Consider the following 72089-nt stretch of genomic DNA (forward strand, 5'->3'; position numbering starts at 1 on the left):
TATATATATATATATATATATATATATATATATAGTGACAAGATAAATATATACCCGGTGATAATTATGTGCATATGCACTTCTTACATGTAGCTAGCGCTTCCTAATCCACTACAGTTCCCACCATGAGCAACATTTGTCAGAAATTGATTACTGTAACAAGCCATCCATAATGAACTGGGTCAAGAGTTGGCAGTAAATTTAAAGCTGCATTGTGCTGTCATGTTCATGGTTTTCCCGACCCGTCATCCTCCCAATTCCCATGCATGTCCACAGCGACTTGAGCACATCTTATCAGTGTTGTGAGAGGCGTACGCCTCAGTACTTAGCGTACGCCTCACAGGCGAGGCGCACACTCAATACCTGAAGCATTCTGGAATTGCTTTGAATACATAATTATCTAAAATAATTTCAAATATAACACTGTTTGGATTGCCCTTACTATGATTTCAGCTAAATGTTTGATGCAAGTTTCAATAGCATTAATAGCTCCCGATTAATTGCGTGATGTTAAACCACTAAAAATCTTGCATTAGTATAACTAACTTAAATTTACATATACCTATATATAAGTAAGAGATGTGCGCAAAAGTGCATTGCTGAAAAACTATAGTTTCATGATAGTTCTATTGCATGTATGCATTTGATATGTCCAAGAAAAAGATATTTATATGCATCACTAAGATTTTTTTTTGTTTAGGCCGTTTTTGATGGAAACAAATTCAAGGTTATAATTTAAAAAATTGGGAGCTATTTATTTTTCAAGTCCTTCAAAAACCTTATATTTACTAAATCAACCATCAAACAAACTCATATATGTATATTTATATTAAAAAACCATTTACCAGTGCTATTTTATTAATATTATATATTTTATTATTTTGATCATGAAGCTTACGCTTCAACGCCTCAAGGCTTATGCCTCGCTTCATAACATGCTCAACGCCTCACTTCGCCTCATCGCCTCGCTTCACCTCATCGCCTCGCTTCACCTCATCGCATTTAACAACCTTGCATCTTATAATTAATCAAACTTTACTGCGTGGGGGCTCAGGGAAAACTCTATATGAACAAAAAAGCATCCTTCTCCCTCCACTACAAGAGTTAACCCAAAGGTTTCACAAACAGGATCCCATCCTTTGACATAGGATGGATTCCATCCTATGTTGATCCTACCCGTCCTGCTGAAGCATCTGAACGGCTAGGATCAGTCCAAGTAAATGTGAAAATATGGATCAATCTTTGCTGTTATTAATGGATAGCTAGGATTGAATGTAGGATGATGGTATATCCGCACTCGAGGTTCCAATTTTTTAAATTAATTTGAGAGAAAAGAATGTATAAGATATTTCCTTCTTGAAAACAACTTGCAGAGATGTGTGTAGGATAAGTTCCATTTTGCAAATAATTTGAGATCATGTATAATAATAGGATATCTCCTTTGTCAAGTTGATTTGGGAGAAAAATGTACACTGTGCATATTAATTGTCTCATCAAGTCAAACCTTCCCAGCCACAATTTCCATCAACTCTCGATAATTAGAGTCTCTCAAAACAGTGGACGGAATGAACCGTGTCCCAAAACAGTGAACCGAACGACCAAGTCTCCCAAATAAATTCTTTAGAAATTGAAGCCACAAAAATTTGTCCGCTTCGAGCCAACTCCACAAATCCCAAATCTGCTAACTATACAGGTTCTCACTTTGGTTTTGCTCTTAGCTGGTTTATAAATTTATCTTTTTGTTTTCCATAGAAAGTTAATTTCCAAGGTAGATCAACGTTATTTTGATCAGTTGGTCCTGTCTATAGTTACTGGAAGCACCTTTCAAAGGGGAATGAGTTGAGATCAAAGCAGCGGCTAAGTGCCATGGCTACGTGATACTAGCCAATCATCATAACAACATTATTGCATGGGGCCAACAGCTAGTGAGTGCAGGCCTCACATGAAATGCATGTATCAAATAACCAATGGCACCAGGCTTCATTGAAAGTGCATTTCAGAAGCAGCTTCCCCAAAAAAGAAAAACAGCTTTTTATTTGTGAGAAGCGCGTTTCCTATTCACTTCTATCTTGCATTCTTTTTTGTTTATCATATTCGTTTTATGTACCTTTCTTACTTTTTTGTATGTTTACGTCATTATGTTTATTGCATCTTTTTTCACATCTCTTTCCCTATCTATTTTGTTTCTTCGTAAACAAATCATCCTCCACGCTTCATACTACTTCTTAACATTCACTTTCCCGCTTCTGCTTCACGCATCGCTTTCCCTGTCATCCTCCTCGCTTCACACTACTTTTTAACATTCACTTTCCCGCTTCTGCTTCACGCGTCGCTTTTCCTATCCATTTTTGTTTCTTCCTCACTATGGTTCAATCTTTATATTTACCTTTTTTGTGCAGAAAAAAAAAAGAAACTGCACCCTAGCTATGCATGGAAGGAATCGTTAATTCATCAGCACGACGCATATTTTCCCTTCTTTAATCAGAACAATGGTCCTCTCCTACGGTGGCTTTCATAATATATACTACAAAAAGGCGTATTCAGTATGACTGTACACGTAGTAATACGACGACGGAAAGTTATAGCTGGGCCCCATCCTCTGCAGAATCATCTAGATCAAGGCAGGGCCACCGGTGTGCGCCCACTGCCTACCTCATAATGGGGTGCACCATAGGCATTTACATCATCGGCGGACCAACATTAATTATGAAAAAAAAAAAAAAAGACACCAACTTTCCTTGCTTCAACTACCCCTCAAGTTGCCTTTTCATGCCATACTTTCACCGCACCACCGACGTGTTCGTTAAACACCATTATAAAATCCAATAAATATAACTACTTTTCGTGTAATACATACTTGACCTTTGGTGCAGATAGGCGATATAAACACCGTCTAGAGACCCTCATCAGCACACAGAGGGGGGGAAGGATGGCTGAAGCCGGAGACAGAAGTGACCCTGAAATCTTGGACGAGTTGTGCTCCTCCGGCAGGCAGAATGATTTAAGAGGAAGACTGATGCAAGAAGAAGAACAGGTGCGCTTCCTCACTAGGCTGAGAGGCCGGCTTGATAGGTAAACACTCCATCTCATGAACTTTTTTTTGTCTGCATCATATAAAAAAATCATAACATAATATTGGTTCTTTCTCTTCTTTTTTTTTTGTCCCTGCAGTATGAATATTGATCTACCGAAGATCGAAATTCGTTTCGACAATCTGAATGTTGAAGCAGATGCACGGAAGCCAAAAAGAGCACTTCCTACTCTATGGAATGCTGTCATCAACTTCATGGAGGTATCATCATCATCAACAACATCAAACTCTTTGATCCGATTAAGTGAAAGCATGACACTGTGTAGATGGTCTCACTAAAATCAACATAAAGATGTAGATCTGCTTACTGAAAGAAACACTAAGTCGCGTGTTTACGTAATGAAGCTCCATTAATATCCGAAGTTCTATATCACTCCACAACCTTGGATGAGTGCACCCAGTAACAAGCAAGGGCGAGTCAGGCTCGCCTGACCGCAGCATAGCTACCAACGGTTACTGGGGGGCTCGGCTTCACTTTGCCCAGTATTTTATTGTCATAAAGAAGATGGATAGACGCAGTTGCATGCATGTGGTGTTCTGGTAAACCATTAGTGCTGCTCAATAATCGAGGGGATTGATCCGATTATGACAGGATCTAGATAATAGACTGGATCATGTACGTCTGATTCCGGTGGTTTGGACTATGATTTCCATCGTTGTTTTAAGCATGATCAAACACATAAGTTTTAGTTTGTTTTGCACCTAAATCATGTTTAGTTGGAAGCATGGTGTCTTAAGTATGAAGCATAGTCGTCCTAGGGTTTGTTGAATATTTTTATTTTTTATGTAGGACTGAAGTACAAGCCGTAGCAAGGCCATGTAGGATTTCAACATTAAGCCGGCCTGGATACGTATATCTGACGCCCATAGATGCGTTCTTGGTCAAATTACTAAAGATGCCGCCTTCAATTATGTTTTTTGGGATGAAACTTGCTTCTTTTGAGCCCAAAAGTTTACAACTGTTTTTTTTACTGGTGAAACTTGTTCACACATCAGAATCCACTAATCTAAAGGTCGATACTCATCAAACAAAACATCTAGATCAGATGTCAAATTGAGTAGAAATAACTTTCACATATGACTTTCAACTCATTGACACCATATGCACATGCACGCAGACTCTCTCTCTCTCTCTCTCTCTCTCTCTCTCTATATATATATATATATATATATATATATATATATATATATATATATATATATATATATATGCGTGTGTAAAGTGCTAATAATATTTTATAATTTACCATGTGGTAAGCGGGATCCTGTGCAAAGCTGAAGTTTCGAATCCCTCTACGACATGGGGCTTAAGAGATATCTTGTAAGGGTCCGCCTAACCCCAGATTGCCTATAAAAAAATAAAAGTGCCAATAATATTTTAAAATTTACATTAACTATTGCATTTATTTGCACATTCTATAAATTAATAGATGTTCCTGGACGCCTTTAATTATCACAATTATTCTAAACAAATAAAAAATACAGTTGATGTTACACATGGGGAGACTGACATCATAGTTGTCTCCAAACCTATCCCATGCCAAAAGATATTAGAAAATACAAAATTTACATTTCAGTATAGAGGGATGATTTAATACTCATGTGAAATATCTACCAGTTTCTGGACATTGTGATCTCAAAAAGTAGGTAAATTGCCACCACCTTCAAGGGCAACACTCCCTCCTTACATGTGGGGTCTTACCAAAACTGAGAACCAAGGAAGCAGATCAGGTGATGATGAACATGAGCTTTTTGCAAGCAGATCAAGAGCTTTTTGCTCATGCCAACATCGTGGCCGTCTGTTTGCATTTTCGATGAATGCCACATAGCATATAACTGTTCCATTGACCATTTAACTTTTCAAAATACAAAACTGACGGCCGCGATGTTGGCATGATAAAAAAAAGCTCATGTTCAGCATGACCTGATCTGCTTCCATGTTAAAAAGAGCAAAGCCTCATATTTTTAGTCATATGACATGATTGTATCGTTTCCAATTTAATAGGATCCAATTAAGGTTAGTATAAATTAAAAACAGAAAGGTGGAATTGTTTCGAAGTGAGTGTCTTTAGTGGAATTGTCTCCAATAACTTTAGCTTGGTGACATTAAGTTGAAGTGCCCAAAGGACCCTCAGTAGGCTATTGCGGGTAAAGGTCGGCATCTAGGGATAGCAATGGACTGGGGCGGGGAAGGAGGACAGGGTCTCCACCCCCGCCCCATCTCAAGATTAGAACCTCCATCCCGGATGGATTTTAGCCTCCATCTCTCTCTCTCTCTCTCTCTCCCCCCCCCCCCCCCGCCTTCATCCCCGGTTCAAACAAGGATGAGGCAGGGCGGGAAAAAGTGTAAGTTCATCCCCGCCTCCATCCTGGGGATGAATTTTAACCTTCGTCCCCGCCTCCATCCCCGTTTCATACCCTTCATCTCCGGTCCAAACGGGGTGAGGCGCGGCGGGGGGCCGCTTTCCCCTCGGTCCACTGCCATCCCTATCGCTATCGGCATCAAGGCAAAAGCAAAAATTCATGTTTATCAGAACCTTTCATTTAATGCAGTGGATCCACTGGTCCTGCCACTCATTACTGCCCTTGATTGTCTGAGAATGTGGGTTTCGTCCATACCCTAGGACTACATGGAGAATGTCAAGTTTGTCCAGCATATGGAGCCAAAACTGGGCCTACCGTTTTGAACTTTGGTTCATGCTGAGCTGTTTAATCAATCAACTGATGCGTGGTGGTGCTTTGTACAGGAAATGATGATGAGCTATATGCGAGTCTTTCGTGACAAGCGGACGGTGGTCAAGATCTTGTATGATTTGTCAGGCATCATAAAGCCATCTCGGTAAGACTTCTTTAGTTTTATGTGGCCCTTGGCATATTGTTGCACCCGGTGCAGTCCCTGTTTTGGGATTGGACCAGCCACACGGCACACTGGTGCCTAGGCTCGGCCTAGGTCCGCAGTAACATGTGGTTCTCCTCTTGGGCAAGTTTGAGATGGGTGGACTCTTGCTCAATCTCTTTGGGCTTGGCTGGGTCGAGCTTGGATTAGGACCCGTCACGGCACGCATCTAACACCAACTTGCAACTGGACTGGAGTTGTCTCGAGTTCGAATGATGCATACTGCATCGTACCCCCATAAGCAACAACGTTTATGATGCTGATAGCGAGTTTGGCTGTCTCAATGCCTCATAAATTGAAGCCCCCTCCCCCCCCCCCCCCCCAAACTTATTCGGTTGTGGTAATGGATCACAAAAGTGATGATTCAATGGCCCAAGTGGGGGGTAAACACATGGTCCTTTCAAAACTAATTTATATTAGATGTGGGTTTAATTGATTATAAGGGTGTGGCTTGGGATTCATACCCTGCTAGACAAGGCACCTCCCACGCTGTCCCCCGGATTAATTTTCTGGGTATGGTATGTCGGCACCAAAAGATCCAACCCATTAAATGCACCGGTCATGATTAGGGGTGTCAACAGGTCGGATTTGATTCGGACTCATGTGAGTTCAAATATGGATGTGTCTTTGAGGTGCTGGTATCAGATCCGGATGCAGGTCTTATTGGGTCTGCTAAGCATACCCGAGTAAAGATTATATGGACCATCCTGATCTATACCTGGTAAAATAAACTTTTTTATCATTTTTCATATTTAGATGTGTGGAAATACAATAAAAGATAAGATTCGGAACGAGGAGATACGTAAGAAGATTGGCGTTGCACCCATTGAAAATAAGGTGAGATAGAATTGTTTACGGTGGTTTGGACATATTCGGCAAAGGCCTAATGATGCTCCAATTAGAAGGATGGAGAAATGGGAAAATATATTAGTTAAAAGAGGTCGGGATAGGCCCAGGAAGACATGGATGGAGGTGATAGGAAAAGATATGAATGCTTTGAACCTCACCGAGGACATGGCATTGGATAGAAATGATTGGAGGAGAAGGATTCATGTGGAAGACCGAGAATGATTTTCTTTTTTGGTTCATATCGCCGACCCCAATTGTTTTGGGATGAAGGAGTAGTTGTTGTTTTGAAAAATCATGGGTCGACTTAATTGGATCTCAGACTGGGCCAGGGTCTAATATGACATTTCACAAACCATACTGGTCTCCATATACTAATAGGATACTTTGGGACTGAGACTCAGTTTATAATTGGATCACCTTTTTTATTACCAAACCCTGATCCAGCTTTGTATCGGGCCAGTTCCGGGTCAAACTGGACCCATTGACACCCTCCTTCTCATGAGTTTCCTAGGTGCTTGACAAGACCATCAGATTTAAGTTTAATCCCTCGGTTGTTGACCACTGTCCATCTTCAAGATGGATAGATAGCTCCCAGCCACGCTTGTCAGTAAGTGTATCTGACCTGCAACAATTTTCACAACGGTTCAGAGAAAATGCGCTGGTTCGGATTGTGAAGCTGAATTAGTTATTTTTATATTTTTAGTATAAAAATCTTTGAAAATTTTAAGAAAAGTAAAAATATTAAAATATTATGAATCAGCTGAGGTTAGAATGGGTTCATTGCCAATTGATTTTGGGCTGATACAGGAGCGAGAGTCAGACACTACCAGGTCCATAGTGTGCATTCAGATCCACTTTTATTATTATTATTTTTTAATTAGTTAGTCTGGATCTTAGTTTAAGATTTTATTTTGGATCTTATTTTATATTGAATCTATCTCAGATCTATATTAAGATTGGGGTTTCTAGGGTTGCTTTATTGTTTGCTATATATATTCATTGTATAGAATAGAAAGAGATGTGAGATTAATAAATTATGAAAGAATTTTAGTTATTTTTTTATTAGTTTTTCTGTTTTATTAGTTTATCTAGTTTCGTATGTATGCTATGGTATCGATTTCTGCGGGGTTCAAGAACGATACTCCTATTCACTGCATCAAATTGGTATTAGAGCTTCAATTGTGCTCCTCGATCATCGATTTATTGCAAAATTTCGAGGAAATATCTCATTAGAAAAAAGGATCGGTTCCCCTCAATTTAATTGATATGACCATTCAAAAAAAAAATCCCAACAGATTGAAGCTGACAAAATGATCTATAAAAGAATTTGAGGCATGTTAGGAATGTTTTGAAATCAACCAACAGAAAAATGTCTTGATATCTCTTTAATCAAATATAAGTAGGAATAGAAATGATATAGTGCAAGCATGATGGAGTGGGTTGATCACCAAAATCGAGTGTAGTTGCCTAAGCCAGGAGGCAAGTCGGGTTATCCATAAAAAGCATCACAAAACCAGCTCTTCTTCTCTATCAATCGGGTGCACAACCAGCTGAACTGGTTTGTGATCAAACCGGTTTGAGGATAAACGAACCCAATTTGTTTCTTTTTGGACCAGTTCAGGGTTTATTTTGACCACTTATTCCAATGTTTGGATCTGGATCCATCCAAAACCGATTGCAAACCCTTATTTTGTTCCAAAGTCCTCCAAACCTTCACCCAAAGTCCATATTTCAAGCTAGTTCAATCGTTTCAAACGCATTTGTGCCTCCTTATATACCCTTTAACCCTATTTTGGATCCATATATTTGTCTTAGAAACTTATAAAACCAGCATACATCTATGACAACTCTTTTCCATTTGACCCAAGTCCAAATCTAAACCCAATTGTGAAGCATTTGGATCCAATAGTACCTCTAGATGGATCCTTCCAGTTTAGTTGGATATTTTTTGAGTCGTATCCCACTAGTGCTAGCCGACCCATATTTACAATAAGTTGTAACATACTGTTGTTTATTAAGGATAGAGCTGAACTGAAAGAAGAGCAAGGAGGATCCAGACTTGAGGGCAAGTGTTTTCCAATCCGAGGAGAATGATGCAGGAGTGGGAGCGAGATACTACCGAGTCAATAGAGTCTATTCGGATTCATTTTCATTATTTGGCTTTTTTTTTGTTATTATTTAGTTTGGATCTTAGTTTAGGATTTTGTTTTGAATCTTATTTTATGTGGGATCTATCTTAAATCCATATTAAGATCAGAGAGACTGCTTTATTGTTTGCTATATAAATTCTTTGTAGAGAAGAGAAAGACATGTGAGATGAATGAATTATAAGAGAATTTTAGTTTTTTTCTTGTTTTCTTAGTTTTCTAGTTTCGTAGTTGCGCTAGAGTATCGATTTTTGCAGGTTTCAAGAGTGATCCTCCTTCACTCCTGTTCACTGCATCAGGCCCATAATGTTCTCAACAACATAAGGTTCATGTTAGGTAGGAATCAGTAATGGCATCACCCACAATACGCTTAAAGGAGTTTGGCCTGCAGTAAACTTTTTGATATGCTAGAAACAGGCAGCCGGGTCTACATAGGATCCATACACCACCAGAATCTTGATATGGATCTGGGAATGAGTTTATGCATGGCTTCACATTTAATAGCCAATAAATTCAGAATCGGACCCATTGTGGTCCTGTACACCAATAATCGGCAAAAATTTCATGGGTCGCTTCAATCTCTATAACGATCTCATTCGGTTTTCCATCACAATAATATGATGGTGATTTATTGCTAGGTAACTGGGCAATGTGTTATGCTTTCTCTTACCATGTGATGTTGTTTCTTTTCTGGAACAAAATACCGTCTAGTGTTTGATGGTTGTTATGTTGTTGTTGTTAGGATGGTTCTTGTCCTTGGGCGTCCCGGTTCGGGAAAGTCCACCCTATTGAGAGCACTAGCTGGAAAACTCGAACCTGGTCCAAGGGTCAAAGGGAAAGTAACATACAATGGTTTGGATGTGGGCTCGGTACCAAAGCAGGCGAGCGCGTACGTGGGCCAGTATGACCTTCACCAAGGCGAGTTGACGGTGCACGAGACGTTGGACTTCTCATACAATTTGTTTGGTGGCAGCACCCTATCAGGTAGGTCAATGTCAAACCCAGACCGTTCATTTTGCTCAGCTGGATGGGGGCCTTGTTGCCCTACTTGTTAATTTGGTGGTACACTCAATCTAGTTGTCAAAGTGGTACCAACCTCACAACTCACCTTGTTCGAATCTAAGAGGGCGGATCAGGTGCAATCACATTGCATACTGAAAGTGTGCCGCTGCATCTGGCCGTCCTCCATCTATGAATACAGCCTGTCAGCTGTGAGACCCACAGTGAGATGAAGGGTTGTCAGGTGGAGTGGCACACTTTCAGTGTGCAGTGCAATGTGATTGCACCTGATATGTAGTTGAATCTAGGTGCACCCTCGTCCATGATAATCAGATCCATGGTGACAAAGTTACTGAGTGGGGGTACTGACAATGTAACAGCATGCTAGAAAGAGAGGGATGCATTAGTAAGCAGAGCCTAAGGCATGGTTTATTGCTTATTAATTACCTATAATTACTTAGGTATGTTAACGGATCAGTTTTTATCTGATATCTGACCAAATCCGAATCCATTATACATGTAAAAAAAAATAATATTGGGACCTGAATCATAATTTGTATCCATTTGGCTATCTTATTAGTTGGATGGTGTTGGCCACATCTGACCCGAGTCTGAACCTTTTATATCCCTACTATTACTGCATCTTGTATTTGTCTCGATGGAATGGTTCGGTTCCAAACTGTTTTCCATGAACGCATGCTCCATGAACATTTCAATTGATCATGTTTCCAATGGGATCATGCAAAGCACACCCTTACTATGTGTGGATTTTTACTGAATTGAGTACAGTTAGAATCCATTTCCATAAAATGCTTTATACGAAAGAGTTATCAATGAGCATTTCAGTGGGTCATGTGTTTGGAACAAGAACACGCTCTTAGTGTGTGTTTGGATTGGTGGAATTGGGTGGATTTGGAATTCAATTGCACCTGATATATATATATAGCTTGTTCATTAGCATGAAAATTTTCAGATATTTGAGTTTGACAAATAGTGCATCCAAAGACATTTGCCACTGAAAAGTGCATAAAAACCAAATTGGTTCTGCTCATCGCCAAAGTCCGCCCTATTTTCGTATCCCTTATTGGGATTTCATTGTTGCAAGTTGTTTTGATTAAATCGGACTCCATAGATGTGATCTATTATTTACTGAAGATTGACAGTTAAATCGTCTAAATCTGACTTGTGTGCAGTTTTTTGATGATTCAAAAATCAACGAGGTGACAAAACACAAAATTTTTTGATATAACAAATCATATTTTTGTCAAAAAAAAAAAATTACAAATATAAGGTTTGGTTCTTATTAAATTAACCATGCTGAATCCATTTATAAGATCAGATTTGATTCGAGTGAGACCGAATCCTTTACAGGTCTTGGGCCTTTTTTTGTTTGACCAATAATCCATAGACAATTTGAAGCTGATTATTGTTTGTTTGTTTGCTTTTTGGAAGAAATTATGTCAGAGATTTATAGAAGAGAAGAGGAAACGGGTGCCAAACCCGACCCGGAGATTGATGCACTTATGAAGGTCATCATTTGGTGTTCAATGTGACAAATTTTGCTGTTATCTAAATGACCACAAAAATTGTCCATGCATTTGATTGACGCTACATCTTGTGTCATTTCAACTTTGTTAGGCTGCCATGGCGAAAGGAAGGAACCTGACACTCGAGTACATAATTGAGGTGGTCATCTTTACTCTTTGTTGCTTTTGCAATTGTCCAATGTTTCTAGCAGATGTCTTGTTTTGAGTTAGCACTTTTTTCTTCACTTAACACGAAATGATATATGCCTACAATTGCATATTGACAATTGTTGGTAATATTTTGAAAAATATTGCAAGTAACGTGGTATTCTAGTAGGCATTTTAATAGGCTAAAGTATCAGCAATGTTTATCTCGATATTATCGTTCCAAGGATAATATTTATATTATATCAGCTGAATTCAGTGGAAAAAATGTCTTTTCCCTTCTTACATGATTTCCTAGTTTTCAATTTATTTATTTTTTTCCAATTTTTTGCTATTAACAATGGCTACAACGAAATTGATGTCAATGATGTGTTGCAGGTGCTTGGTCTTTCTATCTGTGCACACACTATGGTGGGAGATCAAATGAGAAGAGGAATATCAGGAGGTCAAAAGAAGCGACTTAGCATTGGTATGGAATCATACATATTCAGAGGCTCCTAAAGAATTAATGTAAATGGGTATCGTGTCTTTGAAAATGTGTCCATGTGAGGTAGAGTTTGCTTAAGGCAATTCAGCATGTGAGGATAGTTGCACAAAATTTAATTAGAAATCTTGTTGATGGTGAACCTAGAGTGTATTATAAAACTGATTTGTGCATTTCAGGGGAGATGTTGGTGGGATCTTCAAGAGCCTTCTTCATGGATGAGATATCAAACGGTTTGGACAGTTCCACAATGTTTAAGATAGTGAAATTCCTCAGACATATGGCGCATGTCATGGATACCACCATGGTTGTGACATTGCTGCAACCATCATCAGAAACCTTTGAACTCTTTGATGATATCATACTTTTATGTCAAGGGAATATCTTATATCAAGGTCCGCGGGAGAAGGTTCTAGATTTCTTTGAGTTCATGGGATTCAAGTGCCCTGATAAAAAGAACACTCCTGATTTCCTCTTAGAGGTACATTCCTGACTTTGTAAATTTGTTTACTTGCACTTACTATAACTAAAAGTATCATTTGGGATGACAAGGTAGTTATCCACCGGTCAGATTTGATCAAAACTCATCTGAAGTTGAGTTGAGTTGAGATCAAATGAGTGGCCAAGTGCCAAGATTATGACACTAGCTAATCACATAACAGCATTGCATGGGGCACACAGCTACATAGTGCTGGCCCCACATGAAATACTGTCATGTTATTCTGTGTCAAATATCCATAACACTTTGGCCGCTCTTTGGATCTCTGCTCAGTGAGTGTGGTTGGGTGAGAAAAGTGCTAGAATGGAATGGGTGACCAGATATGACAAGGTTGTTATACAAAGTAAAACTTTCTACAAATTGAAAAATACTCCTAAAGTAGAATATGTGATTCAGGTGACGTCAGGGAAGGATCAATCACAGTATTGGACCAACAAGTACCAATGCTATAAGTATGTTCCAAACCACGAGTTTGTCAAGTCCTTCAAATCATACCAAATGAGCCATGGAGACATACAGACAACATTCCCCATGGGAGAGGAAGAGCCTTTGGCCTTGCCACTCAAGTCTTTCCATGTAAAGAAGTGGGACTTGTTCAAGATAAGCCTGTCGAGGGAGCTGTTGTTTGTGAAGAGAAACAGCACGGCGCACGCGTTCAAAGCGATTCAGATCCTACTGTTGGCCGTCATCGTGACAGCAACCTTCTCCCATGGGAAGGATCCGTTGCCAATCGACAAAGATCTTATCAGGCTGCTGGGCGCCATATACGCTGGCGTCGTAGTGTTGATGTTCAATGGCATGGTTGAACTCACCATGCTGCTTCTGAGGCTTCCTGTGTTCTTCAAGCAGAGGGATCTTCAGTGCTATCCATCATGGACCTTCTTACTGCCATCAGCACTGCTTCATGTCCCTATCACCTTGTTCGAATCAGCCATATGGGTGTTGGTAACCTACTTCCCAATTGGTTTTGCTCGCTCTGCCACCAGGTATGCATGCCTGCCTGTATGCTTCTTAAGATTGGATCTTGTTTTATTTATAGAAAACCAGTTGATGAATAATTATTTCTGAGTACGATGTGCACCAAACTGTGTGTTAAGACAGTCTCTGTGAAAGCTCACAACAGTTCTACTTATTTGGTATGGGTGACTTGTTAACCTCACCAAGCTCACGGGACATCACAAGGTCGAAAACCACAAGGGAGATCCCTTGCTATAAGGTTGAAGCTGAGTGTACTCTCAGCTGGGCAGGGGGGGAAGCCCAAAGGATTTATCAACCAGAGGCCGAGGTTTCCCTTGGCCTAGCATAAAAAGGCAGTCCCTGTGAAATGGAATCTTAATCAGGGCTGCATTTGTTTCCCTCACAAAATTCTGTGTGCTCTTGTAGGCTATTTCGGCTGTTCCTGGCATTTGTTTGCATAGGAGAATCTTCGGTCGCTCTTAATCGTCTCATTGCCACAATTGCGAGGACACAAGTCGCTTCCAACATCTTAGGGATTTCCGTCCTTGTGATGATCTATGTTCTTGGGGGTTTTGTTATTTCTAAAGGTAGGTTCTTCCTCTCTTATGGAGAGTGTGTTCTCGACGTGAAATTTTTTAGAAAATGATGGGAAAGGTATACTTGCTCCCATTATTTCCAATAATAAGAGCTTTCCTGCATGGGTGCACTATTCAGGAAAGCATCCTGTTTGCTCATAAAATGCTTAGATCATTAACAAAAAAAAAAGTTTAAAAACTTTGGATATTACCTCATGGATCAGAGTGTGAGCTCATCCAATGTTAATCCTTTAAATCAAATTCAGTAGTTTATATATGATGTTTTTTTTTTCACGTCGCAATTTGCCATATCTCTCAATAAAAGGTAGTGAACTTTGCTTTCTTGTATCTTCAGATAACATCCGTCCTTGGTGGATTTGGGGCTACTGGGTGTCTCCTGCAACATATGCTCAAAATGCGGTGGTTGTTAATGAGTTCCTAGATGAAAGATGGAACACGGTAAGGTGTGGCTTTGTTTGTGTAATCAAACAATTTTCAACGAAATCTGTTTTCGTGAGATACAACACGAAAAGCTCCAAGAGCTTCATACAATTGGTTAGGTGGGTAGACTTAAAAGCGTTCAAGTTGAAGAATGCTGCGAGTTCGATACCGGAAGTGTGCATATACTTTGCCACAAGACTGAAGCCGGAAGTACTAAACGGGAAGGTGTGATGGACCTCAGAGGTTCTAACGGAAGCCTTCACTAGAGACAGCTGAGTTCACACCCATCACGGTTGTAGCTGATGAAAACCGGGTTTTCTCATGACTTAGCTAAAAACACCAAAAAGAAAATGATATAATGCTTGAGCCTGCCCCCTTCACACGTTTAAAGCAGTTGGCTTGTCCAACACATGATCTAGATGTGGCTAGTACTGGAAGTCAGAACAGTTGGAGTTCTTGGACCAATAGCCTGCTTTTGTAGCTTGGGCCCATCCACCTGACATTAGGATCCAAACATGAGCAAACCCATTAGCGAGCTCATGAAATCAGGTGCATTCACATTTCACACAAAATCTAATGCTTCACCTGGCTGCGCAACACCTCTTGGGCATGCTCCCGAGGGCAGATCAGGTGCAATGTGATTGCACACTTTTAGTCTGCTGCTGCACCGCAAACTAAAAATGGTGGGTGATCAGGTGCAGCAGCACTCTAAAACTGTGCAATCACGTTGCATCTGATCCTCCTTCCCTGTTTGTGGGCCACAGAGAATCATGGTGGGGGCTGTGATTGCACATTGATCGGGGGACACGGATCCCATCATTTGAAATAGGATGGGTTCTATCATACATCCAATCATAACCATTCAATCAATGGATAGATGATTCTGCTGGATGGCTAGGATTGAATGTATGATGGAACCCATCCTATTTCAAATGAATGATGGGATCCGTGATTTTGATCCGGGCCTCGTGTATGCGGGAAGGAAGCTCTTTTGTGCACAAATTTTATGAGATCTGTCATCAGAAACCTATATAGCTCCATTTCAACTTACGGGCTTCTCTCTCATATGTGATCATTTCCTTCTTGCAGCCAATGCTTGGTGGGGAGACAATCGGCAAGACCTTCCTCAGAACGAGGGGAATGTTTTCAGATTCAGATTCTTATTGGATTTGCATCGGAGCTCTATGTGGATTTTGCGTAATCTTCAACACGCTCTGCGTAATTGCTTTGACTTATCTCAGGGGTATGTAACACGTTGCCAATCTCTACGTCCAAGTAACCAAAAGGTACCTCTCACCCTGAACACCAACATCCTGTAGCCTGCTACAAAGTGTTGATGCGTTCACCAAACAAGTTTACTGCAAGAATTTGTGCGCAGCTCCCATTTATTAATGGAAACTGGTGTCATGGCCTTGGTAATGTGTTTGAAAAAATAAGCCTAACACCTACTTTTGAACACCTGTAAAGTCAGAGCTTCTTGTTTTCTCCAAAATCTCTTAATTTTTTCCCCCACTCCAAAAGTGCACCTGATTTACTGCAAGTAGTGCTTTTTTGTGTTTTGTGTTTAATTTACACAGAAAGTCATTATGCAGGTAGCGATTTTCTGTGTTTGTATTTTACACAGGACATTACTGCACGCGTAAATGATTTTCTGTACTTTCTGTGGCCCCAGTACTTTGTAAAGTACTTGGCCTGATCACCTAACCACGCCTGGGAACTTGGCTTTTGGATTCTACTGTGGATTGGTGGGTTACTATAATTAATCATGTGATGTGGTTCTTGTAGCCCCACAAAGGGCTCACTCAAATGTTGCAACCGTTCCGGCTGATGATAGTAGAGGGCACGCCCGACGTGATGCCAGTCCCAAATTCGGCTTAACAAACGGGACTCCTGAGAGACGGATGGTGTTGCCGCTCCAACCTCTAACACTTACTTTCAAGCACATAAACTACTATGTCGACATGCCTGCGGTAAATTATGCATCCAATTCTTTTCTGTTCTGTTGTTCATTGGAGTGCTTGATCATGTTAACATGATTTCATATAAAGCACCATTTTCAATTTTTCTTGAGTTTTACCTGGCTGATGTCATTTACATGGTTTGTTAAGTAAAAAATAAGTTTTGGACCATGTACCTGCTGTATAAGTAGGTTTTACAAGAGCTTCAAAAATCAACAGCCTATAATCTGTCAAAATTTGACAATGTTTTAATAAAAAAATTTGATGATTTAGAGTCCTATTATTATGTGTTCTTAGCAAGCAGACCATGTTGAAAAGAGGGGCATATTAATTATATATTCAACTTGCACCTATGAAAGCAAACTAGATAGCAAAGTCATTTCGACATGACCGATTTCTATTAATATTAGCAGGCATTAAACTAATTGAAATGATCAAAATAGTGACATTTAAAAAATATATATTCAGTTAGTCTAGGAGTAGATTAATTCTTTTGTTTTAGGAAGAAAAGAAAATTTCATACAAATTTTTTAAGATATATCAAAAGGAACTTTTGTAACTTTAATTTGAAAAAACAAAAATATGTTTTTTATCGAAAAACATTTATACATTTTCTTAATGTCAACCCTTTTGAAAGTGTTTTGGTCACTTCCATTAGTTGAACATTGTTAACATTAATGGCATGCAACTTTATCCTGCATGCATGTTCTTCCTTTTTAACTTTTAATTTGTGAAGAGCAGGAAATGAAGAAATATGGGTCAAGGGAGAAGAGAATCCAATTGCTGAAGGATGTTAGCAGTGCTTTCAAACCTGGTTCCCTTACAGCACTGATGGGGGTGACGGGTGCCGGTAAAACAACATTGATGGATGTTTTGGCAGGAAGAAAGACAGGAGGGTATATAGAAGGAAGCATTAGCGTGTCCGGCTATCCGAAGAAACAAGAAACTTTTGCCAGAGTATTTGGCTATTGTGAACAGAATGATATACATTCCCCTTACATTACTGTTTATGAATCCCTTCTTTTCTCGGCATGGCTTCGACTACCTGCAGAGATTACACCGGAGACAAGAACTGTGATTCCCTCAACCACTGAGTTTTTCTTTTAGTTCGCTAAGATTGTAGTTTTGTCCACAGCATGAAGCCTATGTTAAATGGATACTCCATTTTGGCCCTCACATCGTGTTCCATTATATGCTAGTCATATTGAAAACTTCATAAAAATGGCCGTGTATACACACAGCCGTATCCATGTGACATAGCATGAAGCCCTAAAGAGTTTGATGCCATATATAAATTAATGTCCCTTCTTTTAATGTCGAGTTATTTTCACAATGTCAAAGCCTAATATACATTAGGTTCGGGTGCAGAGATTCGTGAATGAGGTGATGGAATTGGTGGAGTTGGATGGATTGAAGAGTTCATTGGTGGGTGTTCCTGCTTTGTTTGGCCTCACTACTGATCAACGCAAGCGCCTTACTATTGCGGTGGAGCTGGTTTCCAATCCCTCCATAATCTTCATGGACGAACCCACAACTGGGCTCGATACTCCGGCTGCGACCGTCGTAATGAGAGTGATGAGGAACACAGTTGATACTGGCCGTACAGTCGTTTGTACAATTCATCAGCCTAACACAGAGATCTTTGAATCATTTGATGAGGTAGATATTGGCTACTGTAGCAGCACCGCACTGTCTAGTGACACCAGTTTTTCAACAAATTTTAAATATTTCTTGGTTGAAGCCCTATGGAACTAATCTACATAGTTAATACCTAACATGTTCTGGATTCTGCAACTGTAACGTGTAAGTAGGTTTTTAGGAATTTTAAAAGTCCATAGCCCACAACATACCAAAATTGTTTGATAATAAAATCTAGTTTTTACATTGAAACAATATTCAAAGTGTATTTCCTAATAAATGAACCATGTTGAACACATCTATAGGGTTAGATTTCGCAGAAGAAACTCCTGTGATTCTCTCTGCTAGAGAGTATGGTGTAAACTATAATATCCAGTATTTTTCCCCTAGAGAAAAATTAACTTCATCTTCTTTATAGTGAAAAGAAAGCCCTGATTAATTCACATTGTTAATCAATCTAGGCACTCAAAACTTTTCTTGATGTATATATGATTGCAGCTGTTACTTATGAAAAGAGGAGGGCAGCTTATCTACAGTGGGCCTCTGGGTAATTCAGCGCAGAATATGATTAGATATTTTGAGGTAAATGGACAGATTTTTTTGGCTACCAATTTGTTCTGTCCAAATATTGACGTACTAGTTCAAGTTTCCGAGTAAGAACAAATTAAATTGATTTGCAGGCAATTCCAGGAGTATCCAAGATGAGAAATGGCTCCAATCCTGCAGCATGGATGTTGGATGTTACATCTACGGATACAGAATTTGAGCTCGGAATAGATTTTGCTGAATATTACCAGCGTTCCCCACTATACAAGTAACCACATTTATATGCTTAATTTACTATGTCATTTTTTTCTCTTTCTTCCTTTTTTCTGTTCTACTAATGGAAAAATGTGAAATTCGGGTAGGGAAAGCATGCAACTGATTGAGGAGTTGAGTAAACCATTGCCGGGCTCACAGGAACTCATCTTCACATCAAGATACGCTCGGAGTTTCAAAACTCAATGCACTGCTTGTTATCTGAAACAACATTGGTCTTACTGGAGGAACCCTGAACAAAATCTCTTGCGGTTCTTCATCACCATTTTAGTTGGTCTTATCTTTGGCACCATCTTCTGGGACATCGGTTATAGGCCGTAAGACTCTCTCTCTCTCTCTCTCTCTCTCTCTGTGTGTGTGTGTGTGTGTTAATAATCTAATGACTAATGTATCAAGCAAATTCCTTGTTTACCACACAGGAAGAAAGAGCAAGATTTGTTTAACACTCTTGGAGCCCTGTATGTATCGGCTCTGTTCTTGGGGTTTGTCAACTGCTCATCCATTCAACCCATTGTGTGGCTCGAGAGGAACGTTTTCTATCGTGAAAAATCAGCAGGGATGTACTCAGCTATGCCTTACGCCATTTCTCAGGTAGGAGAAGATGTGGTAGCCCTTTTGTTTTTAATGTCACATAGATACTCCATTTTGGCACTCATACTGTGTTCCCTTATATGCTAGTCATATTGAAAACAAAATGGCCAGTGTATCCCCATACCCACAGCCATATCCATATGACTAAGGGTGAGAAACGAATTGCGTGGCTCGGCTCATTCCAAACTCGTTTGTGTTTGGTTCGTCTGGATGCATGGCGAGCCAAGCACGAGCTCGTTCGGTATAGATAGCTAAGTTGCGCATGAACAAGGGGTGTTCATTTCCAATCATCTCGTATTTATATGGAATTTATATGCTACATTTGACAAAAACGGCATGTTAACTCAACTGGGTAGATGGTTATGCTTGTTTCTAATAGATAGGTCAAGGGTTTCATTTTCACAATGTACCCTTTGACAGAAATTGTTTTCTTAAATTATGGGGAGCGAGCTCGAGATTGGCTCGTTTGGCTCGGGCAGAAACGACCTCGGCTCATATGGGCCGAGCCTGAACATCTAGTGGCGGTAAACGAGCCAAGCCCGAACAGCCCCCTCCTGTTAGGTTCGTTCCTTTACCAGCCCTACATATGACGGTTTTTCCAAGTAGAAAATGTCCTTTCTATTTTCCTGTTTTTGGTGATTGTTCCATCATCACAAATTATCTATGATCTTATTGAAATCTTTTGAAGTAGACACAGTGATCGGGCCTAAGTACTTTACAAAAAAATTGTTGCACGAGTAGCGATTTTCTGTGTTTGTGTTTTACACACAAAATCACTGCATGCATTAGCAATTTTTTGTGGGTTATGTGTGGCTCAAGTACTTTGTAAAGTACTCGGGCTGATCACCTAATCACACCTCCAAACCTTTTCACTTTTATTATAAGAAGAAAAAAAAAAGACGTGACTCAACCCATAATAACATGTTTACCTCTTCACATAATTCGCTGGGTTTATGTGCAGTCTCGTATTAGATGTTCGAATATTGCAGTGTTATTTGTTTTTATCATATTGATGGTGTGTCTTTGTTCATTTTATCAAATAATATGTCAGAGATGGTTCTGTGAAATGATTTGCAGGTGGCTGTGGAGATCCCCTATATCATACTGCAAGTGATGCTTTTCTCGTTCATTGTGTATTCGATGATTGGATTTCAGTGGACATTGATAAAGTTTATATGGTTCATATCCTTCGTCTTCCTGGGCTTCATGTACTTTACTCTCCTTGGAATGATGTTGGTGTCTTTTTTGCCTAGCCTCGAGTTGGCAGCTGCACTGTCCTTCTTCTTCTTCGTGACATGGAACCTTTTCTCTGGTTTCTTCATTCCCAGACCGGTAAGTCGTTTTCTAAAATTTCACAGAAAATGGAGGGTACTCAGGGGCAGCGGCACATTGCATTTTGCATTTGTGCAATGTAATTGCACCTGATCCAGCCACATTTTCTCCTTCTGTATGTGCGTGTGTGCACATGTGGAGAAGAGATCCTGTCATACTCAAATTGGTGATATTGAATATGAAACAAATATATATGCACCTTGGTGGCTCCTACATGGCGGAAAGAACTATGGTCTAAATCTAATATCACTCTAAATTTATGATATTAAATATGACCAATCTCCTCTGCTTTTGTGTGTGCAGATGTGATCCGGAGAGTGCTTAAGTGTCTGGCTATGTGACAACAGCCAATCAAATGACAGCAACAAATTGCAGGTTCCAGCAAGTGATTGGTTGTGTCACTTAGCCAGGCACTTAGGCTCTCTCTTTGAAGTTCTTTCGGCTCTCTCTCTCTCTCTCTCTCTCTCTCTCTCTCTCTCTCTCTCTTTTGTGTGTATTCATATAAAGTTCACCGATAGGAAACATGCCAAATGTCATGAACAGCCTTCCTGCTTTTTGTTAATAAGATAACACTTTAATTGTGAAGTGATGTTGATGCTGCAGATGATGCGTTCATGGCTCAGATGGTACTACTGGGCGAACCCGGCAGCATGGACGATCTACGGCCTCATGGTGACCCAGTTGAAAGATCGGCCAGAGGCTGTACAAATTTTTGGTGGAGAAAAACAGACTCCTAAGCAATTCATGGAATCCTATCTAGGGTTAAGGGCCGACTTCCTTTTTCCTATTCTTGGACTCCATGGTGCCGTCATCCTCCTCTTCCTCTTTATTTTCACCTTCAACATCAAGTATCTCAATTTCCAAAGGAGATGAGATCACCACTTTCATACGATTCATAATACATGCATTGGTGCAGTGTATAAGGTTTTATATATTGTTATAAAAAGTTTAAAGAAAAAATATTATGGGACTTGTATGTGTTCCTTGTTATCAGTTATTTTGTAAATATGAAATACGAAGTGTGTTATGTATCCCATTGACAAACTTCTCAAGGTCATCGACAAAAAAAAAAGGTGACCGAGTCTTTGCGCATGTCTTTATTAAGATTAACAGTGGAAAATAAGGTCTCTCTCTCTCTCTCTAAAAAAGGAAACACAAGATGAAAGAAGCACTCAAAATATTTATTTTATCCTAAATTCTTTAATATGAGGGCTATTCACCTTGATTGCACCCAAATTGTTAAAAAAGATTGTTGGTCCATTCTGGTATATCATTGGAGAGGATGTGACCAACGCACTAAAGAATGTTTTTCATTGTAGTCATCTTCTCAAACTACAAACCTTAGCTACTATCTGAACCTCTTGCTTCTTAAGATGACAAAATCCTAAAGGAGAAACAGGATCAAAACAAAAAAGGTCACTTCAATGGTATCTTGTGGTGCAATGCACATGCGTAGAGAGAAGAGAAGTTGAGCTATCAATGATTGTTGGCTTTGGCATAGGCAATTAGGTCATGCTAGAACTAGTGTTATTTTTAAAATTATCAAGCATGATCTTGTAAAGAGTTTGCCAAGATTGTGTTTTGCTTTAGACAAGGTTTATAATGCATGTACAAAAGGTAAACATACAAAATCTTCATTCAAATCTAAAAATGTTGTTTCTACTTCAAGACCTTTAGAGCTTCTACTTTTAAATCCTTTTGGTCCATCTAAAACAATTAGTCTTGATACAAAAAAGTTTACATTTGTAATTGTTGATGTTTTCTCTTGTTTTACTTGGGTTGTTCTTCTTGCTAACAAAAGTGATGCATTACATGAATTTATCAAGTTTTGCAAATGCATTCAATTAAGAAAAGGATATTCAATTACATACATTAAAAGTGATCACGGTAGAGAATTTGAAAACTTAGATTTTACAAAATTGTTTCTTTCAACTTCTCCTCCCTTATGACTCCTTAACAAAATAGAGTTGTTGAAAGAAAAAATAGACTTTGGAGAAAATAACAAGAACCATGCTTTGTAAAAACAACTTTCCTCATTATTTTTGAGGCAAAGCTATAAATACAACTTGCTACATCACAAATAAAGATATGATAAGACATATCCTTAAAAAGACTCTTTATGAGCTTTACAAGGGAATGAAGCCCAATATTTTTTATTTTAAATCTTTTGATTACAAATATTTTATTTTAAACAATGGTAAGAATAATTTAGATAAGTTTGGTGCCAACAATGATGAAGGTATATTTTTTGGTTATTCATTGTCTTCTAAAGCTTATAGAGTATTTGATAAAAAAAATCCTGTTGAGGAATCCATTCATGTTATATTTGGTGAATTTATTCTCCCACCAAGTAAGAGCATGAAGCAAGAGAAGAGTGTGCAAGAAGAATTGAACCCCCTTTGAAAGATTTGCAAGAAAATACTATCCAACATAATGATCTTCTTAAAGAATATAGGTATGCCAAGGATCATCCCAAGAAAAATATATTTGGTACTCCAAATGAAGGGGTAAGAACTAGGCTTTATTTAAATAATATATGCAAGTTTCTAGGTTTTGTTTCTCAAATTGAACATAAGTCAATTGATGATGCTCTTAATGATGAATTAGTCATGTAAGAAGAACATAATCAATTTGATAGAAATGATATTTGAAATCTAGTTCAAAGACCCAAAGATTATGTTATTGAAACAAAATGGGTTTTTAGAAACAAACTTGATGAATTTGTTAAAATAATTAGAAATAAGGCTAAGCATGTTACCTAAGGATAAAGCCAAGAGGAAGGAATTAATTTTGATGAAATCTATGCAATGGTTGCTAGATTAGATGCTATTAGAATGCTATTGGCATTTGCATGCATTCTTGATTTTAAATTATTCCAAATAGATGCCAAAAGTGGTTTCTTAAATAGTTTTATCAAAGAAGAAGTTTATGTGGAACAACCCCCAAATTTGAAGATTCTTATTTTTTAAACTATGTATTTAAACTTAAGAAGTTTTTTATGGATTGAAACAAGCCCTTCGTGCTTGGTATGAAAGGCTTAGCACATTTTTAATAAATCAAGGTTTTTCTAAAGGTCAAGTTGATACAACTCTTTTTATCAAAAAGAATGATCTTGAAACTTTGATAGTTCAAATTTATGTTGTTGATATTATATTTGGAGCTACTAATGAATCTATGAGCAATGGATTTTCTAAGCTTATGCCGGAAGCATTCACGTGGGAGAATTAAGCTTATTTCTTGGACTGCATGTCAAGCAAAGCAAAGAAGAGATTTTCATTAGTTAAACCAAGTATACTAAAGAACTATTGAAAAAGTATAACTTGCACAACTCCAAGGGATGTTCAACCTCTATATCTACTTCAATCAAATTATAAAATAATAAAAAAGGTAAATTTGTTGACACTAAGCTCTATAAAGGAATGCTAGGATCTTTGTTATATTTAACGGCTAGTAGGTCGAACATATTGTTTAGTGTGTGCTTATGTGCTAGATATCAAAGCAATCATAAACAACTCCATCAAAGTGTCGTTAAGAAAATTTTAGATATCTATTGACCACCTTGGATCTTGGTCTCTGTTATTCAAAAAAGAATATTCATATGAACTTGTGGCCTATTCTAATTTGATTATGCCAAATGCAAGATAGATAGAAAGAACACAAGTGGAACATGCCAATTTTTTGGTGATTGTTTGATCTCTTGGTCTTCTAAGAAACAACAGTTTGTGAGATTATCCACCACCTAGGCTGAGTATGTGGCCGTTGGTAGTTATTGTGCTCAAATATTGTGGCTTATACATCAATTGTGTGATTTTAATGTCAATTTATATCATATACCTCTTTATTGAGATAATATTGGTGCAATAAATCTCTCTAAAAATCTCATCCAATATTCCAGATCTAAGCATATAAAATTAGATATCATTTCATTAGGGATCATGTAAGTATAGGTGATATAAAGCTAAGGTTTGTTTACACCGATGAACAATTGGCAGATATTTTTATAAAACTTAAGTAAAGAAAGATTTTCTATAATTAAAAGGGAGCTTAGTATGTACAATTCACTACAAGAAAAATGCTAATTAGCGACGAATATTTGCGACAGATTTTTTTCGTCGCAAAGTTGCGATGGATTAGCGAGAGAAAACTATTTGTCGCTAACATTCGAAATATTTGCAAAAGTAGCGACAAAAATATTTCCCTCGCTAAATCCGTCGCTACTTAGCGATGGATTACCGATAAAAAATTTTCGTCGCCAAAACACTACAAAAAAATACTAATTAGCGACAGAATTAGCGAGGGAATTTTTTCGTCGCTAATCCATCGCTAAATAGCGACGGAAAAATTCCCTCGCTAATTCCGTCGCTAATTTTCGATTTAAACCATCCCACCTGAGGCGCAAAATTTTTCCTCCCTCCGTTTTTTCCTCCCCCCGTTTGATTTAAACCGCCCTTCCTCTGACGACGCATAGCGGCTCCCTGAGCCGTGACACTGGCGTCGGCCCTTCGAGCGTCCTCCCCCTCCCCACCGCCCATCCTGCCTCTCCCTCGCCTAAGGCCCTCCGAGCGTGACTAGCGTCATCCCCCAGACCGTCCTCCTCCTCCCGCTACCTCTCCCTCGTGCCGTCCTCCTCCTCCCGATGGTGCCCCTTGCCGGTCTCCACCGCCTGATTGGCCGCCTGCAGCTGCGCGCGTCCCTTCTCCCGCCGTGATTGGCTCGTTGCGGAAGAGCGTCTCGACACCGGAACGCATCGGTTCTGTGCAAAAAATTTGCTCCCTGCCGAAGAACGCATCGACAGAGAGCAAATTTTTTTTTTAAATTTAACGACGGATTAGTGACAGATATTATCCATCGCTAATTTAAAATAGTGAAAGACTCGCAATGGATCATGTTCGTCGCAAATTAGAGACAAAAGTAGCGACGGATAAGTTCTGTCACTACTTAGCGTCGAAAAAATTGTGATGAAAGTTATTCATCACTAATCTGACGCTAATCCGTCGCTAAACCATTTAGCGACGGATTAGCGTCGGATTTAGGTCGTCGCTAATCCACAGGTTTCTTGTAGTGATTGTTCTTGATTTTTTATGTGAATGCATGCTCCTAGATATATGCTCTTAAATGAAAAAGATTTTTTTTAAATTGCTTGAATCATGTGATTGATTTGAATGTTTATTAATCTAAAAAGAATGTGAGCCAAAAAAGAAAATTTTGTTTGGATATTGGAAGAATTTCATATCATCATCTTAATCCATTAAGTATGTACTATGTATGTACATACCAAGAATTTCAGCTTGGTATGTACAATTGTTCTTGATTTTCTATATGAATGCATGCTCCTAGATATATGCTCTTAAATGAAAAAGATTTGTTTTAAATTGTTTGAATCATATGATTGATTTGAATGTTTATTAATCTAAAAAGAATGTGTGCCAAAAAAAAAATGTGTTAGGATATTGGAAGAATTTCAAATCATCATCTTAATCCATTAAGTTTTATCTTGAATTTTCTCAAGTTTTGCCTCAAGTGTGCTTGAGTCGACTCCCCATAAGAATCTCACATTATTTTCTCTTAAGACTGTTTTTAAGCATTGAGAGGCGACTCTTTTATTTCTAGTGTAGACCCTTTGCTTTTCAAGTGTTGACCATTTTATTTTGAGAGTCGATCCCTCACTGTTCTTTTGATTAACATTGAACTCGATTGTCGACCCTTTCATTCCGAGAGTCAACCCCTCATTTTTGTTTTGTATTCAATTCTCTCATGTGTAACGCCCCAAAATTTTTTCAAGAGATCATCAAAGTCTTCAAAAAGCATTTTCTTTTTTATAAAGTCTTCAAAAAGGCTTTCTAAATTATTAATCTTCAAGAATAAATTTTTCATATCACATTCATCTAGAGATTTTAAGAAACCAAATGTTAATTTAATAAATCCTATAAATTCAATCGTGTTTATATGGATTTTCAATAATTCATTTTTCCCACATGAATTTTATCACTTTCATACGAATTTTGAGAATCAAAAATCCGATTTTCACATTCACATTATTTATTTTCAAGAAAGCATTTCTCATAAATGAATCTTATAATTTGCACATGAATTTCCATGAAATCAAGTTTTTAATTCCTATATTCACATGTATTTCTAATAATCTTCCAAATTAGAGACTAGCATGATTTTCTTAAGTAGGCTATGGTGGAATTAAAAAATTTTGAGATGCTTAAACTCTTAAGAATGAAAACACCATGAAACCAACTAAATTTTATGGTTAATCATGGTTCTTGAAATGAGAAAACACCATTGAAATTGGTGCTTTTCCATTTCAAAAATGAACATTGTCAAAATCGTGTGGATCAAGAAAGAGACATAAGAAAAGAAAATAATAATATGCACATTCCTTTGCCATATCTACATGTGCTATGGAAACATATGTTTATATAGTTTGATGAGACAGAGAATAGAAGATAGATGAGGGTTTGAATAATTATCAAGATGTATAAATAATAAATCCACTTACCTTGACTTGTGAAATGCAACTAGGCTTTGATCTTCTTCTTTAATTGGATCTTTCAACTCACTAGGAGTGTAGAGAAGAGTTCCTAATTGGCACCCTTCACTACACCTAAGTGAAGAAAGAGGAAAATACAAAAATCATGAATGAGAGAGAAAACAAGAGAGAGAAAGAGTTTGTAAACTCTTGGACATCTCTCATTCACAAATTGAGGGGGTATTTATAGGATTAAGGTAATGATTACATCCAAGATGTGTGGCTTGGATCTATTACAAGGAATCAAAGGTTGAGATCTAATCATCTCAGTTATCAAAAAATTTCTTCCAAGCATAACCCTTGACCTCCATATCACATGTAAAAATTTTCTAATATGGAAACCTATTCTAAGTTATAGATTCTAGTTTTTCTACTTTATTTGTTCTACCTATGTTATTTTGGAGATTCACCTTGGGATTGGGTGTATCTCACTTGGATTCAAAAATCTAAATTTCATCGTTATCAAAAATTGCCCCTCTCTTGTTGTACTTCCATTTAGTTAAATTCAAACTATCATAACTACTTAGTTACCTTTTCTCTTTATTTTAATTATTTATTATTTTATTATTTCTTTGATATTTCATTTAACAACCTCAATTGATGCTAATTCCATATTAGATCTTATTTTTCTCAAAATTTCATATTGAGTCTTTAATTTTTCAAAATTCATATTGAGTCTTTATTTTTTAAAAATTCTATTTTGAGGCTTTATTTTTCTGAAATTTCATTTTAAGTATTTATTTTTCTGAAATTCCATTCTAAGTCTTTATTTCTACTTTGAACCTTCTAACTTGATCTAGTCTACTAAGTTAAAAACTTTACATAAATATTGTAATTAAACAAAAATAATACTTTAAGGCATAATTCAGAAATAACTAGCTTTTTTAAACTAATTAGATATTGTTTTTTAAATCAGATTTAACAAATAACTACTAAATAAACATTTTTGGTAAATTAATATAAAAACTCTATATTCTAGAAATATAAGGAACATATAGAATCAATATTTTCACATTTAAATTTCCTCTATATTGTATTAAAATACCTAAAAATTTGTGGGTCTTACATCCTACCCTTCTTAGAAAGGATTTCGTCCGCAAAATCTGATCATGTAACTATATGAATAGGCTAGATATTTTTCTCTCATACTGGTCTTATATTCCTATGTACATTCCTTGATGCCATGATATTGTCAATGTACCTTGATCAATGGGATAGCCTTTGATTTCAAAACTTGATCTCGATGATCAATGATCTCTATCAGTTGTTCTAGAACAGTTAGATCCTTTTGTACCTTCATATCCTCATACTTAATGTAGGATGAGTTGTGAATGTATTTTCGTAACATCGATACGTGAAAAATGTTATGAATCTGAGCATACTATGACAGTAATTCCACATGGTATGTTGTTTCGCCAATCCGTTCCAGGATTTTTAACGGTCCAACGAATCTCGAGCTTAATTTCTTCTTCTTCTTGAATTGAAATACGCTCTTGGTAGGAGATACTTTCATAAATACCATGTCTCCTTCCTCAAAAGTGAGCTCCTAATGGCGCTGGTTGGAATAACTCTTCTGCATATCTTGTGCAGCTTTCAATCTGTCTTGAATCTTCTGGACTTGTTAAGTGTAGTGCTGTAAGACCATAGGTGGCTCAATTGATAGCTCACCGATGTTGTTTCAATAAGTTGGTGATCTGCATGGTCTTTCATAAAAAGCCTCGTATAGAGTCATTCCAATACTTGCGTGATAACTGTTGTTGTATGCAAATTCTACCAAACTTAGATGCACATCCCAGTCATTCTTTCAATCAAATATACAAGCTCGTAGCATGTGCTCCAGGGTTTGAATTGTCCTTTCTGATTGACCATCAGTATGTTGATGGAATGCGGTACTGAATTTAAGTTGTGAATCATGAATCACAGTTTGAGATGATCAAAATTAGCACTCCATCACGATTTTCTTAATATACAAATCAACCAGACTCTCCAGAGGCTAATTGATCTTGATGGGTAAGAAGTGGGCAAACTTGGTGAGTCTGTCAACTATAACCCAAATTACATTATGCTTTCTGTCGGTCCTTGGTAAACTTACCACAAAATCTATGGTAATGTCTTCCCGTTTTCAGTAAAGAATCTTGATTCTCTGCATCATTCCTCCAAGCTTTTAGTGCTCGATCTTAATTTGTTGACAAGTCAAGCATCTAGAGACGTAAGTTGCTATTTCTCGCTTCTTGTTGTTCCACCAATATCTTCGTTGCAAATCCTTGAATATCTTAGTACCTCCAGGATGGATGGTGTACTTGGTCTTATGGGCTTCATCAAGAATTTTTTGTCTCAGCTCTAGGTTATTTGGTACCCAGGGTCATCCTTTCATATGAATACTCTCATCATTTTTAATATGAAAACATATACCTTCTTCTAGCGCTCATGCTTTCAATCTTTCAAATTGCACGCCCTGCTTCTGTTCTGAAATGTTTTTTTAACGAATCTCAGATTATATGGTTAAACCAAACAATTGGTTAACTCCACGATTGTCTAAAAATGGCTTCCATGCAATCAAATCTTCTACTAGCTTCTAGCTTCTTACAAGATTGGTCAGAACACTATGAGACTTGAGACTAAGCGCATCTGCTATGACATTTGCCTTTCTTGGGTGATAGGATAAGGTAAATTCGTAATCCTTGATAAATTCTAACCATCATCATTGTCTCATGTTTAACTCTTTCTGAGAGGAGATATTTGAGACTCTCATGATCCAAAATGACATCAAATTTGTCTTCATACAAGTAGTGTTGCCAAAGCTTCAGTGCGAACACTACTATTGCTAGCTCCAAATCATGGGTTAGATAGTTTCGTTCGTAAATCGTTAATTATCGTGATACATCGGCTATAACTTTATCATTTTGCATCAGCACACAACCCAAGCCGGTTCCAAAGGCATCTATGTATACAATAAATCCTCCTCGACCTAAAGGCAAAGCTAAGATAAGGGTTGTCGTGAGCTTTATCTTCAAGATGTAGAAACTCTCTTCGCATCCATTCATCCATTCAAATTTAATTTCTTTGCATAGGAGTTTGGTCATAGACAAGGCAATTCTAGAAAAGTCTTGGATGAATTGCCGGTAGTAACTTGCTAGACCAAGAAAACTCCTAATGTCATTGACATTCTTAAGTTGCTTCCAATACAGTACAACTTCTACCTTGGTAGGATCCACGGATACTCTATTCTTAGTTATCACGTGACCTAAAAATATCACTTCTTCAAGCCAAAATTCACACTTAGAAAAATTAACGAACAATTGGTGTTCTCTAAGAACTCCTAATATGATCTTCAAGTGCTCTCTATGTTGCTCCATATTTTCTGAGTAAATCAGATGTCATTGATGAATACAATCACAAATGTATCCACATACGGTCATAAATGTATCCACATACAGTCGAAATACTCGGTTCATGAGATCCATGAAGGTTGTTGGTGCATTAGTGAGTCTGAAAGGCATCACTACGAACTCATAATGTTCATACCTTTTTCGAAAGGCAGTCTTAGGGATATCTTCATCATTAATCCTGAGTTAATGGTACCTAGTTCTAAGGTCGATCTTTGAAAATACATTTTCCTTTTGCAATTGGTCGAATAGATCCTCAATACATGGTAATGGATACTTATTCTTGATGGTAGCTTGATTGAGTATCCTGTAGTCAATGAACAATCTTATCGTTCTATTTTTCTTCTTCATAAATAGTATCGGTGTACCCCAAGGTGACACACTCGGTCGAATGAATCCTCGATCCATAAGTTTCTACAGTTGCTTCTTTAATTCCCGAGTTCTGCTGGCACCATCCGGTATGGTGCTTTGAAAATTGATATTGTTCTAGGTAATAACTCGATGCTGAATTCCACTTCTCGCTGTGGTGAAAGTTCAGGTAACTCCTCCGAGAATACACCAGGGAATTCTCTCACTATATCCAACTCTTTTATCGATATAGTTCTAGGTTCATCTAGATTGATATTGATAAGAAAAGCAGTATATCTCTTCTGAATGTACTTTTGATCTTTCAAGGATGATATCACTTTGTTCTTCAGTGTGGGCCTAGAGAATTTAAATTCTACGATTGGACAATTGGGTTTTGTCAAAATAACCTTTCCTTCTCGATACATAACACATGCATGGTACTCGTATAACCAGTCCATGCCCAATATCGAGTAGGATCACATCGATAAAAAGTTTTTTCCAACTATCAACACTTCTATATTCAGTACATAGGTGTGATCGTTGCAAAAAAAAATTCCTTTTTTTCCTTCTCTCTTTCCTTTCTAGCCCATTTTCCCTTTTTGAAGGGGAAAAATAAAGAAAGAAAGAAAGAAGAGAGAGAAAATAAAGAAAGAAAGAAAGGAAACTCTTTTGCAAAGTGTCACTTGACCTTTATTTGAAAAAGATTTTTTGATAAATTAACTCGCCTCCGTTTTTTAAAATTTGCGAAAAAAGATGGAGAGATGGGATTTTCTCGTCTGTACGAGGTTCAACCATTCCTGGCGCCTTTACTAGGGGTAATTGAACCAAGGATCAAATAAATGCCTTTTGCTTTGCCTAAATTTGTCTAAGTAATTATCCAAAAATCCTAAATGCACATTGAATCATGCTTGTGCAATGAAAATGCAAGGGTGTATGCTTTTGAGAAAATGCTTCAGAAATTTTAGGACTGTTTCAAGTGATTTTGAAATAAGTTTGAAAAAAAACATCTTTGAAGAAATGGTTCAAAAAGTTGAACTTGATTTAGAAAAACTGAAATTTGAATTTGAGTTTGGAATTTTGAAGTGAACTTGGGATTTTGAAAAGAGAATTTGAAATTCTGAAGTTGAAATCCTAACTGAGATCAAAGATAGACTAAAATTTGAATTGAAGAAGGAAGACTTGAAATTAAAAAATGAAATTTGGAAAATAAGAGTTGAACTTGGAATTCATACTGGAATTGAGATGAAATTGGAAATTGGAAAATAGAATTTGAAATCAGAATGAAATTTCAAAGTTGAATTGAACTTTGAAATTTGAATATTGAATTGATTTTGAAATTGAATTTTGAGTTTGGAAATGAATTTGGAAATTTGAAATTTGAATTTAAACTTTGAAATCAAGATTGAAATTGGATTGAGAATAGAATTTTGAATTCAAACTTGAAATTTGAAATCAGAAGGGAATCTGAAAACTGAATTGAATTTGAAAATCAGAACTATATTTGAAAATTTATCTCAGAAATCACTTGAATTGGGAAAATGATTTGAAATAATTTGAAAAAGAATGCAATTCTATCCTAAATGATGAATGCTTTGAAAGGATTTGAAAATTGGAATTTAAAAGAATATTTTATTCTTTATTAGAGTTGAAATAAGATTAGAATTATAATACATTCATGACTATGGTCACAAGTGTATTATAATACAACCTATATTTAAATTCTAATAAAGAATAAAATAAATTTTGGTGCCTTTATAGGATTTAAAATGAAATTAACTTTTAATATATCCATGACTACGGCTACAAATATATCTTAAGTTAATTCACATATTAAATTCTGATAGAGGAAGAAAAGAATATTTCAGAAAAATATGATAAAAATCAAGTGTTATTCCATAAAAGATAAAAATTCTAAGTATTGTTCACATTTTGACTATGGCCATAAATGTGAATCATTTACTTAGAATTGTTTACCTTTTATTAGAAAGGTGCATGTGCCATTCGTGTTTCACCATTATGGATTTTTGAAATAAATGTGAAAATAAAATGATATATCACAGACAACTATGAAATCTATATGCTCATACATTCTATTCTAAGCTGAAAATATAAAATTCTCATTAATGTCAACTTATTATAATCTTTAAATTGAAATTGAAATAATAAAATCCTAATCTAGGAAAGAAATGTGATTTCCCATGTTTTTTCTGCAAAAACTGAGTTAGTACAGGGCAGAAATGTAAAACATAGGAGAAAATGGAAAATGTCATATCAGAAACTCATATGCATATGGCAAAGTATGATGTCTATATTAACAAAGGAAATGTATATACACATGTGCATGCATATGCCAATGAAGGAAATGTATATACAGATATATGTGCATATATCCGTTAAGGAGATGCATATACAAGTGTTCATGTTTAAGAGAAAATGTGCATTTTTAGAATGCATAGGTAATGTAATGCATATATTCAATGATAAAATGCATATAAACATGCATGGGCAAGGTTGATATTGATGGGAAATGCAATACGAAAATACAAGTGCAACATGTGAAGATATAAATGAAAGTGAGTGTCAGGTATAGCAGAAAATTATAGTAATGCATATTCAGGTGGAGGAGCTGTGGAAGATGTGTTGCAAAAGACAGGTGAAGTGTACGTATTCTACTGCAAGTGCAGTGGTGGTGATGACAGCAAGCCACCATGAAGGATGTCATAGGTGAAGATGGCAGCATGCTTATGCAGTGAGGAGGGCAGATAGCAGTGCTGAAAGGTGCCCAGGTGTTGTGTAGCAGTGAGGGTGTAGAAAATGCTAGGTGAGTGCTATGGCATGGTGAAAGTGCAGCAGGTGTAAAGGGGAGAGTGTTGTAGCAGGAAATGGCGATGAAGAGGGGTGAAGGGTGTAGTATAAACACTGCTGTGCAGCAAGCAAGTGGCTAAAATATTGTTGTTGTAGGTGATATTACAGTGGAGGCAATAAGCAGTGAAGGTGGCTTACAATAGCACATGTGAAGGTGTTTGGATATGCTGGAGGTTGCAACAGGGTAAGTGTAGGTGGTTGCGCGTGTGCTGTAATGTTGTGCACAAGGAACATTGTCGCAACAACATGTATGTAGATGCTGGAGGTGGTGGTGTAGGAAGCTACGGAGGTACGGTGGGGTTGTTGATAGTGCTGAAAATGAAAACTGAAGGTGATGCCTAGGTGCAAAGGTGACATGCTGAGAATGATAGGTGCTGCGATAGTGGAATGTGGTTGTAAGTGTTGTGCACAAAGCATATGCAATGTGAGCGTGGATGCAGGAGTGGGTGCGAGTTGCAGGGGATGGAAATGGTAAGTGCAACAGTATAATGGAGGTGTGGTGTTGTAAGTACAACAGTGGCAGGTAAGGTGCATGTAAGAATGTTGTGAATATAAGTGCTAATAGGTGTAGAAGATGGTGACTGCATGTGGGGAAGATGAAGTGTTGAAGCATGTTGTGGGTGCAACTTACAGCAGGTAAGTGTAGGGGACATATCAGCGATATAGTAGTGATGGTGCACAAATGTAGCAGGGCAGTCACTGTAAGGTGTGAAGGAGATAATGCTGGAGAAGGTTAGTGATGGGATGAAAGCAGTAGGTGATAGTGGTAATGTATAGGTGATGTGTGCAGCACATTGGGGTATGAGATGTGCTGCTGCAGGCAGGGGATATGAACATGTTGAAGGTGCAGCAGGGTGTGTTGCAAGTGGTGAAGTGGGAAATGGTTGTGCATTTGTGAAGGAAGTGAAGGTAGGTTGTGGGATTAATGTAATAGAAGTGTGAAGATACAGGTGAAATTGAATGTGTTGGGTACAGAGGAGAAGGTGTTATAGCAGTGCATGATATGATATTGTATAGATAACTAGATGTTGGAACCTACAGGTAGTGTGTAAGTGAGTGGGTGCTATGACTCAATGTCATAATAACTGAAATGCCGCAAGATGGTGATGTGAAAGAGGTCCCAGCAGGTGCAAGTAGTGTATAGGTAGTTGAAGGAGTTAGGAATTAGTGTAGTGCATGGGGATAATGTGCATTAGAAGGTGTAAAGGAGTTTTTACTGTAACGCCCCAAATTTCAAACTTGCGAACCTTTTCAGAAAAACAGGCAAGAGACTAGAAATATCTCTTTCCTTCAGAGTTTGTTTATGAAATCAGCGAAAGATTTTTTTTTTGATAAATCATAAGGCAAGGTGACAACTTTGGGCACGTTAGCTAAAAGAACCAAAAGTCACAAGATTCAGATATCCCAAGGAAAATTCAATACAAACCCATAGTGTCCAGGACGCGAGCTAAGAGCAGGAAGAAGAAGTCTTGAAGTCATCTTGCAATCGCGCCATCACCCGTAGTGTACCTAATCATCACCTGTACCCATAGAATGGGTTAGTTTCGCGAAAAACTAGTAGGTGCACAAGAGAGACTACAAGAAACTGAATTAAGTATATTTAATTCAGTAGGTTACGCAGTTTAAAGTAGATATGCAGTTAAACAGGTAAGCAATGCAAGCAGGTGAATAGTGCAAACGCTTAAGTAGTACAAGTGAATAAGTAGTGCGAGCGAGTAAGTATTTCAAGCGAGTCAGCAATGCAAGTGTGTAAGCAGTGCAAACGGTAAGCAGTTCAAAGCAAGTAAGCAGTGCAACTGCGTAAGTAGTGCAAACAGTAAGCAGTTCAAAGTAAGTAAGCAGTGCAACTGACAAACACAACATACGATTCAATTGATCGTAGGCTGTGAACCACCACGCAACTAGCTTGTTCTCGTTCCTAGCTCGAGGTCTTTGCATCTAATCACCATCAGGACATCGTTTGTCGCTCTCACGACTTCTAACAAAGGCTTTGTTCTGAACAATTTTAATCTATTCTCATCTCTCAAAGTCTTACGCAGCCAACTGTCACCGGTTATGACTCACTAAGGCGTCATACTTTCTCAGAAAGGCTCACCCTTCCGTAGAAGGTCCAAAACATAATCACTAACTCAAATCGCTAACGATCTGATTCTCACACTTGAGTCCTGCATGTAATCATGCTAAAACAGAAAGCCGAAACTATGAATTCATAGTTGGCTATCATAAACAATCTCAGGAGATCGTCACAACTCACCATAACTTTTTATGATAAGCAAAAACACAAGATCCACGTTGGATCGCTCGGTCCGAGAGATATATGACCGGACAACGAAATTCCTCCCTAGAGGGTATACCTGATCTTGGACCATACACTTCCTCACAGGAGTTCAACGACTTGGCGGCTACTTGTTCGTGGACAGTGTACGTCCTCACAGAGATTCTACCTCTCTAGCCGGGTCACCTGATCTGGGAAATGTATAACCTCACAAGGAATTTCACCCTAGATGGTATACCTGGTCTTGGACCATACACTTCCTCACAGGAGTTCACCGCCTTTGCGGCTACCCGTTCGTGGATAGTGTACGTCCTCACAGATAATCCTTTGGAGATCAGGTCCTCAACAGACACCCTACTCGATGATACATGCTCAATACAGTCGACTGCTCTGAACAGTTGACCACTCTTGGGGTTAGTAACCACAATATGGGCACAAACATGCATATCAACATTATGCATCATATCACTTCACATAGAAGCATATAATCCTACGCATCGTGTTATTGTCACGAGGAACAATACAATCCTCAAATAGGACCTCAAAGCATGCGTAAACGACACATGAGAACACGCAGATATGGCAATCCAGTTGATTCTATGGGCGAAGACTAACTAACTCTACCCGTCAGCCAAACAAAATAACTGAATAAGACGAGCACTCATAACAATGCTCGTAAAACATACAATTACCATAAAATGGCTCAGGCCATCAACAAGTAATTAAATTAATCGTAAGGCATAAACCATTGCATCACAAGCCAATCATAAGCAATCATACGATAGCAGTTATATCACAATATGTAAGCAGCTTATAAGACAAGCGACCACATCAATCCTAGTTGCTACCAGTTCGTAGATTACGAGTTGTATGCAATCACATCAATCATAAAAGATGCAAGCCAACAAGTGCTACGCTATAATTAGCACCAAACAGTTCAACCAAGGGATAAAGCAAGTCATATGCTAATATGTAGCAACTAGCATAATGCTATTATTATAAGCATTTAATTAGCATGATAAGATCCTTATTACTCCGCAAAGAACTGCGTAAGCAATTTAACAACTAGAGTAACGCCTTGACAGGCGTGCACAGCTCAACGAGTGGCATACTGAACTACCGAGCAAGCAAGCGATTCAGTAGTGTAAGCGAGTCAGTAGTGCAAGCGAATCTGTAGTGCAAGGAAATCAATAGTGCAAGCGAATCAATAGTGCAAGCGAATCTCACGACCCAACGACCAGTCTGAACAGACCCTATGTTTCAATAATTACGAACCTGCGGGTACGCGCAGGCAAAACATAGAACTAACTAAGACTAGTTCGGACGTCTGTTATTCTATGTATTTTCAATAACTTGAATAGCTAGTTGAGTTCGCTCCAAAGGGACGACTTTAGCCGAGAGAGGATTCCCCAAAGGAGGTTGTGCCACGGATGCATCCAACTTCTACAGAAGTGTTGAGCTAACTAATGTAGCCCCTTTCCCCTAACTCCAATGACTGGGGAGGCATGATTGTTGCCTGTGGGGTGGTTGTTAACAACCTGTCCATTGGAGTTTGTACCGCTCTGTCCTCTCCCTTGACAGACACATAGAAGCGAATAGGTACGTTAGGGGTTGCTTAACTAACGACCCATTCTATGTTGTGGTCTTTAAACCACTCGAGCATCTTGCCTGTGAAGGCGAATGTGAGGCCATTTATGTGATTACAACATTTTGCATTTAGCGTTGTTCGAGGTCACACGACCATCTCATCCGATCATCGCAGTACTAGATATGTCGTGCACGACAACAAGTACTCTAGGATAAAGGGGGTATAGTTCCTCAATAGCAGCCTCAACAGGAGTGTTTCACAAAGATGTAAAGTTTATCAACTTTACTTTATCTTTTGAAACAACAGTACCTTGTGCCAACATTATACATGTGATTATCTCGAATCACATCCGCTATCGAAGTATCTACATGTCTCGCATGACTCGATACCGGCCTCGATAGACGGGATACGGGTTTCTCAATAGAACACTCGCTAAGAAGTTCGCTCGAACCCCCAATTCGAAATCACCCGGGATAAGCCAAAAAGGCGAACAGAACCAGCCAGTCACATCTTTCCAAATGCTTCGATTTGGAGCAGTCTTTGATGCTTTTGCGCAGCTCCCTAAAATCTCAAGTTGACTCTGCAGGACTGCGCACACGAAGAGCCAGGATCCTTGCGAGGTATCCCTCTCCTTAGACGAGGATGTGTCGCTCGCTCCCGACTGAACTCTTGTTGCAAGAGGGAGAGTGGTAAATGCCCCTTGCATCCTCCACGAGGATGCCCTTAAGGAATACACAAAGATCAAGAACCTGCACGTCATCTGCAATAGCAAGGCAATACCAACACATGCAAAAGCAAGAGCCTAGGCGCAAAGCGCGACGACAAAGTAAAGGCGGTAAGCAAAAGTGCAACGCAAAATCTTTGTGCGATGCGCAACGGCAAGTAAAGGAACTATAAGCAGGCGTGCAACGCCAAACCTTTGCATGATGCGCAACGACAAAGTAAAGGACAAGGATCGTTAAACCGCGTCCTTGAGTTAAATGCGTATTCGTATAAATATATATATATTTATTTAATGGTCCCTTTTTAGTTAATTGAACTTAATTCAATTGTCCAAGTCTTCTATGCAATCTTCCTCTACCTTTGAGAGTTGCAAGCTTGTTGTCGTCTGTGGATGTACGCGATTGGCGGCTTGGGTCGCGGAGCGCGAGCGGGACCCGTCATACGAGCTGCAAAAGTAACAATCTTAACAAGCTAATACCAAAATAGAAAGTCAGGGGCACTATCGCTGTGCTGACGTAAGGGAAGCAGAGGCAGGGGCATCATGCACATGCGCACCTGCTATAAGCGCAAGAAGTAGGGGCAGGGGCTGCAAGCCCCTGCTAACTTGCTGTCAGCGGACTCCGAGGAGGCAAGGGGTTGCACCCCTGCCCTCCTAAAGCGAGGGCAGGCAGGGTTGCACCCCTGCCTGACAAAGTAGAAGAGAAGTAGGGTCAAAGCCCCTGCCTGTCAACAACGAACGGAGGCTCGCCTGATGCGAGGGAAAAGCGAGGCAAGGGGGCTAGCCCCGACTAGCCGAAAAACAACGAAGGCAGGGGTGATGCCCCTGCCTAATGAGAAAAGAGGCACAGGGAGGGCTCGGCCCCCTCCCCTACCGCAACAAGATGCAGGGAGGGGCTCAACCCCCTCCCCTGTCAAAACAAAGAGCAGGGAGGGGTCTCAACCCTTCCCCTGCCGAACGAAAGGGCAAAGAGGGGGCTCAGCCCCTCCCCTGCCATAACAGAGAACAAGGAGGGGACTCACCTCCTCCCCTGCCTAATAGGGAGCAGGGAGGGGAGCTCAGCCCCTCCTCTGCCATGACAGAAGGAACAGAGAGGAGGGGGGGCGAGCCCATCCTCTGCCGTAACAGGAGGCAGGGAGGAGGGGCCCAGCCCCTCCCCTGCCGTGACAGAGGGAACAGAGAGGAGGGGGGCAAGCCCCTCCTCTGCCGTAACAGGAGGCAGGGAGGAGGGGCTCAGCCCCTCCCCTGCCATGACAGAGGGAACAAAGAGGAGGAAGGCGAGCCCCTCCTCTGCCGTAACAGGAGGCAGGGAGGAGGGGCTCAACCGCTCCCCTGTCGTAACGGAGAGCAGGGAGGGGTGTTGTGCCTCTCCCCTGCTAAAAAGGGGGCACAGGGAGGGGATTTGACCCCTCCCGTGGCCACAGAGAGATGTGAGGGAGAGAGAGGAGAGACTGAGAGACAAAAGAGGGGGAAAGAGGGGCGTACCTGGTGGTCGCAGGCGGCGGCAGCATCAGCGTCGGAGGGAGGTCGCAGGTGGTGGCGGGTCGGCAACGCAGAGGAGCGAGATGGGAGTCGGAGGAGACGAGAGAGATCGCGAGGGGGGGGGGGGGGTCGTATTTGAAACCCCCTGCCTTGTTTTCTAAAGAAGGCCCGAGGGAGGCAGTGCCTCAATTGGGTCCGGTTCGGGTCCGGATCCGACATGAATCCAAGCCATTTTTTTTTTTTGAGTTCTTACATCCTACCCTCCTTAAAAATAATTTGGTCCGCAAAATTTCTATTGCATTCATTGGTCAAAATACAAGTCAGGGTATTTTTCCCTAATATTTGACCATTCATCAACCGAATCTTTGTTCGAGTTCTTTACCATCCTTGGAGTAATCAAGAAATACCCAAGATCAAAATCTCAGGAAGCTCGAAAAAGAAGCCAAAAACATCCGTACTATTCATGCGTAAGATGAGTAGTTTACAAAAACCCAGCAATGCTGGTACATAAGCGAAACACGTCAAGCCACTAAGCTTAACAACGCTAAAACACACCCATAAAGCAAGAAAAAAAGTATACTCACAGCGCGATGCGGATGCTCAATGGTTAAGAATCCTTACTTCTCTTAGCTCTGATACCAAGTTGTAACACCCCAAATTTTAAACTTGCGAACTTTTTCAGAAAAATAGGCAAGACACTAGAAATATCTCTTTTCTTCAGAGTTTGTTTATGAAATCAGCGGAAGATTTTTCTTTTGATAAATCATAAGGCAAGTTGACAACTTTGGGCACGTTAGCTAAAAGAACCAAAACTCACAAGATTCGGATATCCCAAGGAAAATCCGATACAAACCCATAGCGTCCAAGACGCGAGCTAAGAGCAGAAAGAAGAAGTCTTGAAGCCATCTTGCAATCGCGCCATCTCCCGTAGTGTACCTAATCATCACCTGTACCCATAGAATGGGTTAGTTTCACGAAAAACTAGTAGGTGCACAAGAGAGACTACAAGAAACTGAATTAAGTACATTTAATTCATTAGGTTACGCAGTTTAAAGCAGATATGCAGTTAAACAGGTAAGCAATGCAAGCAGGTGAATAGTGCAAACGCTTAAGTAGTACAAGCGAATAAGTAGTGCGAGCGAGTAAATAGTACAAGCGAGTCAGCAGTGCAAATGCCTAAGTAGTGTAAACAGTAAGCAGTTCAAAGCAAGTAAGCAGTGCAACTGCGTAAGCAGTGCAAACAGTAAGCAGTTCAAAGCAAGTAAGCAGTGCAACTGACAAACGCAGCATACAAATCAATTGATCGTAGGTTGCGAACCACCACGCAACTAACTTGTTCTCGTTCCTAGCTCGAGGTCTTTGCATCTAATCACCATCAGGACATCATTTGTCGCTCTCACGACTTCTAACAAACGCTTTGTCCTGAACAAACTTAATCTATTCTCATCTCTCAAAGTCTTACGCGGTCAACTGTCACCGGTTATGACTCACTAAGGCGTCATACTTTCTCAGAAAGACTCACCCTTCCGTAGAAGGTCCAAAACATAATCACTAACTCAAATCGCTAATGATCTGATTCTCACATTTGAGTCCTGCAGGTAATCATTCTAAAACAGAAAGCCGAAACTATGAATTCATAGTTGGCTATCACAAACAATCTCAGGAGATCGTCACAGCTCACCATAACTTTTTATGGTAAGCAAAAACACAAGATCCACGTCGCATCGCTCGGTCCGAGAGATATATGACCGAACAAGGAAATTCCGCCCTAGAGGATATACCTGATCTTGGACCATACACTTCCTGACAGGAGTTCACCGACTTGGCGGCTACCCGTTCGTGGACAACGTACGTCCTCACAGAGATTCTACCCCTCTAGCTGGGTCAACTGATCTGGGAAATGTATAACCTCACAAGGAATTCCGCCCTAGATGGTATACCTGGTCTTAGACCATACACTTCCTCACAGGAGTTCACCGCCTTTGTGGCTACCCGTTCGTGGACAATCTACGTCCTCACAGATAATCCTTTGGAGATAAGGTCCTCAACAGACACCCTACTCGATGCTACATGCATCAATACAGTCAACTGCATCGAACAGTTGACCATTCTTGGGGTCAGCAACCACAATATGAGCACAAACATGCATATCAGCAATATGCATCGTATCACTTCACATAGAAGCATATAATCCTACGCATCGTGTTATTGCCACGAGGAACATTACAATCCTCAAATAGGACCTCAAAGCATGCGTAAACGATACATGAGAACACGCAGATATGGCAATCCAGTTGATCTATGGGCGAAGTGTAACTAACTCTACCTGTCAGCCAAACAAAACAGTTGAATAAGACAAGCACTCATAACAATGCTCGTAAAACATACAATTACCATAAAATGACTCAGTCCATCAACAAGTAATTAAATTAATCGTAAGGCATAAACCATTGCATCACAAGCCATTCATAAGCAATCATACGGCAACAGTTATATCACAATATGTAAGCAGCTTATAAGACAAGCGGCCACATCAATCCTAGTTGCCACCAGTTCGTAGATTACGAGCTGTATGCAATCACATCAATCATAAGAGATGCAAGCCAACAAGTGCTATGCTACAATAAGCACCAAACAGTTCGACCAAGGGATAAAGCAAGTCATATGCTAATATGTAACAACTTGCATAATGCTATTATTATAAGCATTTAATTAGCATGAGAAGATCCTTACTACTCCGCACAGAACTGCGTAAGCAGTTTAACAACTAGAGTAACGCCTTGACAAGCGTGCACAGCTCAATGAGTGGCATAGTGAACTACCGAGCAACCAAGCGATTCAGTAGTGTAAGCGAGTCAGTAGTGCTAGCGAATCTGTAGTGCAAGCGAATCAATAGTGCAAGCGAATCTCACGACCCAATGACCAGTGTGAACAGACCTTATGTTTCGATAATTACGAACTTGCGGGTATGCGCAGGCAAAACTTAGAACCAACTGAGACTAGTTCAGGCGTCTGTTATTCTATGTATTTTCAATAACCTGAATAGCTAGTTGAGTTCACTCCAAAGGGACAGCTTTAGCCGACAGAGGATTCCCCAAAGGTGGTTGTGCCATGGATGCATCCAACTTCTGCAGAAGTGTTGAGCTAACTAATGTAGCCCCTTTCCCCTAACTTCAATGACTGGGGAGGCTGGATCGTTGCCCATAGGGTGGTTGTTAACAACCTGTCCATTGGAGTTTGTACCACTCTGTCATCTCCCTTGACAGACACATAGAAGCAAATAGGTACGTTAGGGGTTGCTTAACTAACAACCTATTCTATGTTGTGGTCTTTAAACCACTCGAGCATCTTGCCTGTGAAGGCGAATGTGAAGCCATTTATGTGATTACAATATTTTGCATTTAGCGTTGTTCGAGGTCGCACGGCCGTCTCATCCGATCATCGCAGTACTAGACATGTCGTGCATGACTACAAGTACTCTAGGATAAAGGGGGTATTGCTCTTCAATAGCATCCTCAACAGGAGTGTTTCACAAAGATGTAAAGTTTATCAACTTTACTTTATCTTTTGAAACAACAGTACCTTGTGCCAACATTATACATGTGATTATCTCGAATCACATCCGCTATCGGGGTATCTACATGTCTCGCATGACTCGATACTGGCCTCGATAGACGGGATACAAGCTTCTCAACAGAACACCCGCTAAGAAATTCGCTCGAACCCCCAATTCGGGATCACCCGGGATAAGCCAAAAAGGCAGGCAGAACCAGCCAGTCACATCTTCCCAAATGCTTCGATTTGGAGCAGTCTTTGATGCTTTTTCGCAGGTCCCTAAAATCTCAAGTCGACTCTATAGGACTGCGCACACGAAGAGCCAGGATCCTTGCAAGGTATCCCTCTCCTTAGACGAGGATGTGTCGCTCGCTCCCGACTGAACTCTTGTCGCAAGAGGGAGAGTGGTAAATGCCCCTTGCATCCTCCACGAGGATGCCCTTAAGGCATACGTAAAGAGCAAGAACCTGCACGTCATCTGCAATAGCATGGTGTTATCATCGCAAAATTTTACTTTTGCAAATCAAACTGACCCTTGAAAAAGATTTTAAAAATAACTCGCCTCCGTTTTAAAATGGGGGATAATTCCGAAGAATGGGACTCGCCTGTCGGTACGAGGTTCAACCGTTCCTGGCGCCTTTACCTGGGGTAATTGAACCAAGGATCAATTGTGTGCTTCACTTTGCTCAACTTGTCTAAATCATGTTCTATTTCCTAAATGCACAAAGAATCAGGCATGTGCTATGAATTTATGAAAATGCATATTTGAAAACATGATGTTTGCATTGAATATTGGAAAGTATTTGAAGATTCTTGGAAAAGATAACACTTGGAAAATCATGAACTTAGTAAGAGAATATTTCTGAGGAAAGTGGAAATCGATTTCTGAAGAATCCAAGTGTTTTGTGAAAATGGATTTCTGAGGATTTGCAAGTAACTTTGGAAAACTTGATTTTTTTAAATTTAAACTTTGAGATTGAATATATAACTTGAAAGATCATGATTTGAACTTGATAAATACTTGAAATATCATTTGAAAACTCAGAGTTTTGAGAAAATCGATTTCTGAGTAAGACTTAGAAAATTTTGAGAAAATCGATTTCTCTGAATTGAAATTGGAATTTGTAAATGAATGAAGTGAATGAATATGGATTTGAAAGTCTTGATTTTGAGAAATTGAGAAAATCTTTTTGTATTTTTGAGAAATGCAGTGCATTTTGAAGTTAGCCTAAGAGTGTAGGCTGAATGTGGCTAATACGAAGATCACAAATCTGGGTCTCATTCGTATTCTGACTATGGCCATAAATACGAATTCCACCAAGTTTGTCAACTCCATAAGAGCTTGTGCATGTGCCATTCGTGTAGATCATGGTAAATTTGTAATATGTGCATGAATAATGCATTCATCAGATATTAAAATTTGCAGAATTAATCTATATGTAATGCAAATCCTAATCTAAGCAGAAAATGTAAATCTTATTCTAAATATTATATTTAATTTACATTACTAATTGAATTTAAATGACTGAAAATAAAGTCTTCAATGTCCCTGCAAAACTAGAAAATGGATTAGTGAAGATATGTTGGCTTTTCTAGGTTTATCCAGCAATATTTGGAAATTGTTGGATTTTGCTAGATATAAGCCTTTTTCCATGATTCCTTGATATAAACTTAATGAAATATGAAATAAAATTAAATAAATAATAAATGTGAGATTTAAAAATTCGAAATTGGGGTCAAAATGACCAAAATACCCCTGATAGCAAGACTATGGCCTTGAAACCAGGGTTTTCAAAAAGATATTTTATAAAATACAACTTTTGAAAATCAAATGAGGATAAATTTAAACAAATATGATATGACATGATTAAAAACATGAAAATTAGGGTTTAGAATTTCGAAATTGAGGTCAAATGACAAAAATGCCCCTGATAGCAAGACTATGGCCTTAAAATCAGGGTTTTCTGAAATAGATTTTAGTAAAAACTTAGGATTTAGGATTTAAATAAATATAAAATCGACCATTAAACATCCTAATATGATTCTAAGCATGAACAAACCCTAAAAATGTAAGCTTATACACGAAAATCAAGAATTATCACAAATATCACAATTTTATAGTGTTTCGAGATCCTACAGGTACCCTGTTTTGCAATTCGATCCATTCAAGCATCAAATGGATTACAAAATTCATAAAAATCAACACATGCACTTGTTATAACCCTAAAATCAGATTGGAATCATAAAAATATATTTTTGACATTATTCCAATTCGAAAATTTCATTAAAACCCTAAAATATGCTATTTTTATCCATGGTCACATACCAGTTTTAGTGTTAGACCCGAATCAGGAGTCAATTTACCATAGAAATTTCTGAAATTTTACAAAGTTAAACTATATAGAAAAATAGAGATTTCCCATTTTACAGATTAGAAAAATCATCTCCGGTTAGGGAAAAACCTTTCCGTCCATCTAGACTAAAATTTAAGGAATATAAAAGTGTTTAGAACAGGTACTTCTGGTTGAAAATATAGAAATAAATAGAAACCTTAATAAAAAAATTCTGAGATTTTAGAAGTGAACAGTAGATAGAAAAATAATAAATCTTCTTTTTTACATATCATGAATCAAATCTATGGTTTGAGATCTATGAGCAGTATAAGTCAGATTAGGGTTTTGGTAAACCCTAACGAGTTTTAAATTTTAAATCTGATTCTCTGGCAGACGAAAAATACCAAACAGAGACAAAAAATTATCCAAATTTCACAGTAAATAGTCACATCAACATAAAGCTACTGCATTTTACGGATCTCGAATCGGATATCGGATGAGAGAAATAACACATCTGGAAGTTAGGCTTGAAATTAAACAACGATTTTAATCAACAGAAATCCCGATTTGACTTTGTATTTTATTAACAGGGTTCCCGAATCTCAAAACATCTGAATTTTTTATAGTAGTTCACTGACATATCCTCGTATCACATATAAAAAAATCAGAAATTTACAGTGAGTACTTTAATACGAACTAACATGCTCTTTACTGATCTAAGCTTAAAATACACAGAAATTTAATAAAACTCAATAAAACATGCTTTAATCAATGAAAACAATAAAGCAAATACTTAAACAGTAAAACAAAATTAATTTCTATGCTGGAATACATGTAATAAACATGAATAAGTAAAAAAATAAATAAAACACAGGGAATCCATGGCTAGAATTGCTTTTACCCTTGAAACCATGGATTTAATCCATTTAATCGGATAAATCTCATGTTTTCTTGGTTAAGAATAAAAAAAATAATGCAATAATCAATTCTAATGGATTAGAATAATGGAAAACAGCATGAAACAGGGTTAGATTATCTTCTTGAATTGAACTTGAGGTTCTTGAGGTTGAATCCATGGTTAAATCCATGAAAGGGCAGTTTTCATGATGAAATCTATTGAAAAATAATAAAAAACTAATACAAAATAATAAAATAATATTAAATAACTCACCTTGGGGCTGCAGCTGCAATGGAAGAAGGTGGAGGTGCTGGAGAGGAGAGAGAAGCCACGAAAATTTTAGAGAGAAAAGAGCTCCTTTTGACCTCTTGAAGTCCCCCTTTTATAGGTTTTCGAAACCTCCTTAATTAGGGTTAATTAAGGAGTTTTATTTTTTTATAACTCTTTCTAATAAATCCAATAAAGGGGGCAACGATTTTTTGGAGAATTATAGAGACTCTAATTAATCCCTAATTAACACCCTAGAAAGTCCAAATGTGGCACCACCTAGTATGGACCCACATTTAGTTTTTAAAACTTGAATTTAAAACCTTTAAAAACCAATGGTTTAGAACTTAAATAAAATGGATTTTTAAAATTGATTTTGACTCCTCTAAACCCCTAACCTAACTAGGACAATGACTAACCCTAGTCTAACCTTGACTTCTTCAAATGTGGCGCCACCCCGAGTGGGCTCCACTTGAATTTTCAAAAATGATTTTAAAACTTGAAAATGAGAGGTTTTTCAAAAGAGATTCAAAAGTAGACTTGAAATCAAAAGTTTTGAAATGGCATAGAGTTTCAACTGGGTCACAACTCCTCTAGATATGGCACCAACTGAGTGGACCTCACATCAGAGTTTTGAAAATTTGAAATAAATACTGAAAATGGCTTTGAAAAGGGGTTAAAATCAATAGTTGAAATTCAAAGTTTTGAAAGTAGAATCTCAAGCGAACTGGAACTCCGGGTTAGAGCCCTGGATTTTTAGGACTCTTTGATTTTGGTTTTTAAAATCCAAATGAAGGAGTTTTTTAAAAGATTTCATCGAAAATGGTGAAACAAGTCAGAAAATACAGTCAGGGTTAGAGTCCTAACTCAATATGAACTCTAAAATAAAGTCCTGAATTAACTGGACTCTACAAAATGACCTAATTTTTGAAAAACAAATGAAAATAGAAGTAAAAACAGACTCTAGAACAGACTCCTGACTGGATTAGGACTTTGGGACAGAGTCTTGATCGGACTGAAACTCTAGATTTTTTTTGGTATTTTCTGAAAAACAGATGAAAGAACTTGTAAAAAGAGTGAAAGCCATAACAAATATTGAAATAAAACAGAGTTCTGATTCAACTGAGACTCTGGGGACAAAGTCCTAATTGAACTAGGACTCCCCAATTTTTGGATTTTCTGAGAAAACAAATGAGAGGATTTTGAAAAACAAGTGAAAACAGTATAAAATTGAAGTTTTGGTTCAGAGTCCTGATCTAATTAGGACTCTGAAAAAGAGTTCTGATTCAATCAGAACTCTAAAAATTTTGGTTTTTCTGGTAAGCAAATGATGATTTTTAAGCAAAGCTTTTGAAAACCAGTGAAAATGAAGTGAGAAAATGAACTTTGGATAGAGTCCTGATTCGATCAGGACTCTGGGGTAGAGTCCTGATTTGATCAGGACTCTGGGATAAAACCTCAGAATTTTGAAATTCTTTGATAAAAGTATAATAGTTTTGGTAGATGAAAAGATTTTTGAACGATTCTCTCAAAATTGAAATAAGGATCAGAGTCCTGATCCAACTAGGACTCTCTGAACAGAGTCCTGTTTTGACTAAAACTCTAAGTTTTTGACTCATTTTGAAATATTTGGTTAAAAACATGTAAAAATAGTGACAAAAGACAGAATCCTAGTCTGACTGGAGCTCTGAAGAAGAGTCCTAATGCGATTGGGATTCTTGAAGAAGAGTCCTAATCCAACTAGGACTCTTGGATTTTGGCCAAAACAGAAGATTTTGAAAGGTTTTCTCCAAAACAGGTAGAAAAGGTAGTAAAAAGTAGAGTTTTGATCCGACTGAGACTTTGGAAAAAGAGTCCTGATCCAACTAGGACTCTAAGATTTTGGCCAAAATAGAGGAAATGGACAGAGGATATGACTATAACTGGTTTATGAAATTCCACTAGAGGGGGGGTGAATAGTGAAATACGATGCAAATCGATAAAATAAAAAATAAGGCAATAAGGCACAACACAATAAACACAGGATTTATACTGGTTCGGCCGAGTTACTGACCTACATCCAGTCCCCAAGTAAAACACTTGAGCCTTCCACTATAACATCCGAGTCACTGGATAAATAGTACAACACCCTCTTCCTCAGAGGTCTACTTCTCTCAACAGAGACGGGAAACACCCTCTTCCTCAGAGGTCTACTTCTCTCAACAGAGAAGGAAAAACACCCTCTTCCTCAGAGGTCTACTTCTCTCAACAGAGAAGGAAAACACCCTCTTTCACAGAGGTCTACTTCTCTCAACAGAGAAGGGATACAATAAAAAATCAGAAAGTTACAACACTTTCCTATAGAACCTTCAGAATGATATGCAAAGTATGAATGCACGTATGAAGATTCTCAGAATGATCTTTTTTTTTTCTTACACACTCTTGTATTTTTCTGAGAGCTTTTCTTGACTTTTTCTCTTTCTTTTTCTCTTTCTTTTTCTAAGCTTTTTTCTCAGAGTGTCGAGCAGGAATTTTTCTCGTTTAAAGCTTGCTTGTCTTTTCACACTGTTGTGTTTGTATATATATATATAGTCTTTAGAAAACTAGTCGTTGTCTTTTTGAAATGATTGTCCTTTTGGGATATGAGAAGTCAGGTCATTTCAAAAACAACTTTGTGTAAAAAAGATAAGTGTACTATATTGCTTTTTCAAAAAGTCTTCTTTCCATACGAAGCATTTTTGGAGTACACTATTCGTTGGTGTATTTTAAATGAGTTATTATTTGTATTAGGTCTTTTCTCATAATAAATGTTCTGTAGTATTTTTGAACGTTGAAGTGTAGTTTATCATGTAGTTTTGTCTTTACTCAATTTAATGGTTTGTAGTACATTGAACGTTGGAATATATTCTATCATGTAATTTTGTCTTTACTCAATTTAATGAATATTAGTATATTAATATTTTTCTTACAAGTCGTCACTTATAATAAATGTAAGTGTGATAAATGTTTGTTGAGTACTTTATTTATAAATGGTCATTTTTTAAAAGCTTTTTGGAATATCATTTAATGTTTACAGAAGGAATGATGACTTTAAGTAAGTCGACATTCTTGAGTATGGGTTTTATTTATAAATAAATAGTCATTTCTCAAATGCTTTTTGAGGTGGCATTTAATGCTTACAGAAAGAAATGGTCATTTCTTATTTTAATAAAATAATATTTATTTTCTCAAATCGTCAATTCTAAAATGAATGGTTGTGAAGTACACTAAATGCTTGAGTAATACTTATATTACAAATAGTCATTTCTCAAAAAATGCTTGTGTATTATCTTTTCATAATTTGTCTTTTCTTACATAAATGTTTATGTATTATGAACAAAAATTTCTTACGTAAAAATTTGTGTATTATGAACTAATGCATTTTGTCTTTTCTTACATAAATGCTTATGTATTATGAACCAATACATCTTTTCACATTTTGTCTTTTCTTACATAAATGCTTATGTATTATGAACCAATACATCTTTTCACATTTTGTCTTTTCTTACATAAATGCTTATGTATTATGAACCAATACATCTTTTCACATTTTGTCTTTTCTTACATAAATGCTTATGCATTATGAACCAAAATTTCTTACGTAAATGTTTGTGTATTATGAATTAATTCATTTTGTCCTTTTCTTTCATATTTGAAATCATTAGCGTTTATATCTTGTCAAAATATCTTTTTCATAAATGCTTGTAAGAAAGTACAATTAATGCTTTTAAAATCATGAGCTATTATATCTTGTCAAAATGTCTTTTTCATAAATGCTTGTAAGAAAGTACAATTAATGCTTTTGAAGTCATGAGCTATTATATCTTGTCAAAATGTATTTTTCATAAATGCTTGTAGGAAGTACAATGATTTGTTTCAAAAAGGTGTTTTTGAAATGCTACAATATACATAACGTATCCTTTTATGAAAGCTTAACTTTTTGTAAATAAATGGCTTGTATGATTTCAAAGCATATAGTCTAATATGAAATATGCATGCTTCTGAAGGTTCTGTTACATATGACTCTAAAGAAGAAAAAAGTCTTCATCTTGAGGAAGCCGATCTTCTTGGATAATCTTTATGAATGTATGACCCATCAAGCTTTTTTTTCAAAGTAGTATGATTGCATCAAATAGTTGCACTTGATCAAGTTGTCTTCACTCTTCTTAAGTGAAATAACCTTGCATCAAATACTCGTTAAATACATAGCACATCATATCCAGTCATAATATAACATATTCAGTTTCACATATGAAAGCATATCATATTTATCATATCTCATGAAAGCATATCATGTATTTATCATGTATCATATATATGCATCATGAAAGCATATCATATTTATCATGTATCATCAAAACATAGTTTCTCAACATTCTCCCCCTTTTTGATGATGACAATATATGCTATCCCTGTCACTAAGCCATATATATTATGATGATTTAAATATGATATCATGAATAAAAAATGCATAGAAATAGTAATCATAAAAAAACACCAGAATTAACATAAAAAAGTTTGTGTATACTTCATGTGTATGAGATAAAGAGTTAAACGTTTTTCTCCTACATAGGAGAGGTAGGTTTTCTCTCCCTCTTTGCCATTGACAAAAAGGAGGGATCAGAGTCGAAGAGTTAATATTATAGACTAGGTTGAAGACAACAAGTCAAGAAATGGATTTCAAAAAAATACATGGGGCGATCCATTGTTTTGAGACAGAGTAAAGAAGGAAGTGAGCTCAATTCATGTGAGAGAAATGAATTGAGATAAAGTCAAGCTGAAAAGACATAATGAGAAATTTTAAGTTGGGCGTATGAAGAGAGTGATGACAGACATGGATTTTCAAATAAGACATGGATAGAGAAGAGGACAAAAATAATTAATGAGTGATATGAGATAAAAGAGATAAAGAAATGTCATGATTGCTTATTTAATATATAAATAGTTTTTATGGATAGACATGAAAGGAAATAGGTCATAGGGTGATCATGTGATGTGTACTTTGAAAAATATGACATTTTTGAAAGAAAAGAATGACTTAAAAAATGTTTCATGATTAATGTGTTTTCATATTTGTAATTTTTATGAGTATACGTAAATATGAGGACACACTTTAACTTTGAATAGTGGTAAGAGAGATGATGAGACAAAAAGAGAAAGAGTCAAAAATATATTCGAAAAGAATAAGAATTGATAAATGATAGATAAAAAATAAGAATAGACATGGAGGAGTCGGATTCAAAAATCTAAAATATATAATAAAAAATGTATTCGAGAGATGAAATGAGGAGACAAAAGATATTCATGAGTGAAGAGTAATAATTGCTTATATAAGAAGTATTTTTATGGATATGCGTGGAAGGAGTAAGAGTAGACATAAAGAAAAGTGAGATGACATATATGGATTTTCGAGTAGGATAGGAATAAAAAAAAATAAGAAAAAAATTCATGATTGATATGAGACAAAAGACATAAAATAAAGTTATGATTGACATGAATTAATGTTTATTTGATAAACATATTTTTAAAGAAACTCGATTGGAGGAAGTTCATAGTTTTTAGAGAATAAAGTTAAGTTTTAAACTAGTAAAGGAGTCAAAATCACAAATTGAAAAGAATGGAGGCTCAATTCGTATAAGAGAGAGAAAGTACTAAAGGTACTAATGAGAATAAAAAATGAAGGACAAGTTTTTCGAATAATTTTTCATAAAAGGTGTGAAGGATGAAAGGACGATAATAGATTGTACTTAGGATATGATATAATAGATGATGTAGTAAGATTTTACGTGAAATATGACAGCTTGATTTTGAAAAAGGTGGTGAAGAAAATAAGAAGGATAAACACTCGATTTATTTACCATAAAGTTTAGTGAAGTGTCTTAATAGGAGGAAAGGAAGTCATGAAAAGGGATATATCACTTGAAAAAATAACATAAGTGAGGAACACAATATCATGTTGAATCTCGGATAGCTTATCGTAAGAGAGGTTTTCACAAGAAGGCAAAAGTGATAAAAGATGTTATGAGATGAGTGATGTGAACAGAGTCATGATAGCTTTACTTAATATTAATTTTTCTTATGGATATGAGTGAAAAGAAAATAGGACAAGGAGTTATTATTGATGTGTACTTGAAAGATGACAAGTTGAAAGACATAAAGAATGTGTCATGATGAATGTGTTTTTATGAGTGTTTAGAGTATACGTGAATATAGTTTGACTTTGAATAGTGAAAAAAATACATAAAAAAACATTGATAAGAAGAAAAATAAGATTTTAATAGAACTCATAAGAAGTTTTAGTCTTAATAAATGTGATTAATTATAAGTCACTTAGTTTGCATATTCCTAATTCTCTTCTAATTCGTGTAAATTCTTCATGTTTCAAAGGTTTAGTGAAGATGTCTGCTAATTGTTGATTAGTGGGTATGAATTCGAGTTTAATTATATTGTTTAAGACTTGTTCTCTTACAAAGTGGTGTCTAATTTGAATGTGTTTAGTTTGAGAGTGTAAAATAGAAAAGTTTTAAGTCTCGTACCACGCACGAGGTGCTTGTTTTAATCCATATAAAGCACATTTTAGTTTAAAAACATGATCAGGAAATTGTTCATTTTCAAAACCTGGAGGTTGTTTTACATAAAACTTGTTCATTTATAAAACCATTTAGAAAAGCACTTTTAACATTCATTTGATATAGTTTAAAATCCATATAGCTTGCATATGCTAAGTGACAGGGCACCGAGTGTCCATTTTCCTTATTTTCGACACGTTGGCTCTCGGGTTGGTTCACCCGGTTGGTGCGACAGGGCACCGAGTGTCCCAACCGACCGGGGTGAAGCCGGTCGTTCGAGGCCATACCCCTTTTTGGGTTGGCTGCTTGACCACCACTTTTGAGCTCTTACTCATGCTGCTGGGAAGAGCATCCGACTTGGTCCAGTGGACCCGACCTCTTAACCATCCAGTTTTCGCCCTAGCTGGAACTGGACGCCATGCGGGTAGTCCGCATGCCCAGTATAAGCCTTGATGAGTTATCTTCTTTTTTTATGTTGGAGGTAAGTGTGGTAGTATCATGTTCTTTTTCTTCCTTTTTTCTTGGACCGTTGCCGGTCTGAACCATGGGTTCAGACCAGCACTACAGTCCATCTTGTTTCGGTTGGGTGCAAGTTTGGGCCCAGCCCGAGTTACCCTCTTGGCCGGGGTTGAGTGCGCATCATTTTGGGTGTTGTGCACCCATGGCTTTCGGTTAGCCTTGGGGGGAGGGGGAGTGCAAGTTTGAACCGAGGTCTCAGACCTAAACCTCTTGGCGCTCAGTGTTAGCTGAGGCTCACCAGGTTGGAGCAGTATGCCAGCTACTAGGTGTTGGGCACCCCGAGTTTCTCTTTCGGTTGAGCCACTTTGGGCTCAGGTCTGAACCGAGACCCTGTCCTGTCTTAGCAGTCGTTTGGTCCTAAGGACCAGACCACCCCTTGATCAGCCTTAGTACGTCTTTTTTCACTAGAATAGACATTGACCTTTGTCGGGGTTGGGTTTTAGCCCCAACCAAAGCCTTTGGTCGATCTGGCTTGAACTTTGGATCGGATCCGACCATGTCGGTATGCATGGCAGTTAGGCTCGGAAAGGCCAGACCATTATTCAGGACTGAAACTGATTTTCCTTGACCGCAAGTATGTAGACTTCCAGTTGGTAACGTGGAAAACCGAAATCCAACTATTCTGGCTGTGAAACACTTTTCACGCAAAAACCAGCTTGTCTCCATTTCAAGCCGAACCATAGTAGACCCAATGACGGATTTAGTTTTGGCCTACACCTTTTTCACACCTCGGTTAAGCTTTGGCATAGTGTACATGTTTTGGGTTGCACCGAGTTCGGTATTTTATATATATATATATATATATATATATATATATATATATATATATATATATATATATATATATATATATATATATATATATATATATATATATATATATATATATATATATACTTAACGTATATATAAGTATAGGTATATGGAACCTTGAGTATCTTTGTAACGTGAATGAATGTATGTATATGCACACTTGTTAGTTTACAACACTTAAATGATTGTTCCGGTATGTTCGATATGGAATATGACACTCTTGTGTTTCGTCCAAACATCTTTATGATAATGTTACACTTTGAGTCAATTAGTGTTAATCTAACGTTCTTCTTGACAAACGGTTTATTTCGGGACCGCAAGCGCGACTCCCCATACCGTGGAAATAGCCAATGTTACTCCCATTAGAATGGATGATTGGTTAAATTCGATTTCAAACTCTTGAATATGAAATTGTTGATGAATGCAATCATAACACTGAAGTATGTAACATAGTGCAGTTTAATAGTATGTGATACCTCTATTGATATATTGTGCAAAAGATAAAAACTTGTGATATTTCTTCACTTTGCACTTAGCACATCCTGACACTGTTATTGAATAGTGCGTACCCTAAGGAGGTACCTAGCTTGAGGCATTGGGAAGTGCATTAGGTGCACTTACCTCATGAGATAAAAAGATAGAAATTGAGCACCATAGGGTATGAAGGTTGAAATGATTCATTGTGGGCTCAATTAGAGTCTTCGGGCAATGGCCCTTGTGTGGAGTGGACACTTGTGTGTTATACCCTAAACAGAAAATGAGATAATATGGTGTTTTGACTGTTTTCACGAGCAGTGTGCTCCGTTGGTCGTGTGAGGCTGAGCACGTGGATGGGCAGGCCAAGTCCCCGTTTTGCGTACCCCGCGGGGACCACGAGGCAGATTCCTCGTTGTGAGGTATGATTGAACTTGAGCCTTAAGAAAGATAAACCTGCTTCACCCATTTCACAAAATGGTTCACCTTGGGAGAGGGTGGATGGTACAACCCTGAGTGACTCATCGTTACTACGACACGTGTTTGATAGGAACTGTAGCGTTCCTTTGGCCTTCAGTCACTCAGAGTCAGGGAGGTCGAGGTGCCTTCTTAGGGCCTCACTACTGCAGTAGTACGGATTGCAATCCTTTGCCTATGCGAGTGTTTTCTCCTAGCTGTGTGTTGCTCGCATATGGTTGACTCGGTCTGTAGCTTCCTCGGTTACCACACCATAAGTTGAATAACAGATGCCGGGTGCATGTCTCACAGAATGCGAGGTTTCTTCGCGTACCCGAAGGAGTAATTAGAAGAACTTAAAGACTAACCAATCAGCTGACATACTGTAGTTGCTACTTTTTGTGTTTTGTAGATGCTACTTCAGTTACTTCACTTGTTTCAACTGTTACTTGGTTACCTTACTTGCTCTGCTGTTTTCTTGGTGTTCTTTAGTAGTTGACTAGTACTTGTCACTTTACTCTTGCCACTTGTTAGCTTACTTTCAGTTCTTTGTGAGTTGATTATATATCTGCTTGTGGATGCTTCTTCACCACCTCGCAAGAGGACTGACCCCATTTTGTGGGGATATAGGTGACGAACAGGTATAGTGCGGATGCGATGACACACGATGAAGGCTCGAGGGACCCACACACTTGACCTGCAGTTCCTGTGCCTGATGGTCTCTTTCTTTTGGGGTTTTGGTTATTTATTGGGATGTAATCCCTGTTTTGTACTTTGGTATTTACACTCTGTAAACTCTTTGGACTGTTGAGATGTTTTCCCTTTTTAACTTACGGCTACACCTTTTGTACACATCGTGGTTACACTGTTTTCACTTGTTGCACCCATCTGTGGCGGTCGCCCAGACTTGCGGCTTTGTCATTTTCCCCACGATTGCTTTCCGCTGATTCTTTACTTGAACCCTTGAACTAAAAAAAAAAAAAATATTTCAAGGTTTTCCAAGGTCGGGGTTTGGGGCGTCACAGCTTTTGGTATCAGAGCAGAGTTCAAGTGTGCGGTCAGAGCTTCATCGTGCATCATCCATCGCACTGTAAGTATAAGTTAAGTTTCTTTCATTTCTTTATTTCCCGCTTTTCAGATAGTTTGTGTGTTGTGTTTCTGCTGGTATGTTAGATGTCGACGAACCCGAATTACGACAAGATTTTGGAGGCTCTCCAAAACCTGACTCGAGGCGAAGAGGCCCTGAGTGGAGCTGTGTAATATTTGGCACGTAATGTGCATATGTTGGCACCTCCATGTGCCAGGCATTTGGAAGATCACGCGGGGCAGATCTATCCCCGTGAATTGGTTGAGTGCCCCTACTGTAGTCTTCGTGGGCATGTCATAGAGGAATGCCAGACAAAGCAGAGGGATGAACTTTGGATGAGCAATGCGGAAGACATCGAAGATGTATCTTCGGTCTCTGGACCACTGGTTGTGGAAGTGGATAGCTAGGACGGAGAAAGGCGAGGAGCGATCGATTCTCCCCAGTATTCTCCTGAGTCCTACCCCTATGCGGTTTCTTCAGAGTACGTGCTGCCGATTCTGGAGGAAGTCCAGAAGATCTCGGACATGCCGCTGAGGAATGTTGCTTCTCCTCCACATGTTAGGCCGAGGCGCTATGGTAGTCGGAAGGACTACAGGGACTTCTACACTAGCAAGTCATGAGATTGCGTTATGTTGTTTCATTTTGGTTTTGCCGTGCGTAAGTTGTTGGTAGCGCTTGTTTAACCCTATCCTGATGAAGGGTACTTCTGTAATGTTGCGACCTCTTATTAATAAACAAAAAATTTTTCATCCTTGTGTTTTGTTGGTTACTTACGCGTAGACTTTTGCACATTTAGATGGCGTGGCGCGCCCGATGTGATGACCTTATGGAGACTCTGAACAACCTTACAGAGGTTGTGGGTCGACAGGCGGAGACCATGAGGAACATGGGCGAGCACCTTCAGCAGACCGCCAAGGGCCAAGGAACACCTGCCCAGATTCCTGTTATCGCAGTCCCATATAAGCAATTTATGAGCTTAAACCCTCCCTCGTTTGATGAGAAATCGTCGCCAGAAGCAGCCGAAGATTGGATCGGAGAAATAGAGCGCATCTTTCATGTGCTACAAGTTGGTGATGATCGGAAGGTGGATTTCGGGACCTATCGTCTCAGGAAGGACGCCGAAAGGTGGTGGGCAACCACCTGGGAGATAAAATTCGATAACCAACCTGTAGAGTGGTACTAGTTTGTGGAAGCGTTCTACACTGCTTACTTTCCAGCTCACGAGAGGAGCCGAAAAATGCATGAGTTTCTTGACCTCCAGCAGAGTAGTTATTCTCTCTCTGAATACGTTACACGTTTTCGTAGCCTGGAGAGGTTTTGTCTGAACTTATACACGACAGAGAAGGAGCGAGCTCTTAAATTTGCTCGAGGGTTGAAGCCGGTACTACGAATGAAGGTGTACACCCGTGCACCTATGACAGTCGATGAGGCTTTAGAGACGGCCTCCTTGCTTGAGCTTGACTGGAGCAAATCGCAGAAGACTCCAGCGCAGCGTCAGCAGCAGCAGAATTATGGCCATGGGAATTGGCCAAGAAAGAGGCATTTTTAGAAGAACCAGGGTGGAGGAAAGTCTCGTCCTCAGTCAATAAAGCAGCGTAGCAACAACAACAGTAACAGCCGCCAGATCCAGAATCAGAACCGTAGACCCCAGTACCAGCAACGCCAACAGCCGCAGCAGAAGCAGCTTACCGCGGCCAGTTGTCTGAAGTGTACCACAGATCATCCAGGGCGACCGTGCCCACGGGACACAGGCGGATGTCTATATTGCGGAAAGATGGGTCACTATATCCGAGATTGCAGAAAGAAACAAGCGGACGACCAACGCAGGAATACGCCGAGCACTTCACAGCCGACGCAACAGCAGCAGACGCCGTACCCACCAAAGTCAGCAAAGCAGAAAGTCGTTGCCGAACGAGCATACGCGGCGACGGTTGACCAAGTGACCAAAGCAGAGTTGGTCCAAGGTACGATCTCGGTAGCCGGACATAAAGCATTTACTTTGTTTGATTGTGGAGCTACTCATTCATTTATAGCAGCTAAATTTGCTCGTACCTTGCCTTTGTCAGTCGAGTCTTTGAATTATCCATTGGAGGTTCGCATTCCAACTGGAGAGCAGTCTTTTTGTGACTCGTATATCCCGAACATCGTGGTGTCAGTGGCAGGACAAAACCTGTCAGCTGACGTTATCCTGTTAGATATGACAAAGTATGACATGATTTTGGGCATGGATTGGCTTTGCGAGTACCATGCTCAAGTCTTTTGTCGGGAAGGCAAGATCGTTCTTTCTCAGCCTGATCGTCCTCTTCTAGAGATCAAGCTCCCTCAATCTCTACGCGAGAGCCGCATGATTTCTTCTTTCAAGGCTGTGATCATCGCAAAAGTTTTCCTCTCGTAATATTCTCTCTTTCTTCTCTTTTTCATTTATAGCCTCTATTTTCCTCCTTTTTGAAGGGAGGAAAATAAAAGAGAGAAGAGAAAAGAAAGAAAGAGAGAGAGAAGAGGAATTATTTTGCGGGGTCTCACTTGACCTTAATTTTGAAAATATTTGAAATAACTCGCCTCCGTTTTTGAAATATTTGCGAGAAAACTGGGAGACGGGATCCGCTCGTCGGTACGAGGTCCGACCGTTCCTGACGCCTTTACCAGGGGTAATCGAACCAAGGGTCGAATTTATGCCTTTTGCTTTGCTAAGAAATTATTCTAAGTCTAAATGCACAAAGAATCATGCTTGTGCAAATGCAAAGATGTATGCTCTTTTTTAAAATGTTTTGAAGAATTTCCAAGTGAATCTGATAAAGTGAAGAAATGATTTCTAACTTTAGAACTTAAGATTAAAGTTCTAAGTTTTTAGAATAACCAAGAGCTTGGGAAAATAAAACTGGATTTTGGAAAATGATTTTGAAGTTTTGAGATAAAAGGAATTTTCAAAGTCATAAATGGACTTTGAATCAGAATAGAAATGAAAAATAGAATTGAATTAGAAGGAAAGATAGAATTGGGAAAATTGAGAAATGGAATTGATTTAAAAGTTGGACTTTCAAGATGAAATCTGAATCCAATATCTGGATTCTGAATAGAGTTCGAAGTTGAATTTTGAATTTAGGATCTGAAATGGAAACTTGTTTTGAAATCTGGAATGAAATGGAATTGGTTTTAATGATTGGAATTAAAGTGGAATTTGGATTTGGAATTTTGAATGGAATTGGATTCAAGATTTGGAATCCAAGATGGTATTTGGATCTGAAATCTGAGATCTAAAGCAAAATTGGATTCTGGATCCTAGAATGGATTTGGATCTAAAGTCTGAGATCCAAAGTGAATTGGGTTCTGGATCTTAAGAAGGATTTGGATCTGAAGTCTAAGATCCAAAGTAGCATTGGGTTCTGGATCCTAAAGGGAATTTGGATCTGTAATTCGAGATCCAAAGTGGAATTAGAATTTTAGATCCTAAGATGGACTTGGATCTGAAGTCTGAGATCCAAAGTAGAGTTGGATTCTGGATCCTAAGAGTTGGAATTTGGATCTGAATCTGAGATCCAAAGTAGAATTGGGCTTATACTTGGAAATCTGGATCCAAGTTGAAACTAGGATTTAACTTTGGTTTTGGGTTTTGAAAAGTCCAAATAGGACTTTTAAAGATGGATCTGGGTTTTGAAAACCCAGATTGAACTTGGGAAGGTTTGGATTTTGAGATTCAAAGTCAATCTCGACTTTAATTTAAAACTCGAAGAAAACTTGATTTTGAATTAGAAGATGAATCAGAAACTTCAAAGTTAAATTGAACTTTGAAATCGAATTTTGAATTGAGTTAGAAATTTGAAGTTTCAAATATAAAATGATTTTGGAATTTCAAAGTCAAATTGGACTTTGAAATTGAATTTTTGAATCTTGAAATGAGATAGAATTGGATTTGATCTGAGAAATGAAGAAGAAGAATCACTTGGAATTTTGAAAAGGAAAATTTGAAAATATAATGCAATTCTATCCTATATGATGAATGAATTTTAAAGAGTTTGAAATTGGATTTTGAAAAGTTATTCCATTCTTTAAGTGAATTAAGAATGGGATTGAAGATATAATATATCCCTCACTATGGTCATTGAATATATTATATAATAACCACATTTAAATTCAAGTGAATAATGAAATACATTTTTGGTGCTTTCATAGAATTTAAAATGAAATTAATTCTCAATATACTCTGACTATGGCCATTGGTATATATGTTGAACTAATTTTAAGTTAAATTCTGATAAAAGAAGAAAATATTTAAGGAAAACATGATGAATTTTGAAAGTGGATCCAGTGTTATTTTGTAAAAGATAAAAATGCTAAGTTTTGTCCACACCCTGACTATGGCCATTGATGTGGATCATCAACTTAGTATCAATTACCTATTACAAAATGGTGCACGTGCCATTCGTGTTTCACCATCGTGAGAATTTTGAGAAATAAAGGAAAAATGCATGAAATAAGCGATTCATGATATTTACAATGCTCATTCATTCTACCTAAAGCAGGAAATGTAAATTTTCATTCAAAACTAGCTATTACAACTTCGAGTTTGAATTGAAATTACAATTTCTAAAAAAAAAATGATACTTTTCATACATCTTCCTGCAAAACAACCGGGTTAGTATTGAAAAGAGGAGGAAAATCATATATATCACATGGATATTAGTAGTAAAATGCCAAGATATATATGGGAAATAATATATATACATATACATATCTACGTATATATGTATACGTATATTGTACATATACAACATAAGCCATATGAGAATTGGGGTTGGAAATGGGCACAGGTATTGTGTAGATAGTGGAGGTGATGTGCAATAGACAACATGAATGACTAAAGAAGATGTCATGCAGCTGATGTTGGCAGAGGTGTGGAGCTAGCTGCAGGGTGTAGGTAATGGTGAGTGATGTGAGTGGATGTAGGTATGAGATGGAGTTGTCGGCAGAGCCAATGAGAGTGGAATGAAGCTGGGAATGATATGATGCAGTGGCTGGGATTGATTAGAGGTGTAGGAAGTGGGAATAGGAAAGCTGGAATATGTTGACAGTAGGTGGGGTCGTAGGCGAGTGAAGGAAATGAAGATGGTAAGATTATAAAGGGGGAAATTTAGAAAGATGAATGGAATGTTACCACTAAGCCAGGCGTTGCTGTAATGGAATATTACAGCAATGTTAAGCATGAATGTCATCGCCAGGTTAGACCTTGCTGTAAACGAATTTACAACAACATTGAGAATTACGGTAAATGGATGGAATACATACAACGATATTGAGCAATGCTGCAAATGAATGATAAGTATGGGCAGGATGAAATGGAAGGCAAATGATGCTATGTAAGGTATGGGCAGATGCTAGATTGTGAAGTGTATTCTAGGATTTTAACTGTGTATCTTCAGCAGAGTACCTGCTCAGGATGCCCCTTTGCTGTAAAAGCCCGGGGTACATCCTATGGCAAACAGGTTCAGAAGTGCAACCGAGCTTTTATGCCCAAAACCAATTAGTTCAAACCCCACCGTGAAGAAAACCATTGTTGTCCATGGTAATGAACCGTCAATGCCTTGTATGACTGTTTCTTGAAGAGTTTGCACCTTCGCAACAGTTTTCATGGCTATCCATGAATCATGCCCTAGGGAAGAGGGAGTTGTAGCTGCCTTTTCAATTAAGTCATGTCTTTTAGAGCTATCACCAGTGTCATTGGTAAAGAGGGGATATTGAGTTGATATGATATCAACTCTGTGGACTGCTGCAAGTGCAGTGGTGAAGGCAATAAGGGTTGAAATACTCATGAAACCACACCTATATTGTGGAAATGAAAGGATTAGACAAATTTAACACAACGATTTTTCCTAGAAGGATGCTGGGTAATCAAAAGAACAACCCGATATACAGAAAACAAATTTATGAAAAGAAGAGTTGCTGGAAGGGTAAAGAGCATTCTTTAACCTTTGCAATGTGATATGAATTGCCCTCCCATACATGAAAAATCCAGATAATAATGGATAATATACATAATTACCAAGTGTTCTTGTAGCACAGAATACAGATCCAACAACATCCATCTCAACCCATACTCAGCTCAACCTTTGAAGGATCATACAGATAATAGCTTCATACCCATGCAACCAGAATTCGAGATGGCAGGCTTAGTAAACAGCAAGTCAATCGATTAGAATTTCGACAGTTAAGAGTTCTAATATCAATGACAGAAGTCTAGAACTTAGAGAAAAAGAAATTTTCCAAATATGACATCAAAACATGAACAATTAAGACTCAGACAACCAATGAGAATTCGATATTCAAGAATCAATAAGCCAGTCAATACTAGAGGTCAGTGGATTGATTTTTCTTTTTTCTTTTTTTAAAAAGAAGAAAAAAAAAAGAAGGAAAAAAAAAACCCGATACTCACAGGAGATCTCGTTAGATAATATCTGACCAAGCTGAAGAAACTCAACAAATCGATGATTTTTTCAATCCGGGGATCCGATCAATACTCAAATTGCTATCAACTGTCAGGGATGATCTGTAAATGGCCGATTATCAGTAATGAGATCCTCAAACTGCGAGAATCCGACCATTGGGAACAGCCAAGAGACAATTCTCTCTGATAACAGGACAGAGCAGAATCAAGTTTTACAGATAATAGGACGATCCATACTTGTTTTGATAAACGTGGATCAGAATTCATCTGTAAAGGAATTCACTCATCGGAGGCCAAACAGTTGCCTCAGGCATTCGAGTAATTTGTTCTGAGAGTGGGTCGATCAATCGATATCAAAGAAAAACCAATCAATACTCAATTATTACCTTGATTGCTGACAACCAGATGATTGACCCAGAGCTTTAAACGAGTAAATTGGAAAATCAACGATTAATTCTAGAAAAAAAAAATTGGCCTTAAATATCGAGCTGGGATTCAGACGGTGACTTGCCATAGTTCCGGCCATCGGAGGTCGAACAGTTACCCACCAGAAATCGGATTACGATCACTCAATATTCAGTTAATCAATTAGGTTCAAAATTTAGCAATGCTCTGATAAATCAGAATTAACCCCAAAAACTTAGTCAAATGCCGGACAATAAATAAAAAAAATGTCATGAGATGGAATAAGACTGGAAATTACAATGAAGATCGGAAGGAATCTACAATCGGAATACAAGCAAAATGTTGTAATCAAATAGTTCTTGTCAATATTACTCTGTATGAGCCGAAGTTGCTATATGCAACTCGGCATCATACGTGAGGTTTATCATTAAACTATAGGAAAAGAAAAAGAAAAACTCAAAACGAATGAAGGAAACGAAGAGAGGTTGGAGACGAACTCTTACCTTACTCGTCGTTCTAGATCTTCAAAGCCGGAAGGAAAAGAGGATCGATAGGGGTCGGCTTATGCCTTCGTTGCTAAGATTCAACTTAGGGGGGGGGGGGGGGATTGGTCGAACTCCCTTAGTTGAGGCAGACGAGAACCAGGAAAGGAGGGAAGGAGAGTTGTTGCCGCAGTACTGCAGATTCGCAGGGGTTCTGAAGGTAAGAGAAGGAAGCTTCTTCCGTGATCTTTGGGAGGAACTCAGAGGGAAATGAGGAGGATTGTAGATGCTTCAGTCGGGGGAGGTAGGAAATGGATCAGCAGACAATGGGCGAACCAGGAGGAAAAAAAAATCGATCTCCAGAGAAAAAATCGATGCCCAGAAGACCGGAGCTCGCCTCTTCTTAAAGGGGAATGGAAAATTCGAGAAGAGGAAATCTGTTAAGGATTGATGGTAGAGAAGAGAGCATGCGGTTTGAAGATGGAGGGTAGAAAGAGGAGGGAAAAACGCGCGGGAGGATTCCGTTGTAGATTTTCTCATTTTCCAATAAGAGGACTACTTTTAAGAATTTGTTTTTAAAAAAATGGTTGGGGAATGAGTTTTTTGGCAAAAAGGCTTAAGAATCCTTCGTTTTATTGTAATTTTTTCCCAATTTTTTTTTTGGTCTTTGGTTTATTTTTCTATTTTTTTGTATTTTTAGAATAAAATCCTAAAGCTTTACGAGAAATCAAAGATTTAAAACTATATTTTTTTTTGTGTTTTTGCAAAAATATTTATAAAAGGGAATTTTTCTGAGGAGTTAAAAGCTATTTTGAGAAAATTTCTTCAGAAAATGGATTTGTGTCCGAATTTTTGGAAAATATTCGAGGTTTACAACCTCGAACTGAGAAATATAGGGTCGAGGATCCAACAGAGTGCCGGATGAGACGCCCGAGCCTTTCAAAATCATTTTTTGGTATTTTTGTGATCTTATTTTGGAAATCGGACAACGGGGCTTAGATTTGGATTTAAAATACCGGGTTCAGACCCGGAGTTGAATTTGAATATATTAATGTGGAATTTAATCCAGAAATCTGAAGGAAGACTGAAATTTAGCTTTGAAATTACTTTAATCTTCTCAGAAAATAGAGTCAGGGGCAAAAGGGTCATTTTTACAAAACTTTGAAAATTTTGGGGTGTTCACAAAGGCCCAGAAGTATCTGCGGAATGAGGGTACTGCTTTCTTAGTCAGTATTTCCCCCGTGGAACCTGAGATGGTTCTGATTGACGACTTGGACGTGGTCCGAGAATTTGTTGATGTTTTTCCAAAGGAACTACCTGGATTACCACCGAGGCGAGAGATCGAATTTGGTATCGAGTTGATGCCTGGAACGACACCAATTTCCAAGGCACCATACCGTATGGCCCCAGCGGAACTGGAAGAGTTGAAGCGTCAGTTGGAAGAACTTCTCGATCAGGGTTTTATTCGACCTAGTGCTTCACCGTGGGGAGCACCAGTGTTGTTTGTACGGAAGAAGGACAGATCCCTGAGGTTGTGCATCGATTATCGGATGCTCAACCAAGCGACAATTAAGAACAAGTACCCGTTGCCCAGGATCGAAGATCTCTTCGATCAGTTGCAGAGAGCGAAGGTTTTCTCGAAGGTTGATCTTAGATCAGGCTACCATCAGCTTCGTATCCGAGAGGTTGACATTTCGAAGACGGCTTTCAGGACGCGTTATGGGTTGTATGAGTTCGTGGTGATGCCTTTTGGCCTCACAAATGCTCCAGCAACGTTCATGGATTTGATGAACCGGATCTTTCGTCCATTTGTAGACTCATTCGTGATAGTATTTATTGACGACATCTTAGTCTATTCGGAAAGTCCGGAGCAGCACCGAGAGCATTTACGAATTGTTTTAAGTACTCTCTGTGAGCATCAACTGTTCGCCAAGTTCTCCAAGTGTGAGTTTTGGCTCGAGCGTGTCATGTTTCTTGGCCATGTGATCTCGAAGGAGGGAGTATCAGTCGATCCAGCGAAAGTCGAAGTAGTTCTGGGATGGAAGCAGCCCCAAAATGTGTCTGAAGTCCGTAGTTTCCTTGGATTGGCCGGTTATTATCGACGTTTTATCCAGGACTTTTCGAGGATCGCGTTACCTTTGACTAAGCTGTTACGTAAGGGTGTTAAGTTCGTATGGAGCAGTGCCTGTGAGGACAGTTTCCAGATCCTAAAGACGAAGTTGACGACTTCGTCGGTGCTGGCTTTACCATCTGGTAGAGGTGGCTTTGTGGTATACACAAACGCCTCTGGCACAGGTTTAGGTTGCGTGCTTATGCAGCATGGACGAGTGATTGCCTATGCTTCCAGACAGTTGAAGACTCACGAGTGGAATTATCCGACGCACGATCTAGAATTGGCAGCAGTTGTGTTCGCTTTGAAGTCATGGCGACATCACCTGTACGGGGAATCGTTTGATGTCTTTTCAGACCACAAGAGCCTCAAGTATTTGTTCTCTCAGAAGGAGCTGAATATGAGGCAGCGACGATGGCTTGAGTTTATCAAAGACTACGATTTCACGTTGTCTTACCACCCTGGGAAGGCAAACGTCGTGGCGGATGCTCTTAGCCGCAGATCGAGTAGTGTTCTGGCTAGTCTGATGTGGGGCCAGAAGCTTATTGAAGATTTTATAGCCTGGAAACTTTTTTCTGTTGGTGGTGGTTCGATCAGGTTGTCTGGTCTAACCATTCGATCCGAGTTTCTGCCAAGGATAGTAGAAGCTCAAAAGCTTAACGGTCAGTACACCAAGTTCCTAGCCTTGACAGAGCAAGCAGATTCTTCTTTTAGAGTGTCTGAAGATGGCAGCATTCGTATGAAAGATCGTCTTTGGGTACCTAGCGACCCTGAGCTGAAGAGAGATATTCTTGACGAAGCTCACATGTCGAAGTACACGATTCATCCGGGAGGAATGAAGATGTTCAAGGACTTACACCGGAAGTATTGGTGGCAAGGGATGAAACGAGAGACAGCGGCTTACGTTGCAAGGTGTTTGACTTGTCAGCAAGTCAAAGCGGAACACCAGCGTCCAGGTGGTACCTTACAGAAGATTGAGATTTCTCAATGGAAATGGGAGGATGTTACGATGGATTTCGTGGTAGGTTTACCACTGTCTAGGCGTAAACGCGATGCGATTTGGGTAGTTGTGGACAGACTCACCAAGTCTGCCCACTTCTTGCCGATCAGAATCAGCCAGTCGCTTGAGAGCCTGGCCGATTTGTACATTAGAGAGATCATTCGGTTGCATGGTGTGCCGAGATCTATTATTTCTGATCGTGATCCTCGATTTACTTCGCAACTGTGGGGTCAGTTGCAATCTGCTCTAGGGACAAGATTGAAGTTTAGTACAGCCTTCCATCCTCAGACAGATGGGCAGTTTGAGCGGACGATCCAAACATTGGAAGATATGTTGCGAGCATGTATGCTTGATTGGAAGGGTGAATGGGATTCACACCTATGTTTGGTAGAGTTTGCGTATAACAACAATTACCAAGTTAGTATCGGGATGGCCCCGTACGAAGCGTTGTATGGTAGACCTTGTCGATCGCCATCTTTTTGGGACGACATCAGTGATAGAGCAAGCGAAGCGCCGATTGTTCTTCAGCACTACACGCAGCAAGTGCAGAAGATTCGTGAACGTTTGAAGGCAGCGCAAGATAGGCAGAAGAGCTACGCCGATAAGAGACGTCGTGAGTTGTCTTTTGATGTTGGAGACATGGTTTTTGTCAGAGTTTCGCCGACAAAGAGCGTGTTTCGATTTGGAAAGAAAGGGAAGTTGAGTCCGAGGTATGTGGGATCGTTTAAGATCGTGGCAAGGATTGGTGAAGTGGCATATTGTGTCGAGTTGCCCCCACAATATGGCCACATTCACAGTGTTTTCCACGTATCGATGCTCAGGAAGTATATTCCTGACCCATCGCATGTCATTCGTTACGAAGATGTGGACGTACAGGAAGATCTGACCTTGTCAGAGAATCCCATAGAGATTGTTGATCGACGAGATCAAGTCTTGAGTACCAAGACTATTCCGTTAGTCAAGGTACGGTGGCAGCACCATGGCATCGAAGAATGCACATGGGAACCAGAAGCGAGCATGAGAGAGACTTATCCAGAACTTTTTTGTAACCTCCTAAGAGAGATTTCACGGACGAAATCCTTTTTTTAGGAGGGGAGGATGTAAGATCCACGATTCTAATTTTGATTATTATGGTATAATTATATGGAAATCAATGAAATTTTTATGTCTTGGTAATTTTTGAGGATTTGCTTATTTTGAGAACTGGGTAAATCGCGTAATATTATGTAGATAAAGCAATTTCGGGAAATGTAAAATGGATCAACACCTGAATCCTTTAGGATAAGTTTGGAATAGGGTAGGGGTGAAACACCCCGAAATTTAGACCCGAACAACGAGGAAACGTTGTCAGTGCATGTGAATTACGAGTATGGACTTAAGTTTGGACCCGAATCTTAGAACGCCTAATTTTAACAAACGAGTGGTGATTTCCTTAAAAGGCTTCGACTATTCTACATTAATTAAGGTTATTAAGAGAATGAAATGACTTGTTGGGATTAAATTATTGCTTTGCTTCATTAAGTATGAATTTTTCTTATGACATACATTTTGGCGGATTTTGGGTTTTGACCCAGAACACTTAGTGGATCCAAGGCCCATGGGCGACCCTATCAGTGGACATCTATAGCCATGGTTGACCATTTGGTCAAGGGTGGACCAGCTGGGTGGTGTTTTTGCAAGAAGGTTGCATGGTTTTCAAAAGAGGGCCTCTATTGGCCATGTATCTTATCAAAAACCTCATGATGGAGCCCAAAATCCATCATGAGGGAAGTCTTTTCAAAAAAGAGAGCATGGGGCTGGCGCCCCATGGCAATTTTGAAACAAAACTAAAGGTTTTAAAATACCCAAAATCGGTTGGGCCTAAGGAGTGGCTAGCCTTGGGCAGCCCTTGAAATTTTTCCAAAACATTAATGGCTTTTTTTCAAAATGGCATTTTTGTAAGTCTTTCTAAAAAGTTTAGAAAAGCTTGACATGCATTGGCGATGGAGGGGCGTGGAGCACCCCAGCCCTCCATCTTGGAAGGGTAAATCCTAGTTGTTCAACCTAGAGAACATCCTATAAGAACTCTTAGAAAAAAAACGGGCCCCTCTCTCTCTCTTGTTGGGCAATTTTTCTTCCAAAGACTCTCTCTCTCCCTCTTTCCCTCTCACTTGTTTCCCCTCTCCAACCGTGGGAACCTCTTAACGTGTAGCTGCAATATCACCTTCATCTTCTTCCACTAGCTAAGGTGAAGATTCACCCTTCTTGTTTACGATTTCGTATGAAAAGTAAGCCGGTGGGGCTTTGCATCTTTGTATGCAAGTCCATACGGTGGATTAGCTCCAAGATTTGTAGTTGCTATTATGATTCACCATGGATTACATTATCATTTTGTAGCATGCATTTATAGTCTTTGTTTTTCTCTTCCTTTTGATTTCATTTCAGTTTTATCACCCTCTATGCTTGTTGTGGTCTTCCTTCTCAAAAAAAAAGAAAAGAGGTTGTTAAGTTTTCTGTTTTTCTTCTCGCTGGGTTCACAGCTATAGCATCATCTTCAGATGTGCGGGACCGAGCTGGGCTTGTCCAGCCCACCCCCATTCCGGTTGACGTGATCTCGGAATGCTGGAACGCAGGTTGGTGCATTTCGGCCACCAACATTCTTTTATTCTCTTTTGGATGTTTCTTTCAGTGGTGTTTGGGCTCAATCCAGTCTCCATGCGTTGGGACTGGTATTGCAACAACGATCTGGGCTTGGGTCACAACGTGACCAGCCCTGCTTGAGCGTGGAACTCTGGATCTTTCTTTTAGCAACAAGGTAATGTTTGCTTGGTTTTATTATCCATTTTCCTTATTTTCGACACGTTGGCTCTCGGGTTGGTTCACCCGGTTGGTGCGACAGGGCACCGAGTGTCCCGACCGATCGGGGTGAAGCCGGTCGTTCGAGGCCATACCCCTTTTTGGGTTGGCTGCTCGACCACCCCTTTTGAGCTCTTACTCATGCTGCTGGGAAGAGCATCCGACTTGGTCCAGTGGACCCGACCTCTTGACCATCCAGTTTTTGCCCTAGCTGGAACTGGACGCCATGCGGGTAGTCCGCGCGCCTAGTATAAGCCTCGATGAGTTATCTTCTTTTTTTATGTTGGAGGTAAGTGTGGTAGAATCATGTTCTTTTTCTTCCTTTTTTCTTGAACCATTGCCGGTCTGAACCATGGGTTCAGACCAGCACTACAGTCCATCTTGTTTCGGTTGGGTGCAAGTTTGGGCCCAGCCCTAGTTACCCTCTTGGCCAGGGTTGGGTGCGCACCGTTTTGGGTGTTGTGCACCCATGGCTTTCGGTTAGCCTTGGAGAAGGGAGTGCAAGTCTGAACCGAGGTCTCAGACCTAAACCTCTTGGCGCTCAGTGTTAGCTGAGGCTCACCAGGTTGGAGAAGTGTGCCAGCTACTAGGTGCTGGGCACCCCGAGTTTCTCTTTCGGTTGAGCCACTTTGGGCTCAGGTCTGAACTGTGACCCTGTCCTGTCTTAGCAGTCGTTTGGTCCTAAGGACCAGACCACCCCTTGATCAGCCTTAGTACCTCTTTTTCACTAGAATAGACATTGACCTTTGTCGGGGTTGGGTTTTAGCCCCAACCAAAGCCTTTGGTCGATCTGGCCCGAACTTTGGATCGGACCCCACCATGTCGGTATGCATGGCAGTTAGGTTCGGAAAGGCCAGACCATTATTCGGGACTAAAACTCGTTTTCCTTGACCGCAAGTATGTGGACTTCCAGTTGGTAACCTGGAAAACCGAAATCCAACTATTTTGGCTGTCAAACACTTTTCACGCAAAAACCAGCTTGTCTTCATTTCAAGCCGAACCATAGTAGACCCAATGACGGATTTAGTTTTGGCCTACACCTTTTTCACACCTTGGTTAAGCTTTGGCATAGTGTACATGTTTTGGGTTGCACCGAGTTCGGTATTTTATATATATATATATATATATATATATATATATATATATATATATATATATATATATATATATATACTTAACGTATATATAAGTATAGGTATATGGAACCTTGAGTATCTTTGTAACGTGAATGAATGTATGTATATGCACACTTGTTGGTTTACAACACTTAAATGATTGTTCCGGTATGTTCGATATGGAATGTGACACTCTTGTGTTCCGTCCAAACATCTTTATGATAATGTTACACTTTGAGTCAATTAGTGTTAATCTAACATTCTTCTTGACAAACAGTTTATTTCAGGACCGCAGGCGCGACTCCCTATACCGTGGAAATAGCCAATGTTATTCCCATTAGAATGGATGATTGGTTAAATTCGATTTCAAACTCTTGAATATGAAATTGTTGATGAATGCAATCATAACACTGAAGTATGTAACATAGTGCAGTTTAATAGCATGTGATGCCTCTATTGATATATTGTGCAAAAGATAAAAACTTGTGATATTCTTTCACTTTGCACTTAGCACATCCTGACACTGTTATTGAATAGTGCGTAT

General features: G+C 38.8%; 1 protein-coding gene across 1 annotated transcript; it reads left to right on the forward strand.

Annotated features, from left to right (window-relative positions):
- The first annotated feature begins 2837 nt into the window (after positions 1-2837).
- On the forward strand, positions 2838-21933 carry LOC149828407 (pleiotropic drug resistance protein 2-like). Its single transcript, XM_090017559.1, has 21 exons — positions 2838-3072; positions 3172-3292; positions 5839-5930; positions 9726-9967; positions 11435-11511; positions 11621-11668; positions 12052-12142; positions 12337-12638; positions 13053-13642; positions 14040-14200; positions 14544-14647; positions 15719-15872; positions 16415-16599; positions 17329-17661; positions 17956-18246; positions 18724-18807; positions 18906-19039; positions 19134-19361; positions 19464-19635; positions 20713-20967; positions 21571-21933. The coding sequence occupies exons 1-21, from the start codon at positions 2930-2932 to the stop codon at positions 21838-21840; spliced, it is 4077 nt and encodes a 1358-aa protein (XP_089873685.1). The 5' UTR covers positions 2838-2929; the 3' UTR covers positions 21841-21933.
- The last annotated feature ends 50156 nt before the right edge of the window (positions 21934-72089 follow it).

Source organism: Nuphar pumila, chromosome 9 (assembly GCF_984573655.1).
Source record: "Nuphar pumila chromosome 9, dmNupPumi1.hap1.1, whole genome shotgun sequence".
NCBI classification, from domain to species: Eukaryota; Viridiplantae; Streptophyta; class Magnoliopsida; order Nymphaeales; family Nymphaeaceae; genus Nuphar; species Nuphar pumila.

Bases quoted from the DNA above. Each gene is read 5' to 3' on its own strand.
- LOC149828407 (XM_090017559.1), top strand. From the start codon at position 2,930: ATGGCTGAAGCCGGAGACAGAAGTGACCCTGAAATCTTGGACGAGTTG. The intron at 12,143-12,336 runs GTATGGAATCAT...TGTGCATTTCAG, and splicing joins AAAGAAGCGACTTAGCATTG to GGGAGATGTTGGTGGGATCT. The intron at 15,873-16,414 runs GTATGTAACACG...TGGTTCTTGTAG, and splicing joins TGCTTTGACTTATCTCAGGG to CCCCACAAAGGGCTCACTCA.